The 72,089-nt window shown below is 40.9% G+C and overlaps 1 protein-coding gene across 2 annotated transcripts; it reads left to right on the top strand.

Annotated features, from left to right (window-relative positions):
- Window positions 1-8,421: 8,421 nt before the first annotated feature.
- Window positions 8,422-51,382, top strand: si (sucrase-isomaltase). Of its 2 annotated transcripts, none has more exons than XM_028961543.1 (48): window positions 8,422-8,494; window positions 9,939-10,062; window positions 10,845-10,927; window positions 11,024-11,144; window positions 11,929-12,038; window positions 12,119-12,270; window positions 14,153-14,324; window positions 14,953-15,052; window positions 15,439-15,551; window positions 15,798-15,923; window positions 16,676-16,807; window positions 16,942-17,058; window positions 17,976-18,089; window positions 18,196-18,280; window positions 18,374-18,491; window positions 19,169-19,340; window positions 20,275-20,391; window positions 21,256-21,410; window positions 21,513-21,597; window positions 23,609-23,665; window positions 25,928-26,052; window positions 26,408-26,496; window positions 27,058-27,107; window positions 27,333-27,500; window positions 28,626-28,775; window positions 28,884-29,090; window positions 29,294-29,445; window positions 29,853-30,021; window positions 31,129-31,225; window positions 32,311-32,423; window positions 32,713-32,838; window positions 33,296-33,424; window positions 33,657-33,773; window positions 33,856-33,918; window positions 34,407-34,523; window positions 35,047-35,137; window positions 35,446-35,584; window positions 36,575-36,708; window positions 37,217-37,251; window positions 37,513-37,629; window positions 46,403-46,551; window positions 48,401-48,485; window positions 48,628-48,684; window positions 48,800-48,924; window positions 49,070-49,158; window positions 49,569-49,618; window positions 49,906-50,076; window positions 51,126-51,382. In XM_028961543.1, exons 2-48 carry the CDS (start codon window positions 9,939-9,941, stop codon window positions 51,204-51,206), a joined length of 5,448 nt encoding a protein of 1,815 aa, XP_028817376.1. In that variant the 5' UTR covers window positions 8,422-8,494; the 3' UTR covers window positions 51,207-51,382. The 2 variants fall into 2 exon arrangements, with proteins under 2 accessions (XP_028817376.1, XP_028817377.1); XM_028961544.1 differs by having other exon boundaries at window positions 21,262-21,410.
- The last annotated feature ends 20,707 nt before the right edge of the window (window positions 51,383-72,089 follow it).

The following is a 72,089-nucleotide window of genomic DNA, read 5'->3' on the forward strand; positions in this document are numbered from 1 at the left end:
TTGCCGTGAACCTTTGAAAGATACAGTTGAATGATAAAGGTTTGGGCGCATGGATGTTGCTTATGTTTGCTGAAGAAAGGGAGAGGCCTTCAACCCTAGGAGCACAGTTCCCACAGTTAAACGTGGTGGGAGAATCATGCAGCCTCAGACACAGCGGTGTATGACATGAAACAAGACAATAACCCAAAGCATGGAAATTAGTCCAACAGTTCCTGAAACCAAGATCCTGGAGTGGTCCGCACAGAGACCAGATCTCAATCCTATTCAGAATCTGTGGTGGGTACTCAAAAGTTTCTATGCTGGCATTTCCATGCTCAGAAACCATGCAATTTGGAGCAGCTATAACAATTTGCAATGGAAGAATGGTCCAACTATGCCAACTTAGTAGGAACTACACTAAAAGATTGGTGTCAGACAAATGGCCAGGGGGCTAATTATTTTGGATGTCTCGTTTCTATCGGTAAAATATCCTAATTAAACTTAGTGACATCGTAATTTATAGAGCGTTTGTTTCCAAAATGACAAACACTTGTTGTCTAATTTCATAATGGGGGCTAATAATAATTTGGCCTCAGCTGTATTAAAATGGTTCTGGCGGTGAGTGTTGACTTTCTCTCGGTCTCCGTTGCGGTACCACAACCACGCATGCAGACCGCAGAAGGCAGGACTTCACCGGCCAGTTCACGTGCATGACAGAGGTCGGGCGGCATGGGCAGCGTGTCAGGCATCAGACGACAGCTGGAGAAGGACCAGAAAGCAAAATGATAGTTGACAACAACACATTAGTTCATTTTGATCGTCTTTAATCCAGTTTCAAAGAGGTTTGTGTGTGTGTGTGTGTGTGTGTGTGTGTGTGTGTGTGTGTGCGCGTATGGGTACCGGTGAACACAATCAAGGAATAACAAATGTGTGACATGACTGAAGGGATGTTTAGAGGGGGTGGAGCAGAAGCGGGTGAGGGCCTGCTTTTTGTAACGAAACAACAGATAAGTAGCAATGGACGTCGCGCTCTGTCTTGCTTTTCCTCGCTCCCTCATTCCATGTAATACTTTATTGGCGGCTGCACATGAAAGTATCTGTATCAAGATACGGATACTTTACAGTACAGAAACTGTATTAAGGTACAGATACCTACCAAGTGTTTCTTTTTTGTATCGTTTATTTATGTAAATCATAAATACCAATTCTAAAACTGTGCCCTTACTATTAATACATAACAGACTACTAATAATGATAATACCATTTAACAAAAATAATCCTATTTGGTAATAATTGCAAATACAAGAAGTATATAACAAGTAGAATGGTCAAACTAAAAAAAAAATTGTCCTGCTAACAACTTAAGAATAAAACAAGTAACCATGATGACAGGAGCTGTTGAACACATGCACAGCTCTAGATCTCATTAGCACAATGGTAGCTTTTACTGCATTCTCTCTCTCTCTCTCTCTCTCTCCCTCTCTTTGATGCCTTCAGGCAGCCCACTGGCTGGGAGTGAGAGCTGTTGCAGTGGAGGAGCAGCACTCCCTCTAATTGATATAGACCTCAGCACTGTCTGACCCGGCAAAGAGTGCTGAAGAGGCACAGCTTTATTTATGGCTTTTCTGTCTTTTCTGTCTTCCTGCCAAAGTGTGTGTGTGTGTGTGTCTGACAGATTTGATAGAGGGCCGTAGCACTGAGTTGACAACGATGAAAAAGAAGAACTTTGGAACAGAATTGGATCTCCATTAGATTTAATGCAATAAAGCTGAGTTGACACTAGGCTTTATTTTTGATGTCTCGGTTGAAATTTCTTTTTCAGTTGCAGTGTCATGTGATTGTGTGGATTGCGTTGTTGGTTGCTGATTGATTGATACTTATTTCATTCATTGTTATTGAATGTCTGGCTCTCACTGTTCAAATAAACTTACTTTTGAAACCACTGATCATTATTTTGTTAGTGGACAAACTTAAAAAATCAGCAAGGGGTCAAATACTTAATTCCCCCACTGTGTGTGTTCTCATACCTTTATTTTAACCAGTTAAACCAATTATGTCAAAATTAAAGCAATATCAGTTTAAATTCAATTCAATTGAATCAAATAGTATATTGAACTAAAGATAATTGAATGACGGTTTGAAAAGCATTGCAAGTCTATCTGGCCCCATGACTTACAGCAGTCTCTCTTCAGACACCTCCCTCCCTGACACCCCCCCCCCCCCCCCCCCCCCCCCCCCCCCCCCCCCCCCCCCCCCCCCATGCTCAATGGCAGCAGATTACATTACACTCTCTGCTCCTGAGCTCTCCTCTACGCTGTTCTCTGTAGGACTCTGGTGTCAGGTGACACATTTGCACTGTACTCAGAAGGTCACTGGGACGTCAGCGGTTGACCCCGAACATTAACGGGACGCTGTAACCTCACACTGTCTTTTAATTAACACCTCGCAAGACCAGTCTCTTCATGCAGAGGCTGATGATTTATTACAGTTCACTACTGCAGGGCCAACATGAGGGCACAGTGGAGGCTGGGCACAGACAAGGATGCTTCAAAGAGGGATGGAAAAAAGCAAAAAAAAAAAAACATTAATGCGTGTCCATACAAAGAAAATTAGTTTTTAACAATTTCTGGGCTCAGATTAACATACTTGTCCTGTTGTGCTTGAAAAGTCTTCACTTTCACTTTTGATGTATTATTTTTTTTCATATTCACATTATAAAAATGTTCAATATGTATTCATAACTTCTCTGAGCATCTCTCTAGTATGCTCTAAACTAAGAATTATTTCAAAAACCTGTAAAAAATAAATAGTTTATTTTAAATAGTTTACAAAATAAAAAAAACAAAATAAAAATCTTCAGTCAAATATAATTGGCCTCAAATGTATTCTGCAACAGGACAACGACCCCAAACAGCCAATGTCATTAAGAACTATCTTCATCGTTGAAATAAAAAAAAGGAGTCTTGGAAGTATAACATTTCTTTAAAAATATATATATATACAAATGCAATACAGCTACTGTGATATAGTAAAAATGATATGTTTAAATATGTTTACTTCTATCTTCTGTCAAAGTAGGATAAAAAGGGAATGTTGGAATATGTAATCTGAACAAGTTGATGGCACTGCCATCTGGTTGTTGGTTTCTTGCATATTTTAACACTGCATAACAATAACAAAAAAAAAGCTGAAAATTGGATGAAATCACAACACAGAGTCATTACACTGGAAAGTGACTCGGTCTTTTCCTGTCATGATCCTCTTTGACACCTTTTACTTTTACATCTTGCACAAAATATTTTCCAAAATGATATAAAATGGCAGATTTTGTAAAATGGCAGAACTTTCCTTCATTCTTTTCCTCATGCGGTTTTCCTAAAAGAACAAGAACAAGACTGCAATGGAACAAGACAGAGTTTTGACTAGTTAAAAATCAGTATACTTCTATTCATCTGTGTGACAGTACAAGTCCCCAGTCTTACCATAGACAGCACAGGTCAAAAGTTTGGACACACCTTCTCATTCAATGTGTTTTCTTTATTTTTCATGACTTTACTTTACTTTACTTTACTTTACTTTACTTTACTTTGCAGACGCTTTTATCCAAAGCGACTTACAAGAGGAAGACACCAACAATTCTCGTTCGGTTTATATAGATTTTGAGTTACAAAACTAAGAGCCCTGATCAGGCCTAACTTGTTAGAAAAAGAACATGCTCAGAAATTGTTAAGTGCTAGACGAAGAAATGTATTTATTTATTATTTTTTATTTTGTGCAGTGTGTGTGCATGTGCGTGTGTAAGTGTTAGATTTGTCTGAAATACTTTTTGAATAAGTGGGTTTTCAACTGCTTCTTAAAGGTGGTATTAGTCTCGGCTAGTCGAATGGAGCAGGACAAGTTGTTCCACCAGCCAGGGACGACAAAGGAGAATAGAGTTGATTGGAATCGGAGTCCCCGTGAAGAGGGAATTTTCAGTCTCATTTTATTTGCAGATCTGAGAGGGTGTGCAGGAGTGTAGCTGGCTAGTAGTGTAGGGGGTGGGCTAACAGGATGTGGACTTTGTTTAGCCATTGCTTCCTAATTTTGAAGCTCTCTGATTGGCTGTATCCCATGGAAAACAGAGGTCAAAGGCTACTAGAAGTCCAGTATGAATGGCAAATGCTATAAATTGTTTGTCTTGAAGCCCCTATTTTTGGGTGTGGTGAGGTTAAAATTTGGGTTACAGTGTGAAGGTTTGAGCTTGTTGTATGATATTTGGGTTTTGTACTGTTTACATGACCATTTACATTGGTAGATTCTCACTGAAGGCATCAAAACTACGAATGAACACATGTGGAGTTATGTACTTAATAAAAAGTGGAGACCTGACCTCCACAGTCACCGGACCTGAACCCAGTTGAGATGGTTTGGGGTGAGCTGGACCACAGAGTGAAGGCAAAGGGGCCAACAAGTGCTAAACACCTCTGGGAACTCCTTGAAGACTGTTGGAAAACCATTTCAGGTGACGACCTCTTGAAGCTCATCGAGAGAATGCCAAGAGTGTACAAAGCAGTAATCAGAGCAAAGGGTGGATATTTTGAAGAAACTAGAAAATAAAACATGTTTTCAGTTATTTCACCTTTTTTTGTTAAGTACATAACTCCACATGTGTTCATTCATAGTTTTGATGCCCTCAGGATGAATCTACCAATGTCACGAAAATAAAGAAAACACATTGAATGAGAAGTTGTGTCCAAACTTTTGGCCTGTACTGTAATCCTGATCAAATGATGTTGCTTTGAGGAATCACTTTTTATGTCTAATTATAAAGGTCTGATTTGAAAAAAAAATGTGTCTGTGTGTTTTTTTTTTCAGCACAGTGTACCTTTTCGTCTCAAGGTCAGTTCTTGAGACTAATGCCCTCAAGTCCCACTGTTATTCACATTGTCGCAATGACAGCATATGGGCGTCCTTATTAAACCAACAAGCATGCCAAACATCCAGCCATCTGCTGATAGGCTGCATCTTTTCCATCTATAAGGAGGAGGAGGAAGAGTAAAAAAAAATCAGCAATACACTGCTTACTGAAATGTGTTCCAAAACTTTTGTGGTGTCTGAGAAAAGTACGTATAAGGCATCATCAGGAAAGAGGTGTATATACCAGTTTCTGAGCTTGTGTTTGTGGTCTGTGCATGTGTGGAGGTTTGTGTGTTTGTTGGGTGGGGGAGTTAGTGTAGGATAATTAGCTGTCAAAGGACATTACGGCCTTCATCTGTGCTTTATAAGAACCTGTGAGGGTTTCCTTCTGGCACTAGGCTATACCCTGATTTCACCAAAAAAAACTAAAGAAAAACTGAGAGTTTCATGCTCAGTATGGCAATTATCATAGAATAGTGTTACAGATATTTATGCTAAAACTCAAGTGATATCATGCAATTAAAATGTTTGGCAATTTAGATTTCCTTTCTGAAAAATGGCAGAGACAAATAAAATAATAAGATTTTTGGAAGCTCCTCACATCCCGGTTTACCATCAGTAATACCTCTGTGGGCAAGTTTTTGTTTCGACACATATCAGTGCTGATGGTGAATCCACGTGTCTCCACTGCCTTTCTCCATCGCCACCACTTAAAAGATTTATTTCCTTGATTACAGATCAGTTACTTTCTCACAGGTGAAAAAAAAGCTGCAATAAGTAAAAAATTGTTTTATGGCTAAGTTGCATTATTTTTCCACATTTTTAGGACTGTCACTATGGATCGTGCAGGAGGAGCCAGAGGACAAACAGATGGCAGGAAATGACAGGAAACAAGAAATTATCTTTAAAATGCCAGATGAATGCGCTTCTTCCTGATTCGCTTTGTTAATTCATTTAAATACATCTCTCATTAAACCACATTTTAAAAAGAATTAATTTATTTATGAATTTATTCATGTATTTGAAATAAGCACATTTTTAAAAAAGAAAAGTGTAGCCTGTGGCTCCTCTAAAACCACGCCCCCCGCAGTACAATTTCAATTTCAAGCTCTAGGTTCTTGGTTCCGCCCCTATCTCTCCCCCTCTCCTCTTCTTCAGATTTTGACCTTCTTGACTGTTTAGCCATCTGACCAACGGCACCGGGAATGGAAATACAGCAATAGAGACGCTAGCTGTGACTTTGTCTGCTCTTGGAGCAATTAGATACCCAACCATAGATAACCATAACTGACTAAAGATTACTCAAGTTTTTTGGGCCAAGGACATTGAGACCTTCATAATGAGCAACAGTGAATTATATTTGGCTTGTGAATGGCAGCAATTTCTTATTCAGTTATCCAGTACTGGTGAATATCCCAACAGTCGATTTTTTTTCCCCAAATTGGAGACACTGGAAAAAAGGAAAATGAATCGGGTACAAATGATATCAAAGTTGTTGACGCTCATAAGGTCAGGAGTCACCAATGAGTCTTCTGTCCCTGATTGGATGTCACCATTACAGTGCACCTTCACCCACAGCCCGCTCAGCAAAAAGCCTTTATCTTCAGCTAATAAATTAATAAAAAAGCAAACATGCCACGCTATAGTTAAAATTTGTGGCCACTGAGCAGTTAATTATTAGACTTTAATATCCTCTTGATGAGGCAAACTTTCTGGTTTTAGATTGATTAGCAACTGATGTTCAGATTAATGTTTGTTACCATACTGTAGAGCAAATACCAAAGAGCTACACATGATTGGGGTTGGTGTGCAAATGTTCACAAAATGGGTTGTGGTGCTTGACACCTTACAAGGGTTTTCACTCAATTTGAACATGCTTGATTGTCCCTTCCCTCGGACGATCCATTTGCACCTTTCTCTGACCTCTGTGCCTGACCTTGTTGACCACACGTTGACAGATTGACTTTTCTTCCAATATCTAACCCAGAAAAGCTATAATTGTGCCTCTCTCATCTGCCCTTGTTGTAATTGGGACCTAAATTTCCTTTTTTTTTATGTGTTGAACCACATAAGCTGAAACCTTTAAAGCATCACAGAGCATCCATTCTCATTACAGCATTGTTTCGTACTTTTAATGCTCCTTGAAATCATTTTCAGCCCCAGGGCAGCCTCGCTTCGAGCTTCTGCACACTTGCACGCAGCATTCCAGGGCCTGGAACTGGCATAACAATTCTTTAAAATCATTCTGCACCATTCGGACTGCAATCAGCAGTTTCCTTCTCTGCCTCTGTCATGTTGCCAGTTTGGTTATATGGTGCTTGATGGCCATAGTGAACCAATTCATGATAAAACCAAACACATGCAGATATCAGATAAGCCCTTATTTTGCAACACTCATTGAGTTACTGCCCTCTTCTTTGTTCTGTCCCCACATTTTACCTGGTGTGGTGTTACATATTGCCCTGTTACAAAATCAATAGGCCATTAAGTATAAAATACAATATCCAGCCATAGTATAACTATAGGCTGTAAGATGTACAAATTTGTGTACCTCTTGATGTTGACAATACAAATACGGCTGACAGTACAAATACAGCACAGAAAAGAAAAGAATTATTACGTGGTCTGCTGCCTGTCGACAGTGATTTTTCAGCATAAATCATTTTAGATCCTGTTTCAAATAATGAAGCTTCAGATTTCACTTAAATAAATAAATAAACAAACAAACAAACAAACAAATAAATAAATATTGGGGCAGTGGTGGCCTAGCATTTAAAAAAGCTGCCCCATAATCAGAAGGTTACCGGTTCGAATCCCGATCCTCCAAGGTGCCACTGGGCAAAGCACCGTCCTGACACACTGCTGCCCGGGCACCTGTCATGGCTGCCCACTGCTCACTAAGGGTGATGGTTAAAAGCAGAGGACACATTTTTACTGTGTGCACCGTATGCTGCGCAGCATGGTTTTACAATGACAATCACTTCACTTTCACTTTTTCAGTTTTTTTTTTATAGATATTCTTTTTTTAAAGAGGCTATTTACAAAGAAAACATATTTGAGATTTTTCATTTTTTATAAGCTACATTATTCAGTTTAGCCTTGCTTTACACCATTGGCGTTATCATAATCAAAGTCATGAGATGGTCAGTAGAATGAATAAATAAAAAGCAGCCAACAAGTGTTCAACACAGTAACACTATCAGGAGTGCTGGAAAACCACCTCCATTTTCTAAATTTATGTAGTTGAAACAAGCCAAGAGTTTGAAATGCTGTCGTCACAGCAAAACTTTAAAGAGCCTTAAATAATAAATTAAGAATGGTGAGAATTGAGATCAAACCACTTTTAGTAAAGCTATTAGCGCTAAACTCCTTACGGACCAGTCTCTCTCTTTCTCTGTAGCACAGTCACACACACACACACAAACATTAACTTAACAGGTGAGTAGAGTATCACTGGAACATGCTTACGCAAGATCATTTCCTGTCGTAACATCCCCCCCTCCCTTTCCCCGCCACACAAAATGACTTCTCCAGTTTTCCCCACAGCACAAGGATTAGGGCTGGGTCCCTGGGACCAGGGATTCACAGGCGCCCTTTGATTAACACCCTCACTCTAAAGGTAAGAAAAGTGCAACTCCTCATATGCTGGTATTTATCATGGTGACACAGGCGACAATTTCACAAAGGAAGAACAGAATGAATTGAATAAACAAGATGCTACATGTCTTTGAGCAAATGATATCCAGAATAGCCAAGTCAAATGCAAATCATGCATATGCAAATGATTATATACTGCAAGCAGGAATTCATATTTGCAAGTAAAAAAAAGATAAAAATGCAGCATTATTATGATTGCATATAAAACAGAATGGAATGTGAGAAAGAAATAATTACTAAAGGCAGTTGCTAAGGCAGGTGACGTTTGGATCTTTTTAGTGTGCGGAGTATTGAGCATTTATCATTGAGGTAGTGACATGCTTCTCCATTCATTGCCACTGTCTTAATAACATGTGTGCTATTGTTGTGAGAACCGATATCTCACAATTTCAAGTGCGACTTCATAAAATCTTGTTTGACCAGAGGCAGAAAGCTAGTCACGTGGATAGGAAATAACAATAAAGTCACAGGTCCAGCTTCCATGGACTCAGCGACTGGCTAACGTGGCTTTAATAACACTCCATCTAAAAGTGGAATATATATATATATATATTTTTTTTTACAATGGTCAGAGAAGATGGGTTGAGGCTCTGAATATGCAGATATTTAAATATTTTTCTGTGGTGTGAGTATGTGATGCAGATATGATACTTAAAAAATAAAGGGAACAAAATGGTGTCATAAAACCTCAATTGTTGAATACTAACAGCATTCACAGAGATGAAGAAAGTGGCCATTATGCAATTGTGTGTGCTTTTTTTTTATCAATATATTGCCCAGTCCTTCTACCATGATTCTTTTTTATGTCTTTAACAGAGCTATAGATCATAGAAAATTGATAAGACGAACAGAAGCATAAGCATACTTTCTAGGAGATGAAATAACATGTTTCAATTTTATCTCTAGCACCAATCAGTGGTCTGTTTCATGCCTCTGCGCTTTTCTAATAATGAGCAGAACTTCCAGCAACTGAAGCAGTCAGGTCATCACATAATCACAGTTCAGTCTCTTCATGATTGACCTGTGGGGCTTTTTTAGTCTTTACATGTTATTTAGAGGAGTCTCTAGTAAGCCCTTCAGTGAAGTGTAGCTTTTATCAATGGCTTTTCTTACTTAATATCTGTGTCTTTAAGGATGTGAAGACATAAATCAAGACTGTATTCAGCCATCAAGAAGAGATTTTTGACATATTACCTGTTCATCATAATTATTATTGTTATTATAAATAGTATTAATAGTAGTTGTTATTTTCTCAGTGGTAGTATAAGTAGTAGTAAAAATATTTGTATTAATACTATTAAGCGTAAGGTAAATGGAGCAGTGATTGCATAACTTTCTGAAACTAATTTTAATACATTTGGGCCATTACTCTGCCTCCAAGTCAATGAAAATGTCTCTGTGCGTAGATGGGGAAGAGGAAGTTCTCAGGGTTGGAGGTAACTCTCATTGTCCTCTTCCTGCTGATGTCTGTGGTTGCCCTGGCACTTATTGTTGTCCTGGCAACAGGAGAGCCTGCTGTAGTAAAAGACGGTGAGTAGATTTTTCACATGCATTTCAAAACCTCTTGGGAAAACACATTCACACACACAAACACACAATAATCAGCTCCACAGCCCATATATCCTATGGACTCCCCACAACTGACTGGAATAATAAATGTCCTTCTTTGGCCCTTCATAAAACAAGGGAACAGTACCCTTTTCTCCAAAAGTTTCTACAGAAAGTTCCACTGACGTCCTCAGTCTCCCTGGTCCACCAGCCCACAGGGGAATCCTATAATCCAGCAGGGCTGTTTGCTCTGACCAAATGTCCTGCACAGAGCTGCAGCCTGAGCCCTGAAGGAGGAGGACAAAGTGGAGTCACAGACAGGGAGACGGCCACCAGAGGACAGGGAGAAGGGCAGACATGTTCGGGAAGTGAGGACGGGATGAAAATAGGGTCTGGGAGAGAGAGAGAGAGAGAGAGAGAGAGAGAGAGAGAGAGAGAGAGAGAGAGAGAGAAATAAAGTGATCCATTGTGCAGGAGTACAGCATGAGTAGCTGTTCCACTGTGGCTATTCAGGGGTCAGTGAGCTGGGGAAGCCTGGAGATAGTTGGGTCAGGGACAATGACAAGGGGTACAGGGAGCTGTCGAGGGGAGGGACAGTTGATGTCCAGTGACAGAAGGGAAGATGTGTATATTTTGACAGCTGTTCTTTTCCATCATTATTTCTCACTTTGATTTGTGTTATTATTAAATGTATATTGGTGATGTTTTAATGATCTGTTTTTCATTGAAGAAAAGGGGAAAAGAACTTTGTGGTATTTTTACAGAGGACGTTGTCGTTACCCCCCAGTGTAAGAACCTGGAACTGGGTGAGAGAGTAGACTGTTATCCAGACTCCGGTGCTTCGGAGGTAAGAATCATCAACCTCTGAAATCAGCAGGAATGTGGACAGTATATACATCTGAAATGTAGGAGATCCCATCATGCTTTGCTCTCTCCCCCATAGAGAAAATGCCTAGAGCGTGGCTGCTGCTGGGTGCCTGTTGATGAAACCAGCGTGCCCTGGTGCTTCTTCTCTGAGAATCACGGCTATGATGTGATAGAGGAAAACAAGCCAAGCAGCACAAGTAAGGGCCTGTCAGTCAACTCCAGTCCTGAGTTGTTTACTCCTGCTTTTGGAAGATGAGATGAGTGCTGAGTTTCTTCCTGCCTGGGACAGGCTCCAGCACCAAGCGTATAGTAAATACAAGCAGACCGTTCTTTTTAATTAATGCTTAATATGTGACAAGAGTATAACTGGATATTCTAAATTTGAAGGCACAAGGCATACTTTATAAAGAAGAATTTTATAAGTAATGGTGCAAGGCATAATAATTCCTAAAGCTTTCAGGTTGTTAAACCAATTCCTATTGATTATACATTTTTTGTCATTTCATAACGACATTATTTGGAATTTCATATTATATACAATATATAATAATATAATATATATTATATATACACACACACACACACACACACACACAGTGCTTTGAATATACCCAATTTTGCATGATATTTGTGACACAACAGCCCCTTTCCCCATATTAGGAAACATGTTGTAACACCTGAACATCACTGCTCTAAAGGGACAAAGCATAAACAATTTAGGGTGGGGCATTTCATAATGAGGTTGCATCTTCAGTAAAATGACTGAATCATGTTTTCTCCATTTTGAGGACACCTATTTAGGTCACCTTGCATCATTTTTTTTCCTCCATGGGAAGGCCAGTCAGTATGCAGTCTAGATGACACATTAGGACATATCTTTTGCAGTGATAGCCAATAGATGCGGCCTTGTTTATGATGTGTCTGTAATGATAGTGCTGTGAAGATAAAAGCACATTGTGTGATTTTTATTTTTGTCTACAGAATTGGAGGCAGTTCTGAAGAGAAAGCCTTCACCCTCACTCTTTGGTAATGACATAGTGGACCTCTCCTTTACTGCTGAGATGCAGACAGAGACACGTTTGCGGTTCAAGGTAGACTCAAAACATACAAAACACCCCTGATCTTGTCATGAGAAAAACAAAGATCTGATCTATTCTTTTTGTCTTTTTAGATCACAGACCTAAAAAATTCCCGGTTTGAGGTGCCCCACAAATATGTAAGCCCTCCAGCGAGCCCACCAACAGGGTCACTGCAGTATGACCTTGTCCTTCAGAGGAACCCATTTGGCATCAGAGTACACCGCGTATCATCTGGAAAAGTCTTGTGAGTCTTCCTCACATCACCGTCCATGAGCTACTTCCTCAGCTGACAAGTTCATGGAGAAATGTGACATCTGTGCCCCAGATTTTTCTTCCTTGTTGTACATTAGAATTGACACTGTTTTTCCCTCAAAGTTGTTCCTTCATTTGGTGTTTTAGTGACAGTAGTGGAGTTCTGTTCATAGAGACCTGAGGGTCGAACCATTTTACCGAAGGTCATAACACACGACCACAGCAAATTTGTTTTCATCCTCAATCATGGTCCTGTGGGGAAGGGGATGCCAGTCCCATCAGCATATGAAGGCTATAGAACCCTAGAGCACCGAGTTGGCCCTCCACGCCAGGGATTTTTAAAAAAATACTTTGCAGTGGAAAAAAAAAATCTTGGCAGTGGAATGTCATAGCGGTAGTGTGTGCATTATACGTGTACAGCAGAATAAAAAAAGGCATATTCACATCACACTACGCAACACACAACAAATATTTCAACATCTACATGGTATTTTCTTTTTCGTTGAAAAAGTTACATGTTATTTTTGCATTTGAACCGATGCAATTATCACTGCATCCCACTCATCCATTGGATGCAATCCAGAACTGGGCTTCACACGTTGCTTGTGATTTTTTTCTTGTAATTAGTCACCCCCTATGTACCCGTTCACAGCAATTCTAACAACTCAGCTGGAAGTGAGCGACATCCAACCAGACAGGCTCCTTACTCTAATTACAACACCTATCTAACTTTTCCATTCTCAGACAAGCGTGCCGAGGGCTTGCTCTCGTGCACATCGAATTTTAGGCCTCAGCGCTCGTCATGACTGAACAACAATCAACACGGCAGCTATCTGACACAGTGTCATATTACACTTGAGCCTCCAGGGTGTCGTAATGTTTTCCTAGTACCAATCTCATCGTTAAGCTTTTTTTTCCCCCTCAAGAGCGCCTGGGTTTGTTTGGTGTCAGTCGGTAGTGAATAGAGGGACAATATAATTACAGCGATGCCATTCAATCAGTATTCGGCCTGTCCAAGTGCCGCGGCACAAGTCAATTACTTCTCAAATGAGCGCCTTAATTAAAATCCTTGTCATGGAACGCACACGTAATGGCCCACTCGTTTGTCTCTTTTTTTACACTTTGAAATATGTCAGGACGTGGATTTTGTTCTCTCTCCAGTGCTTCATGGAGCAGTTAAAGCACTTGCACTGGTTAAAGTTCACTCACTATCACAGCAGGCTGAAAGCCATCCGTCAATGTCTGGGAGAGATCTTGCTTAACTTGGTTAATGACCAGATTAATGACACTCAATGTCTAAATCTTGTACTATTGCTATGAACCTTTTTTTTTTATGACGATTGATTGCATGCCATAAAATGTATAACCTTAATTTTGACCAGAATGGCTACAATAAAAAAGCTTCGATAATAGCTTTTACAGAATACCTCTATTCCTCGATGTAGCAAACTTTAAAAACGATTCGAGATTCACGGTTTAATCGTGATAAAGTATATAAAAAAATGAAAAAAACACATCATTATGACCACTGAAGCCATTTATTATAGCTGGGTAGAGGTACGGTGGAAGAATATGTATAATTCTTCAATTAAAAATGCTTAATGCCAGGCTTGTGAAACTTTACTGATATGTCTTGTTGGACTTTTTAATTTTATTTATCGTTTGCACAGTGAGTACTTTTTTGCCTTTACTTGATGGATTTTCATCAGTAGGAGTTAATATAGGATTGGTGCATGGGATAAATCTTGTCTGTCATTTTGGCATTCCATATTGCTCACTAAAAAAATAAAATGCTATGCTTTTAAATGAAATCTCTAAAAAAATGTTTATATTTTTCCTCCCCTCTCCACTCTCTTCACTATGCATGGGTGCAGGTTTGATACAACCATGGCACCGCTGGTTTTTGCCGATCAGTACCTGCAGATCTCTGCAAAGCTTCCATCGAGCAACATCTACGGGCTGGGAGAACACGTGCACCAGCGTTTCCGTCACGACACAAACTGGAGGACCTGGCCTATATTCACCAGGGATTCTTTTCCTAATGGAGTGAGTGGGAACAGACTGAATTCTCACACAGTCACTCACGCACTCATCCGCTCACTCACGTATTTGTATTAAAAAAATTCTGTTGTTTGAATTATTTAGATGCAAATAAACATTCATGTAACCAACGTATGATAAAAAACATTGACCATGTTCTTGTAGTAGAATATGTTCTCAGGGAAATTTATTTAAACCCACACAATATAATATATCCGGACATACTTTGGGTCATTTCTATCCAGTGCTAATTATGACATTATTTTCTAATATCACATTCACTAGTTTTCAATTAATTTTAACTTGGATAGTATGAAAGTTTGGCTCACCGTGGTACTTAGATGGTGGTTTGGTGATTGTGCTTGTTTTGAGGAAATTTTTTAAACAATACCGCTCAAGACAAAGGGCTGGATGGGTAGTTAACTCCTCCACTCAACCATACAGCTGATTAGCAAGCTGGCCCTTGAATTTATTCTTTCTGCACAAGACATATTTGATGTGACAATGCATTATTTTTGTTTGTTCTGCTATCAAAAGAAAAGAACATATGTTCAGTATGGAGGACGGTGACTCTAGTAGCCATTTGGGCCTGTGGTCCTTACCCCATCGTTCTCTCCCTGCCCATCTACTTCAGGGAACCCACAACCTCTATGGCCACTTTCCATACTTCACCTGCCTGGAAGACGAGAGTGGAAAGTCCTTTGGTGTCTTCCTGATGAACAGCAATGCAATGGGTAAGTGCTTGTGCCCCTAATTACCTCACGTCATGTTCCCCATCAGACAGCTCTGCTGCCGAGGCGATAATAAAAACCCCGTTTGCCCACTGATAGTGGCCGCTGACCTGATATCGACCCCCTGCGTGGCCCAGTCACACGCGTGGCTGATTATTCTTGACAAATGTTGCGCTTGCTCTAAACGAGTGATGACATTTAAGTGGTGGTGCGCTTCTGAGCTTGGTCTTTTACCAGCATGCTCACTGCCAATGGGGGGAATGGGAATATTTCTTGGGGGATGGGATGAGGCGTAATACCCTTTGATGTGGTTGAATGTGGTGTTCACGTAAAACGGTGTAAACAGGGTGAGGGGAATTCACTGCGGCTGTTAAACTGTTTATCCCCAGAGGTGACCATCCAGCCAGCTCCTGCAGTCACCTTCCGAACCATTGGTGGTGTTCTGGACTTCTACATCCTGCTTGGAGATACGCCGGAGGCCGTTGTCCAAGAGTTCACAGAGGTTTGATGAGTGCAAAAAAAGGGCCCTCACTGAAAAAGCTTAATTTATACCACAGGGCTTCAGTATATTTTGTGTTTGATACAATGAGCTGCTATGCAATAATTCCAGCATATACATTGGACCAGTGAAAATGAAATATTTAAATACTTAGCATAAAGAATTCCAAGTCAATAGGTGAAACAGAGCATTGAAGCAGCAACAAAGCAGCACCCAAATCTCGCTGACATCTGGCATGTGTTTCTCCAGCTGGTTGGCAGACCAGTTATTCCACCCTACTGGTCTCTGGGATTCCAGCTCTCCCGCTGGGACTATGGGAGCCTAGACGAGGTGAAGAGGACAGTGGAGAGGAATCGCAACATCGACTTGCCCTATGTATGTTCTCCAAAAAAGCCCCATAAGGCCTTTTTTTTGACATAGCGTGAAACTCATTTACACTGTAAGCTAAAAACATTTTAAGAATTCCAGTGTTCACCTTTGAGGGCGTCTCTGAATACAGGATGTCCTTTCAGGGCATGGAGCATAAGAAACTGTGGAATTTCTCTGATCAACCAAACAAATCAATAAAGCCATTGTAATCAAACTAGACCAACAGGGTTCACAGAGAGCATCTAGGTTTGCACTTACTGGAAGTTCATGTTAATTATCAGTAGATATTGATTGGCCACAGTTTCTCTGTTTTGATATATGAGCAAGAAAATAAGACAGAGTATGCATTTTTTCTGCAGCATGATATACATTTTTGCCTTACGTTGCACTAAGAGCGAGCTTATGTTCCTAAGAAACCGCCGGATGCACTTAATTTTGTTCAGAACAAAGGAGACAGGCATTAGCACACTCCGCTAAATATGTCTCCCACTGATTAGCATTAGCAAGTAACTGGCAAGAGCACATCACCATCTGGCTAATGTGTTCTGGAGAGCTGCTGCCAGCAAATAAAAGCACAGATCTAAAACAGAATGTACTAAGATCCTGTAAGTCTTTGAAAAAAAGAAAAAAATTATAAAATTTGGCTGTCACATCAGTAGCACTCGCATCAAGGTTAAGGCCTTCACCAGATGCTCAGAGGTTTACGTTGGAGCTGATATGTTAAAGTAAAGTGGCTCTTCGTCATCTTTTTTTTTTAGGATATCCAGTACACCGACATTGACTACATGGAGGAGAAAAAGGACTTCACCTATGACGCCGCCAATTTCACGGATCTACCCCAGTTTGCTGAGTACATGCATGCACATGGACAGAAGTACATTCTGATACTTGTGAGTCTTTGGAAACATTTGTTCCATGGCAGAAGATCAGCCGATTCAAAACGTTTTTCAAATGTTGACCAGTTTGAGCATGAATCCGTGCAACAGTATGATAACTGAGAGCTGCACTTGCGTTTTGGCTTTAGGACCCTGCCATTTCCACCAAACCCAGGCTGAATGGCCCGTACCTTTCTTATGAAAGAGGCACTCAGACAAAATCCTGGGTCACTGAGTCAGATGGAGAAACTCCTCTTGTTGGCGAGGTAAATATGGGTGCACTTTGTGTTTTAGAATCTTCTTTATTTTGCTAGGTAAGTTCTAGGCAGCGATAAGCCTGGTTCAGCATGAGTGTGCAGTTCAGTATCACTGTTCTGTTCTGTGGTCTTGAACTTATCAATTGCCCACGCCATGTCATAAAAAAAAACATATGGTTACAGCCTTTATGAGTGGACTTGGACCAGAGTAAATGGGACTTTTATTGATTTATTGTAGGCAAGCAAGCTGATTGATTTCACATTAGCAGTGAAATCTCATAATAGATGATTTTAATCCCTGCAACAATATACTGATACCGTACACGATTTAAAACAGTTAGGTTTAGTTGAACTAAATTTTTCATAAACACATGAATGTTTTAGGGTGAATGAGCTTGACATTTGTGATGCCTGAAATCCATGATGTCTAGTGCCAATAAAATTATGAATGCATGGGGTAGCCAGGTGCTGCCAGTTACATACACGCAAGGGTTCTAATCACCCCCGACTGGTTCTTGTTTAGCATGGGGGATAATAAACCTTTATATGTTTTTTTTTTTATCCCTCGTCCTGCATTGTTATGCACGTTTCTGTCGGCCATCGCGCCGCTTTTGTGTCATTTATTAAAACCCAAGTTTTCATTTCAAGCGTTTGCGCCTCTCCCTTCTCTTCCTGACATGGCATGACACCAGCTAACGTTCCTTTTGCATTATCTGAATATCTCATGAATAATTTCTTCATTTACATTTTAATTTTGAGCAAGTGATTAAACGATTAAACGACTCATATTCAGTGGCCTACAGCCTACCTACCCATTTAACAGGGCAACCTAGTATATAACCATAAGTACCAAAGAGGAAGCAGTGGAGTCCTTTTTTATATTGCAATGTAGTGTTCATAAAATTCATTGTGTCTTCCCTTTCCAGGTTTGGCCTGGTGAGACTGTGTTTCCCGACTACACAAACCCATCCTGCGTTCAGTGGTGGATTAACGAGATCGAGGTCTTCCACCAAGAAGTGAACCATGATGCCATTTGGATTGTAAGCTACAAAAACTCACTTAGAGCTCAATCCTATACTGCTGCTCCTCTACTCAGGAATGGACATTTATGGACAAAATAACTCTTGATTGCCTCTTGACTACCAGGACATGAATGAAGTGTCCAGCTTCATAAAAGGATCAAGCAAAGGATGTGCCGCCAACAACCTAAATTACCCACCTTTCACTCCAAGTAAGCCCAACATGTCACAGCACATTACAGTACAGTTCTTTACACCTTAAAACTGTAACTCGATTTTTTCTCCAATGCCCTTCATGTTGCCAGACATCTTGGACAGGCAGATGTACAGTAAGACACTGTGTATGGATGCCAAGCAAACCTGGGGAAACCATTATGATGTCCACAGTCTCTACGGCTACTCCATGACCCTGGCAACAGAAGAGTATGTGAGCCAAAACTGCAACACACTGATGCAATAACTTTTCCCAGATAGCAAACTGGATTCCGATAAATGGGTCCATGCCGGCACCGAATTGTACAGTAGAATTGGTCCAGAATGGAAAATGAGATCTGGGCTGGATCCAATATGCATCTGTACATGAATCAACTCATGACAGATGAAGATTTAATTTTGGATCCGGGATGCACATTCAGTCTGCTACCTGTCTTGAAAAAAACACACAGCAGAAGCAAAAAAAAAAAAGGATGTTATTAGCTTTGTAGAATTAAAAAAAAAAATCATTATAAAAATTATAATGAGAAAAACACTTTTATTTAACATTTGGTAATACAGTCTTTCTGTTGTTATTATTTCAAATTCTATTGTTTTCCATTACATTATAATCATGGTTATTACGCGAAAAAAAATGTATCCAAAGAGCTTAATCTGCAATTATTCTTGTTTCATTATATTATGTTTTTTTTGCATTTCTACACAGCGCTTTTGCAGTAGCGGTGACTGATTGCTCGTGACATGGAGACTAATTCAGTGCTCATTTTGTGTTGCAGCAGGAAGCTTGTTTTACTCATTTTGTAATTTCTCCTTCATCAATCACATTTTACCCTATTCCCTTCCCTCACAATCTGTTTTGTTTTTTTCCCCTCTCTCTTCCTCTGAAGGGCAGTAAGAAAAGTGTTTGGCGCCAACCGCTCCTTAATCCTCACTCGCTCCTCGTTCCCTGGAGTTGGCAAGTTCTCAGGCCACTGGCTTGGAGACAACGCTGCCACCTGGAATGACATGCGCTGGGCAATTCCGGGAATGCTGGAGTTCAACCTGTTTGGCATCCCTTATGTAAGTTTCCGCTGCTGAAAATTAACTAGGCTTAGTTATTTCTTTCATTTAAAAACGAGTGATCTACACTGTGCACACTGTGAGTTCTGTGGAGTGCCTGCCCAGTAGCCTCTGTTTTTCTGGGCCAGTCGCTAATACTCCCACCGCTGGGTGAAAGGGAATTTGGATCGATTGCTTGCCATTGACCTGGCTGTTAAGTGCCTCACTTTAAACAAAAAAGTATGCTAACAAACTGCTCCTCCAGGGACGCCAATTGACTGTGTCAGCATCTGTAATACCCCGTCTACAGCCCTGAAGTGATAACACAGGGGACGGACCAGAAACAGCAATCAAAAATATTCATAAATATATCTACTATATCAAACCAATGGACTGTCCACCCTTCCATTTTCTAAAAACCTGTCCAATGTTAAATAAGTAATTCACCAAATGGATTAATTGAGTTGAACTAACCGCTACAGTCAAGCATTACTCCTATTATTATAGAGTCTTATATTACAATTCTTCGAAAACTTGCTTAAAAAATGCCCAGTGGTGGCCTAGCGGTTAAGTAAGCGACCCCGTAATCAGAAGGTTGCCGGTTCGAATCCCGATCCGCCAAGGTGCCACTGAGGTGGCACAGAGCAAAGCACCGTCCCCACACACTGCTCCCCGGGCGCCTGTCATGGCTGCCCACTGCTCACTCAGGGTGATGGGTTAAATGCAGATGATAAATTTCACTGTGTGCACCATGTGCTGTGCTGCTGTGTATCATGTGACAATCACTTCACTTTACTTAAAATGTGTGGCTGTTGAACATGGCAAGAGCAACCTCTTAACCCAGATTGTTCAACTAATTGAATAACACTACACTAGAATATTTGGACTGTGGAAAAGACATTTCTTTCCACTTTCTGCCTATCAGACGCAAGCTTATTTTTGTGCTTTTGGACAGATCGGGGCAGACATCTGTGGCTTTTTTGATGACACAACGGAAGAACTGTGCAGGAGATGGATGCAGGTTGGCGCATTTTACCCGTTCAGCCGAAATCATAACGCCCAGGGATACATGGTGAGCTCCACTCTCAAATGTTATTCTTCAATGATTTATCTCCTGCCATTACTGATGCATTAGTGAGTGGTGCTAATCAGCCGACCTCAATATGCTTTCCCAGCACAGAGACAGGAAATGATGATGAATAGTAAATGATATTCTTGGCTAAATTAGACAAATAAGACTTGACCTTTACTTGGTTTGCAGTAATAACACCCCTGTGTAACACATAATCACCCAGCAGGAAGATCAATGCCCCTTTAGAGATAGAGCTTATAAAGATCTTAATTTTATACGGGAAATTATTTAATTTTGTAAAATATTTTTGGGAACATTTGATCATTTTTTTTGCATTCGTTTAGGTGCATTTTGTCATTCTGGCTTATTTGATTTCCATTTGTTCCCCAAATAAGTCTACATGTAGCACATTGCAAAACTAAGTAATATTGGATGGGATAAATTACATCATTACAAGATAAAAAAAATTACAGTGTACACAAATTATTTCAGGTGCCTAGGTGGTACTGATGCAATGATACAAGCATCTAAAGATGTTAACAAGCCAACCTTTTTATCTGAAATCTCATTAAATTCAAGCTAATGTCACTCCTAGGCCAGATATTGACCCGGAGGTAAACAAAATGCCACAAAATGGTTCTGTTCTGAGGCACTCTGACATAGATTATTGGAAAAGGTGGAGACAGAGACATGTGGTGGCATCAAATGAGTAGGAAGACACGGAACAGATGGTACATGGTGATCAATAAGTGCCTGTAAACAGACTTCATGGCAGGTGATTTATGAAGCACACGGTTTTCCATACTTTCCTGCCATACTCTTTTGACAGCGTTCAATGTCTTCAACTCGCATCTGTTTCTGTAGCCACAGGACCCAGCCTACTTTGGCGCCGACTCTGTCTTGGTGAGGAGCTCAAAGCACTACCTGAACATTCGCTACACTCTGCTGCCCTACCTCTACACACTCTTCTACAAAGCCCACGCCCATGGCGACACGGTTGTGCGGCCCGTGATGCACGAGTAAGTGACTCGCCGCACTCAGAATCAGTCAGGAATGTGTTGGCTTGCGACCTCAGTGATGTACGATGCTTAATCACGTCTGTCCCGTTTCCCATCGCCTAGATTCTATTCTGATCCAAACACCTGGGATGTGGATCGCCAGTTCCTCTGGGGCCCGTACCTCCTCATCACCCCCGTGCTGGACCCTGTGAGTGCAGCAAAACATTAACGCGCGCGTTAACAAGTTCCCACCGTCCTCCTTACATCAGCACCGTCTCCTGTGACAAAAACAAACAAAGGATTCAGACCACGTGTCGCGCAGATAACCTGCCAGCCAATCAGCTTGTTGCGAACAATCTTCTCTTTCCTGTGGGTCTGCGGTGACCTCCGCTGGGATGAGCAAGTTACAGGGATTTATTTTTTTTTTCTCTTCCTTTCTTTTCTCCCTGCCTCCCTGCTTTCTTCCCTCTTTAATGAGAGCGCCGACCTCATTATGAAGAAATTAAAATTGAAGCTAGATTGCGGTCATGTTAAAGTGGGTGATTAATTGCCAATTTAGCAATGCCCCTCGCATGTTACGGAGAGCAAAAAAAAGAAAAGAAAAGAAAGTTGAAATAGATCAAACAGATTTAAACTGCCGCTCCCTACTCATTCGGCGTCCTGCTCTGGAAAGTTCCACACGTCTGCAATGGGGGCGCGACATTGTAAGAAAACATGTTTAACCATTCTCCTTCAGTGGAGCGGTGACACGCATCTCGCCTCCAATCTTCTAATTGTTTAACGCTGACACTTATTCACATCGGCTTCTTTGTAGTCGCCGAATCTGAAAACCAAATATGTCGAAAGAGAGGTCTGTTTTAAAAAAAAAAGCTTTTAATGCCTTCCAGCTGCTAGTTTCCACACTTCTGAGCTTGCCGTCCAGACCTTGATGTGTTCTGTATGGATCCCGACAAGGGAAATATCCTCTGTCCTCCTCTAACTCCTTCTCTCCCCATCTTCTTCCCCTTCATCTTGCCTTCTTTTGTTTTTAACATTTTTTTTTTTCCGCTTTTGGAACCCTTTAGCTCATCAGCAGGCTCTTAATTACGCTGCCATGCAGGCCCCGGGAGAGCATCAAAGCCAGCGAAAGCCCTGCTGTCAGGGTGGACGGATCAGGCTCTCCCTCCGTCTCCCTGTACTCCTCTCTTTATCTCTCTGACTCTGTCTTCTGTGTCTGTCATCTCTGCCACTCTGCTACAGTCTCATTAAATGATCAAGGGACTACCTCCGCTTCAGTCACCCAGCAGCAGGTCACATCATAGCCTGAGGCTCGCCACGCCTCAGGATCGCAAAGGCTCAGAACGTTCCGGCAGGAAGCACCAAGTCCGTAAATGTGTTGCAGTGAAGCGAGGGAGAAAAGCGTGGCACATGTTGGTATTATGAGTGTTCCTGCCTTTTCCTTAAAAGCCTGGTGCAGATTTGTTGTTCCACTTGCTTCTATTAGCCCAATACCTAAAAAAACAAAACAAAAAAAAAAGAAAGAATTGAGCAGTTATATTTTCTCAATAAAAGAGAAAATCCATGAAGTCACTTAGTGCGTTCTGAGTGTTTGTTTTTTTAATGTGTTCCTCAAGATTACAATAATTACAACAGAATTTAGAAACATGTCTGTGGTGTATGTCAGAGATTACACTATTCTTTATGATGGCCAGATATACTCACCCCTCACACATGTAACTACATAGTGTATTATTCATATGCACACACATCTGCCACACAAACACACACACATGCATGCAACATGTCCACACATGCAAATGCGCATTGACGTGTGCATGCCTGCATGTGTACACACATTCAATTGCACACAGACACATGCATCACACACATGTGCACATGTGCACATGTACACACACACACACACGTGACAAACATTGAGAAAAAAGCTAAAAAAAAAATAAAAAAAAATGAGAAAGATAGCCAGAGTGGGCTCATGTTAGGAGGGCACTACATCCGACTCCCCCTCCCCCCTTCTCCTCATCTATTTCCCCCTCACTGTCTGATCCCCTCTTCTCTGTTTTAATGAGTGGCGCTGGAACCTCAAAGGTCACTGCCTGATTATTGATTATTACAGTCTGGTGATTGCTGAAAGATAAAAATATCATCATATGCTGTTTTTTTATAGCCTTGTCCCAGTTGGCTGGCACAGCACTGATCCGTGTTTGGCTTTTTTTGTCCAGGGTGCCGTCCAAGTGAAGGCCTACGTGCCGGACGCGGTGTGGTACAACTACGAGACGGTAAATCCACCCTCTCATCCGTGGCTGCTCTTTAGTCAACTCCAGGGCTCATTTAGGTTATTCATGCTGATACGGCCTGTATGACTGCATGCCTTTTGATTAATAATGCATTAGAATGATTTAGACACTAGAGGAAAAAAAAAAAACATCATTCCGCCATTGGATGGGATTGAGTGCCGCTTGATTTACTGCAGAAAATGTGCACTGGTATGGAATGCTTACAGTAACAACGAGCTTAGTGGGAATTTAAAATGAGGATCATTGGTGTGAAGCTAATTTAGCATTCAGCAGGATATGAAAAGCTGTTTCAGATGTCTCCAAGTGTGTAAAGTGACAAAAATTACACTGGCAAGCGTCTTTATATAACTTTTCCATAAATTGCAGGGCAGATTTTAAAATGTCTGTCTGACTGGACTAAGCTTGTAACACCTGCAAAATTGCAAAAAACAATAATGCAGCTACTGAAAGTTCAACATGAACACAACTGTTAACGAAAAGACTCAGACCACTGATATAAAAAAAGAGAGAGACAGAAATACACGTAAGACTGTTTCATTTGCACTCATCTTGATAAGTAGTATAACTGTCACGGTTCAGGACCTGGGGCGGAAGTGCGGCAGCGTGGGAGGACTTTAACTTGCACTAGCGCTACAGGTCGCGGGGAATCGGTCAATCGGAAGTGGTTGGTACCAGAATAACATGGGCTTTCAGAGGCTGGGGCATGAGGGTCATCAAGGGGTTGTGATGTCATCGGGGTCAGACAAGAACAGACAAGGGTGGTCCAGAAGAGTAATCCAAAATCAGGCAGTCTGGCTTGGTCAGAACAAAGAACGAATTACAGAAAAAGTGAAACAAGTTCAACGAATGGGTTTGCCACATCCATTGGGCCCTTTCCTCTTCCTCTACTGGGTTGGGGAATCCTCGGGTGGTCTCCTGGGGGCTTGGTGGAGTGCAGGTGGCCGTGACAATAACGGTAGGATGCTCTTTACCTTTCATTAGGTAAACTTGGCAGGATGGTGTGAGAGGAAACTTTTCGCACTCTGATGCAAACTCCTACTTAAAGCTGACAGAAGAGCGCATGTGACATGTGAGGGCTGTTTCTGTAAGGGTGGTCATCACTGTCGCCTTTGTTGCTTTCGATGCGCATCGACTGCCATTGCGTGGGTTGGGGGGAAGTAGCCTTGAGGGTAACACACTCGCCTATGAACCAGAGGACCCAGGTTCAAATCCCACTTACTACCATCATGTCCCTGAGCAAGACAATTAACCCTAAGTGTCTCCAGGGGGGACTGTCCCTGTAACTACTGATTGTAAGTCGCTCTGGATAAGGGCGTCTGATAGATGCTGTAAATGTTTCCGTTTCTGCCCTGGTCTTTTGTTGGGTTGCTGCTGAATACCACGCCCCGCAAGGATGTTTAAGTTAAGAGGGCATTAGCATGAGCGTTGGACTCTTGGCTGACTTCGTAGACACTTTGGTCCCCCTTAATGCAAGTGAGGTTCTATAGATGTGATATCTGATAAGATGTGTCAACTCTCCCATGGCCTTTGTGCACTGATGTGTGTCTGGCTGAGTGTGTGTGAGATTTCCACAGCCTGTCAATTAAGGCCCAGAAAGTATCCCTGTGAAGAGAGCCGTCTGTGTTTATCGGCTAGCTAGACAATAAGCAGCTGATAAGATCTGAAATTGCTCATGGACGACTCAGTGACTCCGAGCTCCCTTTTAACCTCTGAATTGACTCAAACAGACAAAGTGAGTGAAAATCATGAGTGACTGAGGAGGGGGGGAAGAAGGAAGTCAGTACGAAAGACAGTGAAACAAACACATTATTTAGACAGTTTTCTTACGTTGGGTTGTGAGCTTGTTGCTAGCATATTTTGCTAAGGGATAATACTTGTTTTGTCAGTAGAGTTTTCCAGGTTCTGATATTTGGTGTAATAATTTACAACATTTATCAGAGGCCCTTATCCAGAGCAACTTACAATCAGTAGTTACAGGGACAGTCCCCCCCTGGAGCAAGTGTCTTGCTCAGGGACACAATGGTAGTAAGTGGGGTTTGAACCTGGATGTTCTGGTTCACAGGCGAGTGTCTTAGGGCTACTACCACCCTAATCTTTTTAATTTATAGCAAAACAGAATTATAAAAAGTATTTTAAAACTATGCATGGTAACTAAGTAGGGACTGGATGATAAAGAAAACAGATACTTTTTTTGTCCCCAGGATGTGTCTCACATGCTTCCTTTTCCTCTTCCCTTTCAAACAGGAAGAGAAAGTCACTGCGAGAAAGCAGTTTGTTGATATGAACCTGCCAGAGGATAAGCTTGGTTTACACATCAGAGGTGGAGCTGTTCTCCCAACTCAGAGGCCTAATGTCACCACAACCTACAGGTAAACCAGCCCTTTCCATCGCACAACACACACAGGCCTGGGTGTATCAGAAATGGGATCGAATGGTGCACTTGTGAAATGGTCCACAATCACTCCATAAAAAAAGGCATCAGTCATATCTAAATGTCAATATGAATAACTCAAAAAGAGACACAGATTCACTCGCATATTGTGCCAAACATATTTCAAATTTACCCTGAAATGCTGTTATGGCGAAACAGTTCTAACACTAAGAAAAAAAAAAAAAAAAAACTTCAAAGCGTCTCTTTTCCCTTCAATGTAACCCATATTTTGTTCAGGCAGAAAGTGTGATGAAAGGATGTGAGAGTGTTTTCGTGTGTATGTGTTCCCTCAGTCGTCGCTCTCCCATGGGCCTGATCATCGCACTGGATGACAACAACAGTGCGTCGGGCGAGTTATTCTGGGACGATGGAGATTCTCGAGGTATTTCACTGTTTAACATTAATTACAAAGTCTCTTTAAACTTCAGCGCTTGCTTTTGTGTGGATGCACGAGCGACTGAGAGATTGAGCGAGTGAACTAGTGGCCATGATCTCGGTCATGATCAGTAAGTGTTGCCTTCAGAATGGAAATAGGGTCCTTCCCTTAGTCCCGCACCATTCTCTTTAATCTGTTGATATTCTTACATCCAACCATTCCACAGAAGCAGAAATTCAAGTAGAAATACACATGTCTGGTACAAGCAACATTTTAAGGATGAATTTTCGTTACATTTCCCTTCTCTCTGTAATTTATAAATTATTTTGCTTTGTACACTGTGTAGTGAAGCATTAAATTCGCTATATTTTGCATTTCAGAATGTGTGTCTATAAAAGCAGGATTTGTGCACACGTACATCCTGTTGATGTATGTTATAATTACGCTATATAGCAATGCTAATAAATATCCATTTGCTAAGAGAAAAAAGATCTTTTTGTAAAGGCTTTTTGTAATCAGATGGTTCTCTCTCATTCTCTTTGTGTTTTCCAATTTTCCTTCTTCTAGACACCGTGTCCTCTGGTGCCCACATTCATTACCAGTTCACAGTGATTAATGTACGTATGTCCGCTGCCATTTTGATTAATATTTTAGGCTCCAGCACTCATTTATCTATGATGTGCATGGGATGAACACTTGGCTCTTTGACACTGTGCAGTTTCTTAGAATTCATAGGCCACAGATGTTTGATATTTCGTTTCAAAGCAGGCCTTGTGTTGTCACTAAAAACCTGTCATGGCACCCGTAGCATTTTAAAACATGGCTGTCTCTTTCGTCACCAGGGCACACTGACCATGCAGGTTTTGACAAATGGCTACACAGACCCGAATAACATTGAGTTTGAGGACATCACCATCCTTGGAGTAACCAAACGACCCAATGAAGTAACGGTGACACACAACTCCATAACAACGCCTGCGGCTGATTTTCAGTATGATGAGGGGAAAATGGTAAATGTCTTCATACATACAATTAACAGTGGGCTACAAAAAAAGTCATGGGGAGGTCCTCAAGTATGATCTGGTACAGAGATCGATGTGTCATTATTGATATATTCCTGTTTAGGACAGAAGTTCTATGCAGTGTTTATTCCTATTATTTTTTTTTTGTAGCGTTTGTAACGTTTGTCTCCTTGCAGTTTCATTAAAATGCATCATTCAGTTATTACAAAACATGGCATAAAGACAAAATATTTAAAAAGAGGGATTTAAAAAAATTGCTCCACATAATTTGCCTTCATCACATTAAATGGAATTTAGCAAGGGACCTAACTGGACAATTTACAACTGGATAATAATGGGTAATTCAACTTTTTCCCCAATTATAATTACAAGAAGTATTTTACTTGTTTTTTGATCATAGACCAATAATAGTGTCAGATTCACATGCCCAGTGTTAGATTCATGCATGTGTTGGAGTTCTTCACATGACATGAGAATAACAATAGACTGCCACAGCCAAGTAATATTTGTGTCAATCACTACATGGATAGGCGCCTCCTTTTAATTTTACGTGGATGAGCCCCCATTTCCTTATCCCTGCCCCGATTATTGTCATTTTATAGCCAACATTGTTCCATTGGTAAAATGAGCGTGAAATATATGCTTTTATCCGTGTTGTACATCAAATATGACTTTTACATTAAGCTGTGCCCTTGCTGTCACGTCATAAAAACAATACCACAAAGCAGTCAATGACTAAATGCCCTTGGCTCAGTACAGCTACAGAACAGCAGCAACCAAGAGCTCAACAAATGAATGGGCCTGTTTTTTTTTTGGTTTTTTTTAGGCCTGTGGTAAAAACACACAAACACATACATACACTGAAGCACAGACGAGGGCTATCCCTCCGTGTTTGCTGGTCAGGACAGGCTATCTTTCCCTTCAATGCGTATGATGGACTGTTTGTGTCAGCTGCCTCGCGGCTCTCAAGGTCTCTGTAGGATGATGGTTGCGCTGAGCCACCCACATCACATTAGTGCCCCCCCACCTCCCCCCTGAGAATTTATGGAAATAAAAAATCTGTGAGGAACGTGGGTGTCCATTTCTCTCTATATAATATATCTGTATGGCAAGGTGCTTCGAATCACTGGCCTGGCACTGGCGCTGGGTCAGAGTTACACGGTGAAGTGGGACAGCGTGAACCCGGAGTTCGAGCGCTTTGACTGCTACCCTGGAGAGAGCAGTGATGAGACAAAGTGTCTTAGCAGGGGCTGTATCTGGCAGGTGAGTGTTTCTATGAGCATGTGTGTCCTCCACATCTTCTCAGTTGACCAAAGTAGTCATTATTTTATGTTCATGGACCAATTATGTTCTCCTTGTTCCTGTCTCAAGCCATCTACCATACCCTCCGTTCCCTGGTGCTTCTTCCCTGAAGACTACGGCTACACTGTTGTCACCAATGGCACGGAAAACTCAACTCAATGGACTTTTGACATACAGCGCAACAACGTGTACCAAAGAATGTGGGAGGAGTCACCCAACATTGATAAGCTCCGTGTGTCCATCACATATCTTTCTGGGCATGCACTGAGGTTTAAGGTAGGATGTCCAAAGTGCAACGGCTAATTACTTTCAGTAACAATGAACGCAGCCAGGCATTGATTTTGACATTTGACTTGACAGTAATTCTTGAAAATCATCTGGCCATGCCGTTTCCGGTTCACAGCTAACACACGGCTGCATGTGACATGAGTCACCGCTAGAAATTTCACTGAAACTGATGTCTCTGCCCTTTTACCAAGATCTATGACCCAGCTAACAAGCGCTACGAGGTCCCAGTGCCTCTCAATCTCCCTTCACCAGAGACGGATGAGGCAAAAAGGCTGTATGAGGTGCGGGTCAACCAGCAGCCCTTCGGAATCAGGGTGGTGAGGAAGAGCACAGGAACTGTCATGTAAGCGTGCAAGAGCGTACAAGAACACATGCGTTCAGAAATGGTTCACCCGCCATCATCACTTGGAAAACGTACTACCAGAGGATATTTCGAGTAAAAGTTTGAGAAAGGAAGTTTCTGAAAAGCTGGTTCTTTTTAATCTTGGACAACAGATTGATATCAATTTTGAGGCACTAAGATGCACTACCTTTGATGTGATCAAACGTGGTGGTTATTACCACGCTTGCAATGAAAAAGCTCAAAGGAGTGCCCTGCTTTTGAGGGAAGTAATTTTGCCCAGATCCAGGTAGATGACTTTTTAATTCCCGTTGGAGCAGGACAATGGTAGAAGTTTACAAGGTCACCGCCCTGCTGACAGAAGCCTGTTCAATCTTACGTTTACTTCTCACAATTAATCTCTTTCAAAGATGGGACTCGGCAGTGCCAGGGTTCACCTTCTCAGACCTCTTCATTCAGATCTCCACTCGTCTGCCATCCCAAAACATTTATGGCTTCGGAGAGACAGAGCACACCTCCTTCAAACATGACATGAACTGGCACACGTGGGGCATGTTTACCAAAGATCAGCCTCCTGGTGTAAGTTTTTTTTTTTTTAATAACCTGAAACAGATCACCAGATACCTATTTAATCCCTGATTCATTCAGTGCGTCTTTTACAGCATTGCTTCCAGGTTATCTTAGTTAACGGTTGCTTTGGCCAGTGTCCATTTTAACACTGGCCAAAGCAGTGTTCACTGATGTCTCTAGCAAGGAATAAAGACAGTTCTGATCATTTAAGTTCAAACGTGTTCATGTGTAATTGATCTGATTAGATCTGACTTGACTTGCCTAAATCTTGATGAAAAGCATGACAATGTGGATCTGTCTCTGTTCTACATTCCATGCTTCCCTTATCAGTAAAGTTACCTTACACTATGTAAAATTTTAACATTTACTTCACTCCAGTTATAATCCAAGCCTTGTCACTGCTGCCTAAGTACGGCAGACATGTTTTCTGCTTCAGTTAATTGGCTTTTACTTTTCCATTAGGGGTTAGTTGAGGTAGTCGGTTTTAATATTCAACCATTTCTATGTCTGCCTTTATTAAGTGCTAAGGAGGCGGAGGTGGTTTTAGATGCATACTTAATGTTTTATTGTTTTATTTTTGTTTGATGAGGTAATTATGCTAAAAATCCACCATAAATATTACAATGACCATGTGCAGAGAGTTGTTTTTTAATGAATTTCCGGCTGAACTGTGATGCCTAGCTGGTGCAGGGGCGACTCTGTCATTAGCTGTCAGTCCTTGTTAGGGGACCTTTCTCCTGTGACTCGGCACCATCTCGTCACGCTACAGCAGGGCCAAAAGGACAGAGAAGGGAGGAGCGGGAGAGCACAGGGAAAGGGTGAATTGGTATGGTGCCTCAGAGCCAAATTTTCACGCTTTAACACTGTGCTCTCTGAGTGGTTAGGAGACTTGATGTTACTCTAGCAGGCACTTTACACTCTTAACAGTCAGCAATGGTGCATGAAGATGACTGTAGTTGACTGTAATTCCACTATGGTTCAGTTTCACCTCGGAAGAATGAGAAGAACTTAGCTAGTGTTGAAATAAATGAATTTTGGAACTTGATGGTTAATAGCTGCAGCCTATTTGCAGCTGCTTCTTCTCATCCCTCCTCTCTTTCGTCCTTTCTCTGTCAGTATAAATTGAATTGCTATGGAGTCCACCCTTTCTACATGGGCCTGGAAGAGACTGCTGATGCCCATGGGGTTCTACTACTGAACAGTAATGCCATGGGTGAGCATCTATCTGTCTCTCCCCAAACCTCTTCACATATTCAGAATTGCCATGTCCCCATGTAGGACTGATCAGTGTTGCATGAACTAGTACGGTGGTATAATTACCGATTCATGGAAATGCAAACCAACAAGGAGCAAAAAGTACCAAATAACCCAACAGTTACCAATAGAGCATAAATTCAATTGGAAGGACACCGATAAAATTTATCGTGTTTGCATTAAGCTTCAAATTGCAAAAATTGAAATATAAAATATTCCTAAAGCTTTAAATGTCAATTTAGAAGAAACGTTTACACTTACCTGATGTGGTCTTTCCTGCAAATCTTACAAGACAATGTAATTACATTTTTCATATTTACAGGTCACATGATGTACATTTTAAAATACAAGTTGTTCAATGTCACCCCTGGATGTCCCTAATATGTGGCCACTCCCATTTAAGAGGCATGCCTGTGTCATGTTCTATTAGAAATAATGCTGCCTAGTGCAGACGCTGCAATAAAAATAAGCCAGAAATCTAGAGGGTTATGACAATCCATCACCACGATTCTTGGAATTGCTTATTAAGAGAGACAAAAAAAGTACAGAAAATATGTACACTTGCATGCATGCATTGCAGAAAACAAAAAAGAAAAGTCTTTGAAACATTGCCCTAAAAAAAAATAACATTGTGTGCTCCCATGCTGTCCTTGTCATCTCTCTCCCTCTCTCTGCCATGTGTGGTCATAAGTCCTTTTTCACAGTAGATGTTATGTAAGACACACTGTCAAAACAGATGGATGCTGTCCCTCTCTCCAGTGCAAAGCTCAAGGTCTCAAGTGATAAATGATGTTGAGATGTTATTTATCTACACTAAATTATGTTTGGCTCTCCGGACATAAAACAGCACCGTACGAAGGACAGTCTGAAGAATGTTACCTATGTGTTCTCCCCACTTCTTTCAGTCTACCATTCATGCACACACACATAGCTCCAACTATCCAAAACCTGAAAGACACAGAAAACAAGTAAGACATGGCAGTCTTATACAGAAGTCTTATCGCACATAAAAACCAAAATGCAGGGTTAACTTTCTCCTTCCAGATGTGACCTTACAGCCCACACCTGCCCTGACCTACCGCACTCTGGGCGGAATACTGGACTTCTACATGGTGCTGGGACCCACACCAGAGTTGGTGGTGCAAGAGTACACTGAGGTAAGCAGCCTTCTGTTCAGGTTGGAGGGAGTGTGTGTGTGTCTGTGTGTATGTATGAGTCAGAGAGAAAGAAAATGTGTGTGTTTGGCGCGGGGAAATGTGGCATCTGGTAAGTATCTGCTCCATTGCTTGCAATGTATTCCATTTAAGCACAGATAAAATTACGCACAAGAATTTAGCATGCACTGAAAATGATATGAGACAGAAACATTTGTGTGTGCATTCAGCTGTGTGTGTGTGTGTGTGTGTGTGTGTCGATTTATTTATTTATTTATTTATTATTCAATAGTTGATTGGCCGTCCTGTACTCCCAGCCTACTGGTCACTTGGATTCCAGCTGTGTCGCTACGGATATGCCAATGACACAGAAATAGCAGACCTCTACAGGGACATGAAAGCTGCACAAATCCCCTATGTGAGTCTCCTAACATAACCTTTTTGAAAACCTTTTCAAACCTCTGCTCAAAGCCTCGTGGAGTCATTTCAAATGCTCAGAAAAGGACCCAGGTCGCAGTATCCATTTGGACCAGCACGGTTTCCAAAAGAGAAGATTTGCAAACTGAAAGGCTGAGCTGCAGCCGTAGCCGTGAGAAAAGGATGGCTCATATGTGGGCGAGAACTGATTCACCCTATTCAACTCGCCACGTTGTAATTAGCCGGCTGGAGCCGCAGTGAAGTAACACACGCCCCTCCACTTTGACTGCGAAAAACAGCAATCCCATACAGGCAGGTTAGCGGAGTCTGCCATGCAGACGATGTGAGGTAACGTCGGTCAAATTAACCAAAATTACCCCCAGTTAAGTACAGCTGCACTTCTCCTGTTGTTACTTCATGTGCTCAATTCCGACCTTTAACCTTCAAAACCTGTACAGGACGTCCAGTATGGAGATATTGACTACATGGAGAGACAGCTGGATTTTGTCCTGGACCATAACTTCTTGGGCCTGCCGGCTCTGGTGGATAGCATGAGAAATGAAGGGATGCGATTCATCTTCATTCTAGTATGCGTGACTTCTAAAAATATTTATAATCAAAATGTATTTTTTTTTATTGTCACAAAACTAAGTCTTGATAAAAGATTAATATAAAAAATACCTTACTGATATCATCATGTACTAAATAACGAGGTTTAAACAATGGCTCGAAATTATGTATTCAGTATATTATTAAATTCAGTACATATTACATATTGTCTGCTGAAAAATGTCTCAGATTTCCTTTCATGTTTTCTAGGACCCAGCCATCTCTGGCAATGAGACGGAACCGTACCCAGCGTTCATCCGAGGTGTTGAGGACGATGTGTTCATCAGATGGCCTGCAAGCATCAGCAGTGAAATTGTCTGGGGAAAAGTAAGTAGAAGTAAGAAGGCCGTCAACTTTATGTCAGCTAACCGTAAATAGCCCGGCTTCTGGATCTTGCTTTCTGCTTCAGGTGTGGCCTGACCGCCCCAATGTCACAGTCGACGACAGCTTGGACTGGGATACTCAAGTTGAGGTGCGTCACATATCCGTTCACCTTCCCACTGTCAAGCTGCAGAATCAGCTCTGCAGACCAGTCAACATGATACAAAGGCGCTAGGCAGTGGTGGCCTTAAGGTTAAGGAAGCGGCCCCGTAATCAGAAGGTTGCCGGTTCGAATCCCGATCCGCCAAGGTGCCGCTGAGCAAAGCACCGTCCCCACACACTGCTCCCCGGGCACCTGTCATGGCTGCCCACTGTTCACTCAGGGTCAGGACAAATTTCACTAGGTGCACCGTGTGCTGTGCTGCTGTTTATCACATGTGACAATCACTTCACTTCGATTCTTTTTTACCAGTTCACAGAAATGGTTGTAACCGCACAGCTGCTTTATATCTCGACTCTCTGTCAATTGTCTGGGGAACAATACCACGTTCTGGGTCCATTTTAGAATTCAGCCACGGTCATTGCAATCAGCCGAAATGCTCGAGGTTGATGTTCCTCCTGTGTGTGATTTTGTTGTAGCTGTACAGGGCCTACGCCGCCTTCCCCGACTTCTTCCGCAACCAGACCGCTGTTTGGTGGCAGAGGGAGATTTCGGACTTCTACCACAAAACAATGAAGTTTGACGGCTTGTGGATTGTGAGTCTGTACATCTACTTTAAAAAATAATATATTTGAGTATGTATCCAGTTATTTATTGGTTTGGTTTTTGGGTATCCAGTTATTGATTGGTTTTTGGGTTCCTAGTTTTCCTTACATTGCCTATATCCATGCACACTGAGTTTATTGGCGACTTTAAATTTGGCATATGTGTTTTTGAATGGGATTAGCTGATGCGCCAACCTGGGTGTGTCCCGGAATGTGCTCAGGCACCTGCAGCAATAAGATGGCCAAACATGTTTGGGAAGTGAGATAGAATGAGTGGTAATCTTTGTTTTCACATATCAGACCCAAGGCCAAAGCAGATATCTCACAGCTTTAACATGGCCTGGAGTATTTTATTAGGTTTACAATATGGTTTGCCTGTTGAAGGTAAAGGTGCCATAGAATGGAAATCTGGCTTTTCCTTGGAAAGCTTCAGTACATTAGTACTACAGTGGGTTAGTACTAATTTGTGAATGTCAACCTCGTTCTAATCTTTCACTGTCTCTGGCTTTTGAAGGACATGAATGAGCCAGCAAGCTTTGTCCATGGAACAGTGGGAAATAAGTGTCTTGGGCCACTTATCTATGACAACCCACCCTACATGCCACGTAAGGACTGAATATGGATCATACATGGAAATTATATTCAGGTCACCACACAATAAAAAATTACAATTTATTATATGTTCAAACAATAAGCCTCTTTGGACATACTTTATTCAATTGCATTCAATTTATTCATCTTATTTCCAATCTTAGTCTTAGTCATTTTTTCATCACTTTTATGTTCAGCGTTTTAAGACAAACACTTATTTGCGCAATAAACGCCATCAAACACTGTATATTGAGGAAGGGTTCTGGTTATATGTACAGTGATAGTACCTCTGCCCGTTTTAAATGTCTTTTATGTATTTCAGCTCTTGAGTCAAAGGAAAGAGGTCTGGCCCATAAAACTCTGTGCATGAACAGTGAACAGTTCTTGAGTGACGGCACACCTGTTAAACACTACGACGTCCACAATATCTACGGCTGGTCTCACACCAAACCATCATACGAGTGAGTTCCACATTTACTTCCGAAATACAGTCTTTGTCAACATATCAGCACGAGGGAATGACATATGTTAACGCCCTATGTGGCCTTCATCACACATCATGCGCTCAACATACAAACATACAAGGCAAATGGCATGTTATTACTTAAACATATGGCGTCAGACCAGCGCACAATATAGTGACAGATGTTTGCACACCATGAGGTCAGCTGGGGTGAGATGACTTGATGTACTCACCATGCAGTCTTTATAATTACATACACCCTCGACTGGGAATGTGAACTGAGCTTATACTCAAATGCTCCTTCGCGTGGCATCATTGCAATTTTTTTCGTTTCATAACAAACGGTTGCACAGGAACAAACAAGGGAAAAATTCCACCAATGAAGACAATGAAGAGAATTGCGTTGACTTTCTTAATCTGACTCCACCAATTATAAACTATGCATTTAACTAGTCTGATTTTACCTGGACATACAGAGGCATGGTACAAAAGAAGTTACAAGAATGAACAGTTTCTAATTTATTAACACTGGTAGATAACTATTGCAATCTATGTTAATATTGTATGTAAAAATGGTACCAATGTCACAGAAAACAAATTAAAAGAAATAGAGCTTTGCCTGGAGAAACTGGTGGGATAGAGAAAGGTCCAGAAGCTGGGGGGGGTGAGCCCCAGATGGAGGAGGAAAGAAGCAACAGTAGCCTTCAAGACAACCTCTTTTATACTCATCATTTGACTCCTAAGAAGGTTGCCACAGATCAATCAGATTTTCTGCCTTGTCCTAGCAGAATATCTAGTTGTCATCCACCCCATCAAAACTTTCCCATCATGGCACCTGAGGCAATTTGCTGGCCTTTTGGCACCCAGGGAACCCTTGGGGGAGGCTGCCTCTTGATAAAGATACAAGTGGGGGTCTTCATTAAAGATAAAGCACCTGGAATTTCCCATCTTACTGTTTCTTTTGATCTTTGTGGTGGCGGTACTGCAGTGCACTACTGAATGTTACTGGAAAGAGAGGGGTGCTAGTGACCCGCTCCACATACCCTACTAGCGGACAGTGGGCAGGCCATTGGCTGGGAGACAACAATGCCTCTTGGGATCAACTCTACAAATCAATCATAGGTACAATTTTGAGTATTATTTTTGCACTGCTTACACTACTTTAACTATGCAATTGGAGAATCATAGTCTCTATCATGTGAAGTTTTTATGCTATTCATTAAAATGAAAATAAATCGGTGTTCTCCATGAGGGGAAAAGGTTATCTTACTCTAAGATAATGGTTAAAATTAACAGCAAATTGACAGGCTAATCACTAAATCGCTAAATCACTAAACCATCTGCTAAAGTCTGTCGCCCTGTAAGCAAAGAAAATCTGAGATTTTAGATATCCAGTGTAATTGCAACAGTCAAAGATGACGTGTATTGATAGCGCATATTAGTTGTGCAGGTGTGTAGCTGGCACGTGAGTAGGTCCTGTTCTTTCCTGTTATTCTGTATGGCTGTGGCCTTGGGTGTGGGAGTTATGGATGATGGGGATGTGTGGGAGAGCCAGCTACATTTTGTCTGATTGTCTTTTTCTAAACCGCCCCCCACCATGCTTCTCTTAATTCTTTCTTCTCTTCTACAGGAATGATGGAGTTCAGCCTCTTCGGCATCTCTTACGTAAGGGTTCAGCTCCTCTCCCTCCAAGCTAAATGGATATTGATATTGATTTTCAGGCCTTTGTTTATTTCCTTTCAAAGCTGTGTTTTCATGGAACTCCACTATGTCTATTATAGGTCTCAGAAGCCACAATGGTGTTCTTTTTCATGAACAACAAATTTAATAGAGGTTAACTTGTAAATGTAACTCAAGCCAGAAATCAGTTGATTTGGTCAATATCAGCGGTTTGAGCTGAAAATATTTTTTTTATTTTTATTTCAGACCGGAGCAGATATCTGTGGATTCTTTAATAAAGCAGAATATGAAATGTGCCTTCGCTGGATGCAACTGGGCGCATTCTACCCATACTCCAGAAACCATAACGGAAAAGGGAATGAGGTAAGATATTTATTTTTAGATTCACAGGTGCCGAAAATAGTAGTAGTGTCAACTGAGTCCCCCTTCTTTACCAACTGTGTCTTACAACCCATGGTGGCAATCGGAACCAAGTAACTACATCCAACTGCCACTGCAAGATATGCAAATTCTCCATTCATGGCCACACAACATGGTAGTCTCCTATGAAAATAACAATTAATTTGCAACCATTTTTATCTGAAAGTATAACTATCATATAATAAATATATAATTTAAGACATTTTTAATAATACTCCAGATTTGCTGTGCAAAATCAACAAAATGTGTACAAGAGGCACAACAGCAGAGCAAAGCACTGTCAGCAACCCCAGACCAAAGCAAACCTGATTTTGACTGCAGAAAGCAAGCAGAGAGAACATGCAGTCAGTCATATTTAAATGCATGTGAATCAGAATAGACTCTACAGCCTTTTTATAGTAGGATGTTAATCTTGCACCCTTAAATAGCCAAATAAATTTAGAACATGTGAGGTTTGATATATGGACACGTTGAATCAGATCACAGATCCATTCTTGTAATTTAAAATATAAAGTTTATGACAGGGATAATGTGAATGTGATCATGGTTCATCATGCCAAATTAAAGCCATTTCATGTCTAAGAATCTCAAAGATGGAAAATGGCAGTCTTTAAAATGATTTAAAATAATAATAAAATTTGCCACCTGTGTATGATCACAAGGTGCAAGGGAATGACAAGCCCCATTTCACTGCGGAGAACCTGTCATGGCCTGTCAATTGTCACCTATTCACTGTGGCACTTGCTTAAAACTGTGACCTTTGTGGAGTGCTCCAAAACATGGTGAGAGAAATCCAATAAGCTGAGACCAGAGGGGAGATCGATGCGGCATGGCTAAATTTCCTTGTTCGCCTAAGATACTGCCAGCATGCCAATGGGAGACACAACCGTAATTGAATTTTTCAAGGTGATCCAGACGCTCTCTCCCCTGGTTTTAATCATATAATAATGGCTTAGAAATGGGTGTTTACACAAGAAAAACATAAAAGGAAAATATGCAGAATATTAACACTCTTCTGTGGGGGTTTAGCGAATTACAGTTCATTACTGTCTCTCTTTTTTTTCAATGTTCTAAATAACTGTAACTACAGACAAACAGCTTCACTTATTAAATACAAGACACAATTTACACTGTATGAAGATTACAGGACTATGGACAAAGTCTCAAATGCTTATTGCATGTATTCATTTAGAATATTTTTTCATTATCTGTCAGGATACTTTATTCTGCAGACATTGTTTTAATATTATAAAATGCACAGGACATTCTACACAGCATTTTGTTGTTTACCTCTTATTAAGGCTTTGAAAATGACAAATCCAACATCTACTTGTGTATTCCTAATATAACTGCACTTAAAGGTCTGTAAATTCTGAAGAAATGGGAAAAATCTTGCAATAACCTCCTTACCACCCTACCCATCAGTTTCAACAACAGGTCAATGTAAATGTGAACACTAGATGCAAATTCTTGGCTATTCAAATCAAGTTGGTAGCAAGGTTACCAAGCAGCCCACCTACTTACTGTTTGATTCAATTTCATTGCAAGATTATTGGATAAATGAGGCTTAAGAGCTAATCAGAGTTAAACTGAGGAAAAAAAAGATTTACTCATATGGCCTTCACTCCTTTTCATCACGGCAAACGTTATTGCTTTTCTTAGCTCGTCGGCCTACACATCGCCAATAAACACAATAACATTGCTTCTCTTTTGACCAGCTCCCTGCAATTATCCTTGATAGCACAATTAGCACATATGTGGCTGTCACATGAAGCCATTTATAGAGAAGGAAAGGGTCATTTAGTGACAAACCCTAAGCAGACAGAAAAAAACCCCAAAATAAATTAATAAAATATTCACCAGACAAATAAGGTCATAAAAAAAGGAAAAGAGTCTGGAGGTAGGGGTGGTAAGAGTAGGACTAAAGGAGCAGAAGAGTTTAAATATATGTGTGTACTCTATGAATTGTGCTCAGCATCCTGCAATCCATATCTCTACTGGAGTATTGATATTTTTCACAATTTCTCTGCTTTGTGCCTCAAACATGGAGGCTTTATTCCATCTCATGAGACTTTAAGGCACATATTTCTACTTTAAATTGACTGAACAGGCAATACCTCCCCCAGTTAAGCAAAGTCACTCTCTTGATATGTGGTGGTGTGTAAAAAGAAATAAAAGATCACAGAATCCTTTAACACTTGGGTTTGGTGCAATGTTGCGATGGTGCTGCACCTAGGGTTGCAACAATTCGAAAATTTGATGGTATGATTATAGTCAGAGATTATAATCTAGTTTTTTTTATGTTAATTGATTTAACAACATATATAAATTAACATATATAAAAAACACACATTATATAAAGATTTTGATCTTCATAAGATATTTATTTCAGCTTTTTGAGTTAGTTAGGAAAATTAAAATGTGTAAATAAAATATAAGTTGTCTCTGTACACGTCTATAGGTAGCACAGCTCATTTGTTGTTGACAAAATCTTTACGGGAGTTACCACCTTTTTACCATTTTAGAACCTATGCAAAGACTATGTTTGAAATAATTTTTTATGAGACTGCCAGAGAAGTAAGCATTTTTAGACAAATGCTTTTTTAGAAAAATAGAAAGCAAAGTTTATTCAATAGCCTACAACACTACATGGCTAAATGATTTTGAAGTTCTCAGAGTTCTAGTGTTTTACCGTATTACGCCAGTGTTTGTCTTCCTGGCAGCTTAAACGACACCTTCTATGATGTTTTATTGTAGAAATATGTGTTTTGGAATGCTTATGTGGTGAATTGTGGCAGCTTTAGCACTCTATAAGAGACACCCCTTTTTCTGCCACAACAAATGGATGACCTGTATTCCTGGATTTCTCCTTTATCATCTTTTGGGGATCCAAAATAATTCACATGAGAGAATTCAAATGCTTCAACGGGAGAAGACCCGTTGTTGGTAATCTCTCATTGTCCTTCTGCCGAGATAGGTAGGGTGGTAGTAGCCTAATGGTTAACACAATCGCCTATGAACCAGAAGACCCAGGTTCAAATCCCACTTACTACCATTGTGTCCCTGAGCAAGACACTTAACCCCTTAGTTGCTCCAGGGAGACTGTCCCTGTAAATACTGATTGTAAGTCGCTCTGGATAAGGGCGTCTGATAAATGCCGTAAATGTAAAGATACATTTGGGGTGTTTTGTCCATGCAGGTCATCGTAAGACTGGGGTGATGTGGTCAAATTTCCTAGTTCTAGTTGGAACTCTGGCTGCAGTTTACTCATGCACCTACTAGAGCATCCAGACAGTACTGCGATGCAGTAATCTAACATTGATGTAATAAAGGCATGGACCAACTAGTCTGCATAATGCATTGAGAAGATGTTTCTTATTTTTGCAATATTTCTAAGGTGAAAGAATGCTATCCTAGTGGTATTATATACATGTTAGTCAGATGAGAGACCTGCATCAATGAGGACACCTAGATCCTTTGCTTCAGTACTTGGTGAGATAGAAAGGCTATCCAGGGTTATGATGTAGTCAGCCATCTTATGTCTGGCTGCTTGAGACCCAAGTATGAGAGCTTCTGTCTTATCAGGGTTTAACAGAAGAAAAGTTGGTAAGCATCCACTGTCTAATGTCCTTCAGACAATTCTCTATTCTGTTTAGCTGCTGCCTTTCATCTGGCATTGCTGATAGATACAACTGTGTGTTGTCAGCGTAGCAATGAAAGCTAATACCGAATAACGTCACCTAAAGGTAACATGTATAAGGAAAATAGTAATGGACCCAAGACAGAGCCTTGTGGAACACCAAACTCTACCTTACTATAAGAAGATGAATCACCATTGATGTACAAAAACTGATACCAATCGGTCAGATATGATCTGAACCATAAAAGGGCTGTTCCTTTAATTCCAACATTATCTAACCTGGCAAGAAAAATAGCGTGATCAATAGTGTCAAACTCAGATTAATATTGACAGAACTGTTTGTTGTGCTTTTTCTCATATCTCTATTCGTAACTATTTTAGAAATTCATAAAACCGTCGCTACTATGATGATATTGAGGGGTAGTATCCATTTCTGTCTTATTCCTGGTTATTTTGGCGATAGTGTTAAACAGGAATCTGGGATTATTTTTGTTTTTGTCTATTAACCAAGAGAGATACGTTGATCGAGCTACCTTAAGAGCCTTCCTATAATTAAGGAGGTTCTCCTTCCACGCTATTCGAAATATGTTCAATTTACTTTGACACCATTTACGTTCTAATTTCCGGGCGGTATTCTTGCGTGTGATAATTTTTATCTCTTACTATCTTCCTTTTGAGGGGAGCAACTTTATCTAACATACTACGCAGTGTTAATTCTACACATTTGGTCGCTTGGTCGAGTTCAGTGGGGTTTGTCGGTGAGTTGATCAGCATTAATAAATCTGGTAGTATACTAATAAACCCCAGCGCTGTACTTGATGTAATTGTCCGTTTGTCTCTATAACGAGGGGAGTTCAGTGTATTGTGTCTGAGACATATTTTTGAAGCAATAAGGAAATGATCTGAGATTATTTCAGATTGCGGAAAAATTACTATGTCTTCTATATTTAAACCGAAGGTCAGTACGAGATTGAGCGTGTTACCATCTTCATGAGTAGGTCCTGTTATATTTTGTTTAACTCCAGCTGAGCCTAGTATATATAGGATTGCTGTTCTTAGCGAGTCTTCCAATTTTTCACAGTGGCAACAATTAAGGCTTTATCCACAGATACAACCACGTTAAACAAAGTCTGTAAATCCACTTAGAAACTCTGAGTAAGGTCCAGGGGGTCTATAAATAATAATCATCTCGCCCAAAAAGACCAGGCTTCCCCTGGAATGTTGACCAGTTATTATTAAAGCCCACTTTATTTTTTGGACACCACTCCAACAACCAGCGATTTATGTCGAGGAACCTGCTACATGTCTCGTCACTACGCCGAAACTGCAGTAATGGGCCAGAGCAGATTACTTTTTCTGACATCGTTTTAGCCAACTCAAGCATCTCTATTAAATTATCTTTAGTTATTTCCAACTGGCTTAGCTGGACATCATTAGCGCCACCATGGATTGCTATACTAGAGGTTATTTATATCTACGGTTATTTTTTGCCAGCGTTTTTAAATTGCCGCGGATGTCGGGTGCTCTGACTCCAGGAAAACACAGGTGCCGCTATCCTCGCGTTTCGAACCGTTTCGAACTGAGTTACCACTGACTAGAGCCGGTGTTTTGTAGGACGGATGCCTCGCTGAGGGGGGAGAAGCGGTTTTGAATGTGAGTGGTGCCCAGGTGGTGATTTATGCCAAGCCGTCACTCAACTGCCCTGCTGTCCGGAGGGCGCTAATGGTACCAGTGCCGGGGTAGAGACACTCACCGGCTAACTGGGCTGGTGCGCGTCCGGGACTAGAAATGAATCTATATGAGACCCTAATTAAATATAAATTTCGTATGCGCTCTTCTTGCTCGACTATTTTATCCGTCATTTTGGCTAGTCTTCTACACTTACCGCAGGTAAAATCTTCACTACTGACGGTGTTCTACAAACTGTGCATTTCACACACTGCACAGGGGATTAGTGAGGGAGCCATAACTAACATAACATAATGTTTTTGTTGAATTTAGGTGATTATTAATTCAGAGGTAATTCAGGAAATCCTTCCAGAAAAAACAGCTCACGCCAAACACGCCAAACAGTGCAGCACCGGAAGCGGAAGAGCCTTAATTAACTGCGATGTTTCATCCCATGGTCAGTTGTCAAACCAGTTAATCCCTGCAATCCTAGCTGCACCCAGAGCCCTTGCTTGTGGAGCAATGGTCATTTACAACAACATTGTGGGAAGACCAGAGAATAAGGTGTCAACAAATGAGTGTCTGCTGGAGACAGGGCATCTCTTGTAGTGGCAGCTCATATCGATGGGCAAATTTGCGCTGGCAAATGACTCCAGTAGTCATAATAACCTCAGAAAACACTTTCCGCCCCCTCTTTCACATCTCAGTCCTCCCTTCTCTTGCTTTTAGGAATAAAATCATTGTTTATTGCCAGCCAGTCTGTGGACTGCATTGCCATGACCTTTATTGCCGGCTGTTTTATCTTCTTATGACTGAAGTTTGCTGCAGCATGGAGATAGAAGGCAGGATGAGAAGCAGAAAAACTCTCATAAGAATTTATTTTAATGTTATTTATGGTTTTTACGTTGCTCTCAACTGTCCAATGTTTATGTCTGGTCTGTTCACAGCATTTTATCCTGGTGAGGCCTGAAATATGCTCATTCATAGATCTTTAAATAGTTTTCATCAGACGACATAAAACAGAAGAATACTGCATAAGGAAGCAAATACGCATGCCAGTGCATGCTATAATGTTTTAAATTACTCCTAATCTGCATATAAATATTCTAAATGTACAGTATACAGTGAACCCCACTGAACTCGACCAAGCGACCAAATGTGTAGAATTAACACTGCGTAGTATGTTAGATAAAGTTGCTAAAAATCATTAGTGATTTAATCTTTGCTATGAAAATGTGATTTATAGGTGATCTGGATGTTGTTGTTGCTAAGCAACATCATTCACTCATCAGTCAAGTAGATTGATTGTTGAGGAAACAAGGTGTACAAGGCATAACGATATTGAAAGATGTGTAGTTGTAATGTCTTTCAGAGAATCAAACTGCAAAATATTAACTTATTTTGTTCTGGGGTCAGCATTATTGACTGTCAACATTGTTAGTAACCTTGACTTGACAAAAATGACAGCCCCGCTCCTAAACATGGACTACAATTTTTGTCATTCCATTAAATAAAGAAAGCTTGCAGCCTAGTAGATTTAAAAAAAAAAATTGATTAATTAAAATAAAAAATGTAATCAAGAGAGGCTAGAACTGTGCTGAATCATATCTTCTAAGGCAAATACAAAGAGAAGTTCCACAGTCCTTTGCAATTGATTTGATCCATGTAACTTTTCAGATTAGGCGTCATGTTATAAAGTGCTTCCTCGTCGATATTTGGTAGCTTTTTCCTGTTCTGTAGACTCACAGTGGGAATCCTCTTAGACCACTAAGAAATGGTCAAGTGATACCCTTCTCAGAAAATGGCATCTTTAGAAGATATTAAAGGTGAACAGAAGACAACCCTGAGACTCAGTTACTCCCCAGATACTGCAAATACAATTTAATAGAACAAAATCTGAATATCAACTCCAGTACAAGCTCTGCACATTCCTAGTGTTGATTATTGCTGGAAAATAGTGTGTGCTAAAAATGTGCCAGAGAGAGTTGTGATTCATTATTGCCACACATGCTTCACCTTTGCTCTTCTGTAAGAATGGTGTGCTTATAGACACTCTGCGCTTGATCCTGATGACCTGAACGGGTCGGCATAACAACCGAGCTTTTGTCAAGTACCATGCATGCATAAAAGGAAATGTGTCAGTAAGACACCATCAGTTGCTATGGATGGGTGGAAGATTCTGCTCCATCTGCCCTATTGTACCTGAGTTTCTGGAAATCAGTGAGTTTGGATCTAAGGTTATGAACAGCTACAGTACAAACAGAGAAGTTGGTCTGTCACTGCGATTTCTCACTACCTCAATTGCTTTATAACAACTTAGTCCTGTTACTCAGGGTTGTTGTTGCCAGAGCCTATCGTGAGACACTGGGGGCAGGGGACTAACCCAGGGCAAGGCACCAGCACACAGGAGACTCACACACTTACTCCTATGGACAATGCAGAGTCTGGGGCAGTGTTGCCAGAGCCTTAAAATATTGTACCAGAATCTAAAATTAGGCAATTTGCATTCTGATGTTGCTTGAAAATCGGCTTCAGTAACACACATCATCTATGGCCTAGGCCTATGTATAATGCAACTTTTACCTACAGAATGTTTGTAAAAACCACCTCTGGGCAGAACAGTGACTCCACCTGTGTGGAGTGCAGCATGAGTCCCTACAGTGAACAGCCCAGAATATCATTTGCACATTGCAACAGTGACAGAAAGTGCTGTTAGTGCTACAGGGTTTAACCACCCAGGAAAACCTCTGTCTTTCTCCCATTAATTTCTGTGAGTCTGATGTAACTGCAACTCTGCCGTGCAAATCTGCTCTTAAAACATTCATCATTGTCTACTTTGTGCATCACCACGTGTTACATTGTGTATTGATTGGCTGTAAAGGCAAGTGAGATGACTGTGCATAAACAAGTCAGGTATGTTAGCGCATCCAGATGAAACGCAGGCTCTGTATCTAATCATGCTAATGAAATTACAACAACATGAAGGGGTAAAATTATCGTACATATCGTTCAAAAAACTTAAAACATTACGTTTTTTGGAATTATTGATCATACATTGTACAGAGAGTAAAATTATGGTACAAATATGATAATTATCATACGTCTGCCAACACTGGTCAGGGGAAACTGGAAAACCAGGAAGAAACTTGCAATAACATGGAGAGATCATGTAAACTCCACACTCACAAGGTCCAAGACGGGATTCAAACTCACAAACCTGGAGGTGTGACACCATGTTGCTAACTGCCATGCCCCTGCGCGGTTAGCCTGCTTCTGGGTGCGACTTATTTTCTTGACCACAGGCAAGCGGAAATCAGACAAGACCAGATGTTAATATTTAAATGAGAAAAATGTTGAGTGTCACTTTATTTTATTGTGATGTTTTGTATGTATGTATGCTTTACACAGAGACAAGATCCCGTGGCCTTTGATGAAGCATTTGCCAGGGCATCACGTGACGTGCTAAACATCCGTTACACTCTGCTGCCCTACCTCTACACACTGATGTATCAGGCGCACGCACATGGCAGCACTGTGATCAGGCCCGTCCTGCACGAGTGAGTCCTGCACTAGTTTGCTTTCCAAACACACCACACAAAATGCTTGTTGGCTTGAGCAGTTAAATGTGATTTTTTTACGAAGAAGCAAGGGTTCAGTAGTTTACCCTTCCCTGCTCTAATGCAATTAATTTACCTCATTCATGGATAAAAAAATGAACTGAATAGAATATCAGAAGCCCAGGTGGAAAGACTCTTTAGCCAATCAGTTCCTAAATAAACGGATCCAAGATTTACTAAATGAACCCGCACTTGCTAACAGCCCTGCGGTGCAACAAGTAACTTGTGCTGTCACACTGCATACAGTACAGAAAGTCTAAAGCAGCTTAGCTACAACTGTCAGCACACAAAACAAGATGAATGGGAGAAACAATGCAAATTCTTTTTTGATGCATGCCGTTTCCTGACATCGTAGGGTTTTTTCTTTCGATACCATTGGGTAAACCCCACAGGCCGCAGAAATATTTTTTGACATGTTGTCTCTGAGCCTTTGCACAGGGCGTCAGTTTAAATGACTTCATTTCAGCAGCGCAAGCTCCCCCTCACTCTGAACGCTCAAGTCACATCTTCCCTCCCAAGAACCTTGTTGTTACCCCTTCAGGTTTTGTTCTCTGTCTGCTTTACTTATCATCACCTGCTCCTTGCACAGTCTTTCACTGATGTCTGCATGTTCTCTGGATACATTTTTGTGTGAATGCAGCTCAAGTTAATCACTTAGGACCTACATATAGTGGCCAATATACTGCCGCTATTGGTGCATGGTGCTATTTTTTTATATTGCTAACTTGCCTCCATTTCTGTATAGCACAGTCAGTGACAATGACTTCATAGACTTTTTTCTTCTTTATGACTCTCTTGATAGTGCCCCCAAATTTCATTTACATTTACATTTACATTCACATTTTTACATTTAAATTTTTACATTTAACAATTTCACAGTGATACTGCTCTATTCTTCCCACAACTTCAAGATGCTTAAAATGTGGAGGAAATGTATGCAATTCATATTTGTTTTTAACATTGAGCATAAATACCATTGGAACCACTGGACTGAAAGGTGAAGCAGTCATTCTGCTTATGTTTTAACTCTTCAGCATGTAAACATGCTACATGCACATTTTTATTCTCAGGTTGAATGAATCTCTAGATCCATATATCTTCACTTTAATGTTGCTCTCTGCATCAAAATACGTATTTTGACCAGTGGCATGTAAAAAAAAAACACCACACCATACATAACTATACATAAATATAAGAAAGCAAGAAGCACTGGCAGTTTAATTCCTCCTTGCCAAAACTACTAGTTAACAGCTAGTTATTTGGATTTGAAATCCACACCCATTCCATTAACATACACGTTTTGATACAATATTTGACATAGATATTTGACAACTTAATTTCTTATGTTGACCTCTATTATTTTCCTCTAGTGTTTTCTAATGAAGACTAATTATTATCAGACATCAGCATGCTGAAAACTCCATGTTTGCCTTACTGTAGACAGAAAGAAAGTTTTGATGAGGAAAAGAGAAAACTGACATGGAAATGTACATGCATGATCTTGTCCTGTGCTCTTCTCTTTTCCTTCATCTATTCATTTGGTATTTGTCTCACAACCAGCCGCATTGATCTGGTCATTACTGGTGATACCGTCGTCCTTTGCTGTCCAGCACCTATCCATTTTCTGCCCTCCTACATAATTGTCCTGTTACAGTCATTTCTGAGGCTCTTTTTATTTGACTCACTTTCTCTCTCCATCAATCCTGCAGTTGCTCTAGATGCTGTGATTTGTGGTGGGGGCGTCCTATTTTTCTGATGGATTTGTATGTTTTTTAATTGGTCCTGGCAGATTCGTGAGTGACAAAAAGACGTGGGATATCTACAAGCAGTTCCTCTGGGGACCAGCGCTGCTGATCACGCCTGCACTGGATCCAGTGAGAAAAACGCCCAGTCAATAACAAAACACACTGTTTCTCTCATGTCCCGACCCAACGAGGTCACCTATGCCAGATTTAGCTGGCACCCTTCGCTGTAAATTTAGTTCTGATGACACGTCTGTCCCGGATTTGTTCTCAGGGTGTCACCGAAGTCAGCGGTTACCTCCCAGATGCCAAGTGGTACGATTATCACACGGTGAGCCAGCAGCTTTCTCCACATAATGAGCTCTGGAGGTGCAGCCAGAGAAGAATTCTGTGATGTTGGTGCCTCTGCATCTGACTCACTGTTTTATTTCTGCTCTGTCTTCCAGGGAACGGCGGTGGGGAAACGGGAACAGACTGTGGTCATGCCCGCCCCTCTGAGCCACATCAATCTCCACGTGCGAGGCGGCCACATCCTTCCCTGGCAGAACCCGGCTCTCAACACAAAACTGAGGTGAGAAACAGCAGCCTGGGCTTGCGCTGTCACTAGACGCGGTGCCTTTCGCAGTTAGTTCCAGGATGAGATGAGAAAGTTTATTGTCCAAAGCGGCAGGACTTGTGTTACTGACTGTCTAGCCAATTTTTTGTCCTATGAATAGTCGTAAGAACCCCCTGGGACTCCTTGTTGCCCTGAGTGATGACGAATTTGCACACGGCTCCCTGTTTTGGGACGACGGTGAAAGCATTGGTGAGTCAGCCGTCAAACTTTCTCATTTGAATTAAGCAAAAAATTGCAAGACTGGAATGTCATCACTGACTAAGAGCATCTTTTTTTGTGTTATTTGTCCATATATTTTGTTTTATGAGGCAAGACTATTACAATAATCTTCTCTGATCTTCCAAAGGAAGAAAGAAATGAACCCTGACATTACTCATTGTCCTTCATCTATATATACACTCAGACAATCACTTCAATTCTATTTTTCTTTTTGTGAGAATCTCCCCAGAGATTGTGTAATCTGACAGGGATATCTGACAGCGTACCGTGACACAATCTGCACAATCTGTTCGCCAGGTTTCGCTACGAACAAATAACTTCCTCTTTCTCTCCCCGCTTCAATCACACTCCATTTCGCCTTGTCTTTTTTCCCCCCGCAGACACCTACGAAAATGGGATGTACCTCTTGACAACTTTCTCTGCCAATAAGGTATGCTGATCTATTGACAGCTCTGAGGCAGCAGGCTGGAAAGTGAACTAGAGATAAATTGTTTTTGCTGCAGCAGGGACTGCAGCTCAAGCACAGTATTTTGAGCAAAATATACTAATGCAAAATACAAATTTATACTGCCTAATAGTGCAATTAACACTTTAAATAATTTTTTAAGCATAATTAGTCCTTGATTATTAATCCTGCTCTCATTTACAAATGCTACATAATATTTAGGCAAGTATGGGAAATCGTAATGGTACCTGTTTACATTCTCCAATCCCCAGAACACCTTGTCCGGTTCGGTTGAGCACAACGGGTTGGATGCTGCCGAAGTACCGATGCTAGGTGAGGTGAAGGTGTGGGGGACAGGAACCGCACCCATCAAGGAGGTGTTATTCCAAGGCACCGGAGAAGGCTCTTCTTCGGTTATCTTCTCTCACGATCAAGTGACACAGGTACGTTGCAGACATTGTAACTTTGAAATTGTGTTTTTCCACACATGAAAATATGCTGGTGTTTTGGGGAGGATTCTGGTTTGCGATTTCTGGCTACATTTGTTGTCCTGACCTTGTTGTGACTTCCTGTTTTGAGTTGCTGCTTGTGTACCACCTTGTCTCTTGATTTCACCAGCCTCTTGCTTCCTCTGCTTTGCTTTCAAATATATTTTATGCCCTGAAATTCTCAAAAATGTTTTTTTTTTCTTTTTCTACGAATTTTAAATCTACAATCTAAATTTTAGATGTACAAGTTAAGCACCCTGGAAATTTGTGACAATCTAAGAGTCTCTAAAATATGTGTTCAAATTGGGATTTTACTACTCGATGCTTGTTTTACTGTGTGTGCAACCTTTTGAAGGCAACACAACCTTTCGCAATTTTGATGTTTTGTCAATACAGACTGAAATTACAACAGGATACTTAGACTCTAAGGGGTTGTTCTCTCCTAGTATTTTGTCTTATTTGCTAGTTCCACAATGGGAGCTTTCAATGAAAAATAAAGTCTGTGAGGGAAGTAAATGGAGATTAGGTGAAATACATTATATAAAGAGCTGGAGGATGTCCTGTCTTTTTATTATATATTTTAACCTTTGTTAAGGTTATATTTGTTAATAGTTTTTTAATCATTGACATATCATCTTTTATCATCATTATTTATTGGAAACTATCGTCAGTTTTTCATTTTTTGCTTGCTCTCTTTCTCTCTCCCGCTCTCTGGGGCTTTGCACACTTGAATAAAAGACTTTAAAGAAGACATATCCATTTGTCTCAGGGCATGTTTGGTCAAATACAGCCCCTGCTCGCGCATGGTGACATTTTCTATTGACCTAAAGTTACACAATTTCTCCTCTCCCTGCATAGCATGTGGAAACATGGTCCCACTATCGTACTGAATTATTTGTGTGAGCTTATTGTCCCAAGGTTTCAGGAAACAGGCTTCACATTATGTTTTAATACAATGTGTAGAAAAAAATCCCTTCCTCATTCCCCTGTTCTCTTCATTTCAGGTGCTGAAAATGGATCTGACTGGACTCTCACATTCTGTGAATAATTTTTTTACAATTACTTGGGTCATTGGCACCTCATAATTTATTTGGAATCAAAAATTTTGATTATCTTTCTGGGATTTTGTTGAGAGCATTGTTGTAGATGATGGTGGTTAAGTAACAGTAAATACATGAAAATCTCATTTTAATTTGTATGTTTCTTCTTGATACTGTTATGCCGAAATAAAAAGGAAAATGTATTAAAATTTTGTAATGTTGCTGGTATGAAGTACATTTTTTTCCAACATTAAATCTGGCTATCAACCAATATTGCCATTAGTATCAGGATATAATGCTGTAGTGATGCATTGTGTATTTATTGTATTGTGCAATTCATTGTTATTTGCACCTGTGTCCATGTGACTGTGCTTCATGACAGACACTAGTGCACATAACAATTAGCTCAGCACCATGACAGAACTTTTAATTGGCGGTAGCGCTGCTTAACGGTGACAACGTGCACAGGAGCATAATGACGAGACTTGATTATCAACAGTCTCAGGTTCTGGGGATGAGATCCCCTCCAGCCACCTGCCAGGAGAGACTCACGCACAATTACATGCAGATATAATGATACAATAATCAATTATGCATTCCACAGTAAACATAATGATATCAATTTAGCGATGGGGACTTGAAATTGATTTCTGCTCTAATTGGCAATCTGTGGGAGTGTGAGAGGAGGGGTGGGCATGGGGAGGTGGCGAAGACTGGCATATCTGGGTACTAATGACATGCTATGGTGGCAGAGCTGCTCTACAGTGTTCATTTTGCTGGAGACAGGGCGGAAAGGATCCTACTGAGAAGATAATTATTTGGTTTTTATGAGCCTTTTTGCTTGTTGGACAAAAAAAGTGCAAAAACAATTCATCAGTTTGACAACTATCTTTCTGAAGTCTTTTGGGCTTAGACAATTGAAGAATACAGACTTTAGATTGTTGGCCTCCATAGCTTGCTCTGAGAAGAGTATGAAATAATGAATGATGGGCCTTCCACGAACATGTTTGCAGCATTTTCTTCAACTCAAGATGTGATTTTTTTGGACAGCATTTCCCATGATGCTTAGCTAAACGGGTTGCTGACAGGTTTTAACTTCTTGCTCTGATGCATTCATTGTTGTTTGTTTTGTCTGCTGAAGCTTCATGATACTAAAGGTTGAGATGCAGGCACAGATGTGTTCTAGGTTTGTTTATTTCTAACCACAAGCAAACAAGAGGAGCCTGGACCTAGTAAGTTAAGTGATTGTCATAATGCAGCACAGCACACAGTGCACTCATCAAAAAGTGTCCTCTGTGTTTAACCATCACTCTTGGTGAGCAGTGGGCAGCAATGAAAGGTGCTCAGGGAGCAGTGTCTGGGGACGGTGACTTGCTCAGTGGCACCTTGGTGGTTCAAGATTCAAACCAGAAACCTTTCAGATTTTCCGATTTTCAACCTTTTGTTTCAATTCCTGCCAGGCGAACTCTGCCACCCGAGTGAAAACCAGGAACCCTAAATACTAGACATAAAAGCTAAAATAAGAAAGGAGGACGTCCACAGAGTTAACAAATACACAGGACTGGATACCGATAATGTTGATGGGAGAACAGCGACATGGAGAGACAACACAGAAAGGGTTAAACACAAACTGGCACAAGAAACACTGACATGGAGTAAAACACAGACTGGGACTAGAGTCACACCAACTCAGTCCTGGAACATTCGGCTTTGTGGATATTTGCCGGCAATATATATACACACAGTACAGGCCAAAAGTTTGAACACACCTTCTCATTCAATGTGTTTTCTTTATTTTCATGACCATTTACGTTGTTAGATTGACTTTTTGTTAAGTATATAATTCAGTTTTCAGTTATTTCACCTATTTTTGGTAAGTACATAACTCCGCATGTGTTCATTCATAGTTTTAATGCCTTCAGTGAGAATCTACCAACGTAAATGGTCATGAAAATGAAGAAAACATATTAAATGAGGTATGTCCTAACAACCACTAAGGCAAACAAAAGACAAGATGAACAAAGCAAGATGTTCTGAAAAAACACTGGTAGAAATGATCGCAGGGCTTCATGAATATGTGTGCTATAGGAATGAAACGTAAATATTGAAATACCACATATTCTGTATCTGTGCATGAACATTACACAGTAGACATATTTCCATTGAAAACAGTGGCAGTTTGTCTTTGTCTTCAATCTATGATAATTCCGTCTCTGCTTCTTTTTAAGGGGTCTCTGCTTTTCAAGCCCCTCTTAAGCGACAATCAATACTCAATGTTGAAAGACTCGATCAATCTGAAATTCAAAACTGACTGGCAACATCTCTTTGATTAACATGCCATGAAAACAAGGCGCCTTTGTTATTCTGGAGCGGCGTGAGACAAAGGTACTGCAGAAAAAGTCAAAAGACGACAGACATGAAAGCATAAAATCCACACTCAAGTGACTTCAAAGTTCTGACGTGAAACAGAGTGACTTTAACAACCCCATCCACATCAGGGGAAAAAAAAATGTCAAATTTTAAGTGCCCCCCCCATAATACATATTTGCATTTGTATCTGTGCAGGTGCAGCAAACAATACAGTTCCAGGCATGTAAATGTGTCTGGCAGTGAACACATTTCCATACCCGCAGATGTGTGAGAGCCTTTGGAGACACTGTAATTACTGTGAAAATGAAGCAGTCCAGGACAATGGCATTTTGCTTGTTGTTAATTGACAACTTGCAAAAGAAGAAAAGGCTGGAATTGTAGCATTGGTGGGATTAAATGTGAAAGGGGAATCACACACGCACCCTGAATGCGCACCCGGGGCCTTCTGGAGTCCCGAGGCTCGTATTGAGCTCGTATCTTGCTCTGATGATGTGCAGTAAAGGATGCTGTGCAGGATGCAACACATTTCATTAACAGGAAGTGAGCAAAAGCTCACTGAGCCTGATGACATCCACTGATTCATGTACTAGATTTGCCTAGTCCTGCCGTGAAAATGCTAAAATTGAACGAAAAAAAATCACTTTTCACTAGTTTTTCACTATTTTCATAATCATGCCATTATATAATTATTTGATTAGTAACATTTAACATATATTCTTAGTAGCAAATAAAATGCTACTACTGTACTGTACTGTACTACTCTCACTGTACAGTACTACTCCTGCATATAGTGAAAAGTGAAAGTGAAGTGATTGTCACATGTGATACACAGCAGCACAGCACACAGTGCACACAGTGAAATTTGTCCTCTGCATTTAACCCATCACCCTGAGTGAGCAGTGGGCAGCCATGACCAGCGCCCGGGGAGCAGTGTGTGGGGACGGTGCTTTGCTCAGTGGCACCTCAGTGGTACCTTGGCAGATCGGGATTCGAACAAGCAACCTTCTGATTAGGGAGCCGCTTCCTTAACCACTAGGCCACCCCTGCCCCTATCACTTTATGTATATATATATATATATAACTTATTTGAACTGTATCCTGCACTTGCTGCTTATTGCACTTCTGGTTAGACCTAAACTACATTTCATTGCCCTGTACTTGTACATGTGTAATGACAATAAAGTTGAATCTAATCTAATCTATGTCATACTGTATGATTTCCAAAATCCGAGAAGAGGATCAGCCTGCCATCACTTGTATAAACTTGTATAAGCATAAACAAATTATTGCTGCATGAGGGAATTCAACCTGTAGTCTCAATACAATAAGGCGCTCTCATATTGAAAGACAACCTGTTCCCGAGCTGCCATTATGACTATCTTGGACTATAGTTACTCTCAGGAGTCATCTAAGCTGATCAAAAGTATTTAAAAATGAAAAGAAGTGAAAACTTGTTTGACTGTGAAGCCGAACAAAATGGAAGGATGTATAGTCGACCAGCATGCTAATCTGCACATACATCCCACAGATATTTCTGTTGTGCTGTCAGCGATGGTACAGACAGCCTCAATAGCAGGTCATCCACCATTTGTTCTCACAAACCATTTCACCGTGTGACATTGCGTCCCAAAGCGCATCTCACCCAGGCAATTTTCCCCTTCACTCTAAAACCAGTTATGCCCCATACGTACATAACAGGGTGCATGTGGTTTTTCCAGCTGACCTGTCCTTCAGGAGGGGGTGTGATGGTCTTTTCTGATGGATGGTCCCATTACTGTCAGCCATAAATAAGCCTAGTCTGTTCGTACCAGCATTCTATCATTTTTTTAAAATCACACTGTGCCTGGTTACCGCTGTATGATTCCATGTAGGATATGTTACCAGTGGGACCAAGAGTAAAGAAGTTTTTTTTTTTTTTTCTAGTGATAAGAATTATACTGAGATACATAGGATCCAGAAAAAATATATAAAACGAAATAATAATAACATTAATATGTCATATACTTCAGGGGTTAATGCCATATGAAATTCTCAAGATATAGCAAGAGATGACGATGGTGGTAATAGCCGAGTGGGTAACACACTCGTCTATGAACCAGAAGACCCAGGTTCAAATCCCACTTACTATCATTGTGTCCCTGAGCAAGACACTTAACCCTGTAACTACTGATTGTAAGTTGCTCTGGAAAAGTGCGTCTGATAAATGCCATAAATGTAAATGTAAATGCAAGATATAAACATATGTAATTCAGCATTCAGTGTTGGTAGGTGGTAGTTTGTTTTAAATTGAACTGTACTTTGGAGCTTTGCACCAGAGTACAACCTCATTTTAAACAATGAAATTTCAATTGTATGAGACAGTTTTAATGCAGATTTGACCATCACTACTCCGAAGTGTAATGTAGTGGCCTCTGCATGCCATCTGCGTGATTTATGAACTTTACTGCCATCTATAGGATTGTAAGGTCAAAGGTGAAATGCTGCTTAGAAAATGAAACCAGATTTGTGGATCTGCATCATGACTTGACCTATACCTCATTGGTGTGCCATCTTAAACCAACCTTGATCTTATTTTACTGACCTGTATTGTGAATTCTGTAAGTTACCTGGGAATCAAAGGGCCCTTTATTTGATATTATCACCCATTTCAGTTCTCAGAACTCATTTTTCTTTTTTTTCTTTTTTTTTTTTTTTGGTTGCCTTGGGCAACAGAGATTAAAAAAAATATTTTGTCAGCAAGATTATGAAGTGCACTTTAATGTTGAGTGTGCTTATGCCCACTAACTGTTATTAGAGTAATCATTAAAATTAGCCTTTTTGGACCTTTGATATTTTTCTTGTATTAAAAACTAATTTGTATCTATTGTTACTGGGAAAGAGACATTGAGAATGAGAGCTGTAAGAATGATTTTTGTATTTATAAAAAAAACAATGATTACTGTTAAACAAATATTAGTACCATAAATATATTCTTTAATATGTTTATATTAAGACAGTTACAATGAGAAAAAATGTGTCCAATTAGTTTACATTAAAAAATGGACGGCAATTATCAAACAGTTGTCTGAGACATGAAATGCTGCGTCTATGTATTTTATTGTCCTAACAGATGTTCATACCAACAGGTTCAACCCTCAAGGGGAGCAGCTGGTCTGCAAAAAAAGACAATACCTATAAACATTAAACATGAAGTCTAATTAGACTCATGTTAAGAAACACAAAAATGACAGACTACAGCATAAAGACAACTAGGGTAGGTTTCTCCATCTTTCCACACAGGAATTAGATAATTGATTGTTAATAATAGTATTCTGTAAAGTGTTATGGCAGCTGGAACTCAGCTTTCAAACATAATACAATTTTTATGTCTCATTCTCATGACAAAAAGTCATAGAAGGCCCAATATTGTGAATGGGATATAGCCATAAGACACTCTCATGATGGGTCTCCCTTCCTAAAATATCAATTTTTCAAATATGATTCAGCATGGTCCTCCAGGCTAAATCAGGAAGGTTTAAGACTCCATTACCCAGAATGCATCATGTCCTCAACACTCACACACAGGCATAGGCAGGTGGACACAAATGGACTCCTCTTTTATGAGACAGCCTGAACGTCCCCGAGGTGGAGTGGATGTTCTGACTGGCAGTTAAATCAGAGACCGATGCCAGGAGGCTCATCTAATTGATGAAAGGCTGCCACTGTGGGTGTGTGTGTGTGTATGTGTGTGGGAGAGCACTCTGCCACACCTGATAATGGGGCCCGGGGCGTCCATTAAAAAGAGAAAGTGGCACATATTGCCTCGCCGTCTCTCCTGTGGTAACTTTTTGTCTGTGTTTTTATGGCTACGTGCGGGGGCAGAAGATGTTTTAATTACGCTCTTCTGGAGACATCTGCCACTACATGAGGCCATAGGGTCCCCTGCAGGTGACAGTTATCATGCCTGCCATGATCACAAAGTGACAAGAAGGGACTTAATCTTTAAACACACAAAAAATTATGTTTTATGATGTTGTAATTAGCACAGCACTGATGAAGCCCCAGTACACCAGTGATGTAGAAGAACAGGAAGATCAGGAAGATTATTGTATGGCTAATTTATGTTATAAAATTGCTATGCAAATTACTTTTTGTTGGACAACACCACAAAAAATTAACCAAGATCTACAGATGTAAATACCCCTTGTAAATATGCCTATTCACTGTAACTGGAGCCATGTCATCCGGTCTTTCTATATATTAGACTAAGATGACAATAAAGTTTACTTTGACTTTGACTACATTACTCCAGGTTCCTCTCATCACCCAGAAAAAATGATTCAATATAATTTTCCACATAGCATGACATTTCTGAAAAAAAAAAAAAAAAACTGGTTTTAGCAGAAGGGAGCAGATCAGATAAATAGAAACCAGGATCTGAATGGTGTTTCTGTAATAATTTTGCCTGTAGAGTTCCTGAAGGAGATGGTGGAACCACCAGAGAAACTATAGAGGGTTGATGCTCAGGGGCACAATGGTAAAAGACCCTGTTGGTCAGCTGGTAGATGAGGTCAGTGACCAGGGTGGACTGTGCATGTGGACATTCTAGAAAAGTCATTGGTGATAATAGTGATGTGCTGGTTGTGATTGTCAGGTCTCTGTGTCATGATTCCAATTTCGAAATGGAATTTAAAATATATTAGATTTAATAGATTTAGCTCTAGAATACCATATCTGATCGTATGCGATATTGTATAAATACAATGGATTTTTTGGAATATTTTGAAAATGATATTGAATCATTTTTTCTGGGTGATGAGAGGAACCTGGAGTAATGAAGTCAAAGTCGAAGTAAACTTTATTGTCATCTTGGCTATATACAGTCTAATATATAGAAAGACAGGATGACATGGCTCCAGTTACAGTGTGTAGGCATATTACATAGAGCAGGCATAGAGTATGTACATAGAGTAGGCATATATAAAGAAAAAAATATATATTTATTTTACTCACGAAGAGGGATGAATATATGTAAACCTTTAACTTTAACATGGACAGAATTGCTGAGAATGAGGTTGTCGATGTTCATCACAGAGACAGTGATGTGTAAAGTGCAGGGTGCAGTTCAGTCAGTCAGCAGACCGTGTTTGTGTGAGGAGGGGGTGTGGGGTGTGTGTGTGTTTGTGTGTGTGGGGGGGTGTTAGGGAGTGAGTTCAGCAGTCTGATGGCTTGTGGGAAAAAGCTATTTTGCAGTCTGGTGGATCGGGCTCTGGTGCTGTGATAGCATCTGACAGATGGGAGGAATGAGAAGAGTCCATGTGATGGGTGTGAAAGGTCAAGCACGATGCAGGAGACCCTCCTGGAGCAGCATTTGTGGAAGATAACCTGTAGCGGAGATGGACGTGATCTCAGCAGCTGCTTTAACAGTCCATTTTAGCTGGTTTAGATCAATGACTCGGCAGTTGCTAAACCATACTGAGATGCAGCTGGCCTGAACACTCAATGGTGTCTGTGTAAAACACAGTGAGGATGGACAGAGGAAGTATTGTCCACTCATTCATCAGTATAGTCATATACATAAATGACTCAGAGTAAAGTAAAAGTGAAGCGATTGTCAAACACAGCAGCACAGCACACGGTGCACTCAATGAAATGTGTCCTCTGCATTTAACCCATCACCCGTAGTGAGCAGTGGGCAGCCATAACAGTAGTTTGTTCAGTGGCACCTCAGTGGCACCTTGGTGGATCAGGATTCGAAACGGAAACCTTCTGATTATGGGGATGCTTCCTGAACCACTAGGCGACCTCTGCCCCACTGACTTGGTCGTAATGATAAGCATACCATAACAGAGCTGAGCTCTATTGTTCTGTGAGAAATTATGGGAGAAATGGCCACAAAGTCAGAGGTTTAAACCCCACTTAGTGCCATTGTGTACCTGAGCAGGACACTTAACCCTGAGTATCTCCAGGGGGACTGTCCCTGTAACTACTGACTGTAAGGCGCTCTGGATAAGGGCGTCTGATAAATGCTGTAAATGTTAATGTTAGTGACACTATGTTAGTGACACTTTACATGAAAATGTTTCTTTTTTTTTTGCTAGTAACATGTGCTCGTATTACTTGTGCCACAGTTGAAAGGCGATGTCTTTCCTTGGCAGTGATTCAATGTAAATAATGATTAGGAAGGAGAGGGCCTTTAATGAGTCATTGAAGTGAATGTCACACATGAGTCCTGGCAAATTAAATCAATGCAAACCAAATATATGTTTTTTAAAACAAAAATGCGAATTAGTTCAATATTAAGATGTGAATCCGGGGTGCCCAGACGGGTTGTTTCTGAGCAAGTCTTCATGAAAACTAGCACAAGGATTAACAACCATGTTAATTTGTCTCTGTCGCTGGGCCTCTGGGGCGCTGAGTGCGAACATTTCCTCTCATCTAAGCACAGTGGTGGCTCAATGGGCCAGAAACCCCAAATTCAGACTTCCACGTATGTTGGACTTTAGACAAAAGTAGTTTTTGTTGTTTTTATAATACAGAGGGCCTTTTTTGAAACAGTATAATACACTTAGCACTTGAGTCAGTGGTTGGTCTAGCATGTAAGAAAATGAACCCGTAATCCGAAGGTTGTCGGTTCAAATCCTAAACCGCCAAGGTGCTGTCATGGCTGCCCAGCGCTCATCAAGGGCGATGGGTTAAATAAGACATTTTGTTGTGTGCACCGTGTCCTGTGCTGCAGTGTTTCACGATGACAATCACCTCACTTTCTTTTTTTTCTCTTTCACTTGCTCCTGAATTTCATGTCAAGTGTATTTGAATGTCAAGAACTCTATTTACTCAGGAGTACATGTCAATATACTGAAATAAGCAGAAGCAGCTTTGCCAGGTAAGTGACTTTTTCAGCCTGCAATGGTCAAAAAATCTGATTGCAACAATTAATGCAATTAATTATTGCGTCAATAAAAATGTAATCAGTTTGACTGAACATGCAGATGTTTGCCACAAGAATGAGCTCATTTGCCCTCAATTTATGCCAAATTTATGCACAAAAGTGGGGATAAACTATTGTTGTGTGTCAATTTTCCTTATAAAGGCTGCTGCGGGTAGGACAATATTCAGTTGGCTTACCGGGCGGAGTTGGCTGTAAGTGCGTACTGTGTCGGCGTGGACAGGGACCACATGACAGGAATGCTGTTCAACTTAGCCTTTACTGGCAAATTGCGTGGTGCAGAACTCAGACGATCTAGCTCTAATATCTACATTTACATTTACAGCATTTATCAGACACCCTTATCTAGAGCAACTTACAATCAGAAGTTACAGGGACAGTCCCCCCCTTGGAGCAATTTACGGTTAAGTGTCTTGCTTAGGGAGTAAGTGGGGTTTGAACCTGGGTCTTCTGGTTCATAGGCGAGTGTTTTACCCACTAGGCTACTGCCACCCTCCCAAATATCTGAACTCAAGTTCAATGTCAGGGCCAGCGACTTCAGGCAAATTCAGGCATTTGGATCAAAACTAGAGGTGGGCATAGATTAATTTTCTTAATCTAGATTAATCTCACTGTAATCTTGGAATTAATCTAGATTAATCTAGAGTAAGAAAATTTTATTTAGATTAATCTAGATTCCAGATTAATCTACATTAATCTACATTAATCTAGATTAAAATGGCTCATTTGAATTCTGCCAAAGGCATTCAGAATATGTGTGCTACCCAAATAATGACTAAAAGTAAGTCTTTGAGAACGGGTTTCTCAAGCCAGGTGACACATAAAACCAGGGGCTCATCTCCTGTTTCCAAAATGCATCACAAACTGCTTGAGAAAGCTGTTCTACTATGATAATTGGTGATGAAAATAAATTATGTTCAATAAGATGTACTTGTGTTTACCAACTGTTTATTCAGTTAAATAGCTGCATCCATGTTACCACGTCACGTTTGATGTGGTAATTTCACAGTTCGAAGACTCGTTCTCGCCCCCTACAGTGCAATTCGGCTAGGTATACATCCTCGCTAAAATATCAAGGTGAAAGTCATCATAGTGTAGTGGTTCTTCTGTGTTGTGTAACTTTTTTATTTCGTTTCTTGAACCACAAATGATGAGATTTTCTGTGCAAAGTGTATTCTGTACAAAAAGCAAGGTCGCGTCAGAACATCGTGTCACACATCGCGTCTTTCTGCACCTCTCTCTACAATATACAGTATTAAAAGAACATATAAAAAATATTCACAAAATAACACACATTCAAAATATTCCTAATATGTACATAAATTAAAATGAAAGAAATAACTTTTTGCACACAAACCCCACGCACCTCTCACAGCTCCAAGAGACCTGAACCGGGTCTCAAAAACAAAATAAAAGTCTTAAGGAAATAAGAAACTAAAAGACACAAGAAAGAAGAAATATACTTATGAATCTAGTGTAACCATTTAACTCCGGCACAATAGCTTGCGTAGGTAGTATAGACCCAGCTCCCAACCCAACTTTGTGAATAGATTAACGGCGATCATTTTTTTATCGCCCGATAAGAGTCTCACATTAATGCAGCACGTTAACTAATCAAAACATTAACAAATTGATAACATCCGGTAACTGGTGAACATATAACATGTAAATGGAAGTGCACCCTCCTATATCAACACACTACTAGCCAGCTACACTCCTAAAAATTCCCTCTTCATGGGGTCTCCAATCCCAATAGACTCTGTTCTCTTTTGTTGTCCCTGGCTGGTGGAACAACTTGTCCTGCTCCATTCGACTAGCCGAGACTACCACCACCTTTAAGAAGCAGTTGAAAACCTACTTGTTTAAAAAGTATTTCAGATGAATCTAACACTTACACACGCACACACACACATACTCACAAATAAACAAACAAATAAATAAAAAAAAATACATTTTAAAATACATTTTCATCTAACACTATTCTATTCCTGACAAGTTAGGCCTTATCAGGGCTCTTAGTTTTGTAACTCAAAATCGACAGAAATCGAACGAGAATTGCTGATGTCTTCCTCTTGTAAGTCGCTTTGGATAAAAGCATCTGCTAAGTAAAGTAAAGTAAAGTAGAGTACAGTAAAGGTGAACACGATTAAGAAACATTACACAGGTCGCCCTTCCGGACCCTCCTAGGCACGACACCCGGTGCGCCCGGCAAAGCAGTTCACGAAGGAGGAAGTCCATACACTGAGTCTTTATGAACATGAGTGGAAGATGAGATGAGTCGAGATGAATGGAAAATGAATGAAGACTGGTCCGGTATTCTTGATGGATGAGCGGCAGTAGTCCTGCACAGACGGCTTCAGGCCAGTGTGGTACCGGCACCTCGTCCGCCGTCCGCAGGTTCGTCCGGCTCGCCCGGCTGAATGACTGCTTCTCACCTTTAACGCCACTAGACATGGGACTGTGAGGCAGGTATCCTCGACCGCCCGGAAAACCCATTGGGCACATCGGGCCCCTGCGGAAGATGAAGACAAATTGGGCCAGGGACAAGGGGGCTCGCGGCTCCTTCCGGACCGGATCATGACAGCAGCTTTAACATCTATTGTGAACAATCAAGCCCATTATGTCCGCTAATAGATTTTGCTTGAAAAGAAACAAAAACTCATCTTAGATTTAGTTCTGAGTCTGTATGAATGAGAGTCATCCGTTGGTGGGGTTTAGATTGACCTGACCTCTAGTCAGAATAGATGTCTGTTGTGCAATTGAAGTGTTTAACACGGAATGTTTAAATGGTTAGACGGGGAGAGAAAATGAGAGCTAATAGGCTTTTCATTCGGAAATCTTCACCTGGCTCATGATAGCCCGGCTCCTTGCAGCTTGGGGGCCATTTGCATTTGTTTAACTGCCATTTGGCCGTGACAGAGAGAGTACAAATGAGAGCCCTTTCATCAAATAATGCTCTCTTGTCTGCACCATGCCTCCCTGGGTCCTGACGTAGGTGTCATTAACTTGATCAGTGAGAGAGGCAAATGAGATCAGCATTCAGTCCGTATTGTTTATTTGAATATGTTCAGGTGCATGGGAAGATAATTACTTTCACCCTTCCAAATTACCTCGCAAGTCATTAAATGTATATTTAAATGCCAGCTATTTATTTATCTCTGGTGCTGTGATCATTAGCTTTAATTACAATGCTGTATGCTCATTTTATTGACTCTAGCATCATCTTGTCCATGTGTGAGGGTTGTAGTGATTGTGTGGCATGAGGTCATGAACCATATCGGTAACATTTTATTTGACCTGGCCCTCATAACGGTGCCGATACATGGCAAATACGTGTCATAAGGTGACAGTAAAAATGATTTAATCCCTGCATCTGGTGTGGAGGGTGTTGTGGAAGTCTGCAGTGAAACAATTCCAATCAGAAAACAATATGACCTTAATGTAAAGAATCTTACATGGCAGGTCAATCACTAATACATTTATCTTATGTTCAATGATGGGTTTTTGAACTGCCTAATGGTTAAAAATCTAATAAATCCGAAGGAAGCCCCTTTCAAAATGTACCATCACACATGCAGCAATGTCAAATTCACCAGGCAGTGTTCAATGGCATGGATTCCACATGGGATGCAATGAATAAATAAGTGAATAAAATAGTGGTGGGCCGTTATCGGCGTTAACGTGCTGCGTTAACGTGAGATTCTTATCGGGCAATTAAAACGTGCTGCGTTAACGTGAGACTCTTATAGGGCGATAAAAAAAATATCGCCGTTAATCTATTCACAAAGTTGGGTTGGGAGCTGGGTCTATACTACGCAAGCTATTGTGCTGGAGTTTAATAGTTACACTAGATTTATATTTCTTCTTTCTTGTGTCTTATTTTCTTATTTCCTAAAGACTTTTATTTTGTTTTTGAGACCTGGTTCAGGTCTCTTGGACACATGGCGTGAGTTTTGAGAGGTGCGTGGGGTTTGTGTGCAAAAAGTTATTTCTTTCATTTTATGTATGTACATATTAGGAATATTTTGCATGTGTGTTATTTTGTGAATTTTTTTTTGTATGTTCTTTTAATACTGTATATTGTAGAGAGAGGTGCAGAAAGACGCGATGTGTGACGCGATGTTCTGACGCGATGTTCTGATGCGATGTTCTAGCTTTTTGTACAGAATACACTTTGCACAGAAAGTCTCTTGGGTGTCGGCTCATCATTTGTGGTTCAAGAAACGAAATCAAAAAGTTACACAATGCAGAAGAAGAATCGCTACACTATGATGACTTTCACCTTGATATTTTAGCAAGGATGTATACCTAGCCGAATTGCACTGTAGGGGGCGAGAGCGAGTCTTCGAACTGTGAAATTACCACATCAAACGTGACGTGGAAACATGGATGCAGCTATTTAACTGAATAAACAGTTGGTAAACACAAGTACATCTTATTGAACATAATTTATTTTCATCACCAACTATCATAGTAGAACAGCTTTCTCAAGCAGTTTGTGATGCATTTTGGAAACAGGAGATGAGCCCCTGGTCTAATGCGCCACCTGGCTTGAGAAACCCGTTCTCAAAGACTTACTTTTAGTCAGTATTTGGGTAGCACACATATTCTGAATGCCTTCAGCAGAATTCAAATGAGCCATTTTAAGATTATGTATGTAGATCAATATAGATTATAATAATCTAATCTAGATTTTATAATCTAAAATCTAGATTAATTTAGATTACTCTTGATTAATCTAGATTAATTCCAGGATTACAGTGAGATTAATCTGGATTAAGAAAATGAATCTATGCCCACCTCTAGAATAAAACTAACCATGCAAATGTAAAAAAATAAATAAATTAGTCAATCCAAAGCTGCAAATCTCAATGATTTACATGAAATGAGCAGAAACATGATGTATGGGTTGGTATATGTATTGGTGATGTTTGTTTATATGCATAATAACCCAAAATAATTACCATGAGCTGTATTGTTAAACCTACTTCATATGTTTAAAAGGAAAAAAACAGTCGTTCTTTGCCCACCTACTAAAGTAAAGAACCCGTGGACAAGCAGATTCTCAGTGGCATCAGGTGACCTTGGAACCTGATTCAAAAACAACCATCGCTCGCTGAATCTGATGGCACAAAAGATACAAGCCTCAACTTGTCACCTGAATCCTTGACGGCGTTCACAACAAGGACACACGAGTCATCCGCACGCGGCTTCACTCTCTCATCTTCACACCCCGTGTGGGCCTCGCAGAATGGAATGATCGACAGAAAAAAAAATACACCTCGCTGACAATTAGCTCCCCAGAGGGAAGTGTGTATGTGTGAGAGAGATGATGAGCAGACCTGCCTCTCTCCTGATCGCAATCACAGGGAACGAAAAAAAAAGAAAAGAAAAGAAAGACTTCCTTGCGTTGTCTCACCTGAGGGGGCTTGAGCTGAAAATTACAGCTTGTATCACAACCTCAACATTCTCCCGTGGTCTCCATCACTCCCCTTCTCCTCCACTTTTCACACTCCGTCATTCTGGAAGTGCGAGGTGTGTGTATGTGTTTCAGATGTAGGAGTGGGTAATGAGTAGACATGAGGAAGGATGTCAGTTATTCGTAGGTCTGCTCTATTCATATCAGATAATGAAGAAGCGTGTGAACAGGTGTGTGATTGTTATCTTTTATTCAGGGATGTCCTAACTCATGTAATTCAATTTTCATTGCAATTTAATTGACAGTACTAGAGTAGTTAAACACAATATATATATATAAGACAAGGAAAATACTTTAGGACATGTCAAAACTGTCCCTACAACAAACTGACATTAGCATTCTCATCAATGTTTTATTGAGTCCCCAATGAGGAAACCAAGCTGGAATTCGAACTCACAACCTTGGAAATGTGAGGCCACGTTGTTAACCAGCATTCCACCGCACGTGCCCTTTATCCATATACATGACAAGATATAACTCCATTATTATGCATCATCTTATATTATACAGTCAACATAGTGAGTGTGCTATTGGATTTTTACTGTCCACTTCCTGCCGTGACAATGTAAATTTCCCACTTGTGGGACCAATACAGGATCATCTTATCTTATCTCTTATCTTATCTCCACTATCATGCGAGATTTTGTCTTAGACATCAAAACCCCAAGTAATAGAATGTGCTCTAGAATTTTGCGAAGGAGAGCAATGGTTATTGGTTATGTAGTGGATTGTGGTGACCAATTGTTTACCTTTTAGTTTGTTGTGCATTGCGGCCACATCCTATTCCCTTCATGAAAGGCCAAATGCGTCTCATGCACTGAGGTATGCAGTTGATCTTACCTTACTATTTCTGGCATGAAGCTCTTCATTCCCTTTGTAATAATTTATTTTGGTGCAATGTAGCCAAAGAATCCCCATGAGAGAAAAACAGCTCTTGCTACCTCTTTAAAGGTAAATCACAGCTGTTTCCTGGGTGGTAAGGTTAGCCAATTAGAAATAATTGCCAGAACACAAAATCCCACTTCTGCTCTCAGAGACATACAACAAAGGCCCCTGGAGCATGCTGCATTATTCAACATCAGCATTTTTGTCCCTTGACTTAGCACTTTGCCTTTTTAAGCAAATATGCATCAAAAAAATTAAACATCACAATTCTGTGGTTTCAAAGCAAATAAGAAATGGGGTGAGAAGGAGAGCAGTGTAGAGGGCTAAGTGCTGGTAGTAGCCTAGTGGATAACACACTTGCCTATGAACCAGAAGACCCAGGTTCAAATTCCACTTATTACCATTGTGTCCCTGAGCAAGACACTTACCCCTGAGTTGCTCCAGGGGGGACTGTCCCTGTAACCTCTGATTATAAGTCTCTCTGGATAAGACCATCTAATAAATGCTTTAAATGTAAATGTTCTTTATATGGCACCAAATACAATATGTCTGTACAATTGCATTTCTATCAAAAAAAAAAGTATATTGTCCATGTTTTAAATATGCCCAAACCAGGCCCATGCCTGCGCAGACCCTTCCCATGTACCTTGTCCCTGACATTTGACCCCAGCATCTGACATCTCCTAAGAAACAAACAGTTTGTTCTATGTGAGTCTATTCTCTTTACCACACACTGCTCAACAGACATAGATGAGAATCCAAGAGCCCATGAAAACCACACTGACTGCATGCCATAAATAATTGATTCAGAAACATATACATTTCTACATTATTAAATGAAACAGCTGTTCTAGTTAGAGACCTGAATTCGAAAAGAGTGAATCCCCCCTTACGTCTCATCTGCAATGCTGAGCCGACTTACCTTAAAGGAGCGGTGGGCACCCCTGCCTTGTTATGTGAAGGATGCAAGGTTCCAGAAATAGGAATGCGCAGGAGATTGCGGCCCATGGGATGGAGAGTGGCCCACTGAAAAGCTATTTCTGTGTCTCCTGTCTCTCAAAATAGAGAATGTGTGTGTGTGTGTGTGTGAGTGTGTGTATGTGATTCAGTTACTATATTTTCATATTTCAGTATGAACTAGATACTCTTGAAAATAAAGGAAAATGTTTCCATTGGAATGTGGAATTTGCTTTTGGGAAGGCCAGTTCTCAATAGTGTAAGATGGGACATTTAGGTCCATGGCACTTTGTGCTTGTAGCTTTTTCAATCTACGGCCTCCCCAAAACAAAAGACAGCAAATGGCTTGAGGTGTCATGACAAGAAAGTCTTGTGGGGGGCAGGATGACCACTGTCTTCCTTTATCGGGTTGGACAAGGCAGAGACATCTAAGGACATTCCTGATTGGTCTGTGGCAACTTATTTTGGGAGTTAAATACCAAGTATAAAAGAGTTTTCTCTTGTGGGCTGCTCTCTCTTCTCTTTCTTCCTCCATTGGGGCGCCTTCTGGGCCTTTCTCTCTACCCTTATTTCTCCAGGGCCAGGCTGCCTCTCTGAAGACTGGTTCCTGGCTTTTCTCTCTTTACCTCTATCCCTTTTTTTTCTGTAACATTGGTACCAATATTACATATAATATTCCCATGTAACTGTACAATAGTCCAGGTAATAGTAACCTACCTGTGTTAATCAATTACAAACTGTTAATTCTCATAACCCCTATTGTGCCACGCCTCTTTGTGTCCAGGTAACATCAGTTGACTTTTAAAACAGCACATGCTTTTTTACAATTGCAAAAAATCCTGCAGAAGTTGTGGAAGGTGTATTTTTCATGCAGCATAATCGTAAATACAAAAACAATGTCTTGTGAGTGTTTATTGTCGTATAAGGAAGCACCAGCTGGTAGGTTAAGAATTCACATAGTTGACAAAAAAGTTGATCCAGGTAACTAACAGTAGACCTCCACTTTGCCCTTATGTAAGTGTACCACATGCACTCAACAAAGTACGTAATTTTGTGATGTTTGCATGCCTCCAAACTCCGGTCAGCATGGAGACCCTGAAAGTGAGTGAAAGTGAAGTGATTGTCATTGCGAAACACAGCACATAGCACGGGGTACAACCGACATCCTGCTGATTACGGGTCCATTTCCTTACCCGCTAGGCCACCACTGCCCTCGACCTTTCTGCAACTGTGTATCCCCGTACACAACAAAGATACCCCAGATACCTTTCTATTGTGATCGGCATCTTCGATTGGATCAGAGAACATGGACCAGCCTTCACTGCCCTCAAATGTTTTAATCAAAGCATGTCTGATGTTCCTCTGACCAACTAATCATTCAGATGCTAATGAATGAACACAAAATGCTCACACAGAACAACGGACGGAGCAGAGTGACAGTCGCTAGAGTCAGTAATTAGAGGGGTGTTGTAAAGTAGATGAAAGGAGAGATAGAGAGATAGTTGTGTGAACGCAAGGAAAAGAGAGCACACGCTGACAGTTGCCAGGCAGGTTCTGGTTGCATCATTTCATGCATCAACTGCATTTAATCACTTGCCCTTTAATTATGCCTCTGCATTAAAGCAACATTTCAGGATTCATCTAGATCACTTTCATTAGCTACCCAAGCCCTCCCTCTCGCCTTCCTCCCTCACTTCTCCCCAGAAGCCCCTCTAGATAATTACTGAACATGAGGATTTGTCTCTTTGCAGTTCACTTTAATTAGCTTTTCCACTTTCCCTCTCCAAGCTTCCCTTTTCCACCCTCCCCTCCTTCTCATTGCTCTGCAGAAGGAGGCAGAATGTCCAAAAGGTCACCAATGAATCAGAGAGGTCCTGAAGCATGCCATTGTTTTTCCAGGCTTTGGGTAGGGCCATTTGTTACATCCTGCAATTTGCTCTACAACACATATGGCTGCGAAGTTAAAAGACAAATGCAGAATCTTCAGGTAATAATAATAATAAAAAAAAAACATCGAAACAGAAGCAGCTAGTAAAGCACAGTGAAAGATACAGGCGCAATCATTCATAGAGCACTTTTTTTTAACGGGCACTAAGTGTGGGCCTTGTTCACTAGTGCAAGGTTAAATAGGTCCTCAGGATTTACATAAATTAATAGATATAAATGAGTCCATGTGAGATGCGGGAATTCAGAAGCCCATCTTCTGTATGGCTTCAGGGTTTGAGCCCCTAGCCCATACAGTGCCCCCCTCTAGCTGAACCAGAGACACCCATTGGGCCAGTGGTCCAGACCTTCGGCTTGAGGAAGAGCTTGAACCAGGCACTGGAGAATCTGAGACCGACTGTCATTTAGGGAGACAATGTAGAGAAGGGGGACTAACTGGGTCACCGGCAGAGTCAGGTCCTCTCCCTCATCTGGTTCCTTTTCATCTTCGTCCTCTAGCTCCCGCATGTCTTCCCTTGGCTATGTACTTTTCTCTTCATCATCCCAATCAGGCCAGCTTGGGGAGGATAAAGGCATGGTGCCATGCCAACAGCATAAGAAATGATGCGCTTATTCCTAGCAAATTGGTCGACTCCATTTCTCTGCGAAGCCAGGCAAAATGAAAAACCATCCTGGACTAGAGCGGGCTCCTGGCTTCCCTGAGCGCTGGGAACTGGGTTGTGTTAGGAGCTCGGGCGATGGCTGCCGGAGGAGACGTGGGGTGGGGAGGTGATGCTCTGTTTACACGTTGGGTCTCCACTAGGGCTGCACACAGGAGAGACCAATCAGTCCTCATAAAGGTGTGGCGGGCAATGGCGATGGACCAGGGACAGGATGCAGGTGAGGACAGACAGGAAGTAGCATGTGAAGTGCTTTGTCTTGTTCAAGATCAGGACTACTGCTACTGCTAATATCTTTCCATGGACACAGGTGATCAATGTCGACAAACCCGGTGAGTTTAGGCTAAATAAATGCAGGTCACTGTCCAAGGACAAACTGCAGAGCTGAACAAGAAATGCCAAGTGCGAGTGACTGACTTTTATTGCAACCCCAGGAAGAACAGGTAAAACAAACTTGCTTTACCCAAGCTTGTTATCTGTCTGCCACCTTGCCAATTCCATGCTTTTTGGGCGGTTTGTTACTTTCCATCTCCGTTTTACCTGGCAGGGGGAAATCGGAAGCTTTCCTGTAAGTAGTGTTTGTCAGTGAATTTGTGTGATTTCTCCTTTTTTTTATACACCATTTTGCCAGAATTACGTTTCACCCCGCTCGTAGATGCTGGAAATGCAATACTGGGGACAGAGGTGCAATTAGTCTGTAATTCACAGCTCCCTCCCCTGCTCTTCATTACTGAAGAGGGCTGGCTATTTGCAAGCTCATCAGCGCTTGTCTTTTTGTGTCTAGCATCTGAAATTTGTCTTTAGACTGGGGGGGGGGGTTGCCTACTGGAGCCAACGCTGACTGCTGGCTGTCCAAAATAAAATAATGATTCACTTTAAGAACACCTACAACAGTGCTGAGTAATCTCCCTTAAAAGAGGGGCACATTCAAAATGCCTTTTAATGGAGCTGAACAACTTCTAACAGTAATGGACTTATTTCGATAATGAGGGTTAAGGGGAGGATGTGACTGGAGCTGAATTTACACAGAAAAAAATAATCAGGCTTTAATTTGACTCCTTTTCATTGCAGTTTCTTACAAAATGTACTCACTAGACATTGTCCTTTAAAAACGATGGTTACATAAAAATGATGGTATCCTTTCACCTAACTGCGACCTTACCTGACAGCCTCATACATGGAGCTGATATGGAAAATTGATAGACAGACCTGCTGATAATGGTGGAAAACAAGCTAGAACAACATGAACCTCCTTTCAAGGATCCAGAAGCATCAAGGTCTTATGACATCCATACCATACCCAGGGTCTGTGTGCACCTCAGCTTCTTCAAATGCTTGGAATCCCATGTCTGCTGATAGACTTCTTAACGTTTCATTGCAGCGCAGGGCTCCATTTGGCTCACAGAGGTAATGTTTCTCTCCATCTGGTCTTTTTGTGCAGCTCTGTGCTGATGTGAATTATAATTATTGTGTGCTAAGTGCAGATGGTGAGGGCGCTGGGGCTCTTTTGCAGTGTTGGGTTAGATGAATAAAAGTCAAATGTGAATTATATGTGTCAGAAGAGTAGAGTCTGAATGTGAGAAACGTCTAAGAATGCTCAAAAATTGAGCAGTTCAGTGACGACACAGCTGGACGCCCAGTAGTCTAGATTTAGTCAGAAAAACAAGCAGGCTTGGGCAAATGGACTAAATGTCCCCCAATACCCC

Source organism: Denticeps clupeoides, chromosome 19, assembly GCF_900700375.1.
Source record: "Denticeps clupeoides chromosome 19, fDenClu1.1, whole genome shotgun sequence".
NCBI lineage: Eukaryota > Metazoa > Chordata > Actinopteri > Clupeiformes > Denticipitidae > Denticeps > Denticeps clupeoides.

Excerpts from the sequence above, each read along its gene's own strand:
- si (XM_028961543.1), top strand. The coding sequence starts at position 9,939 with ATGGGGAAGAGGAAGTTCTCAGGGTTGGAGGTAACTCTCATTGTCCTC. Across the intron at positions 29,091-29,293 it reads GGCATGCACTGAGGTTTAAG|ATCTATGACCCAGCTAACAA; the intron begins GTAGGATGTCCA and ends CCTTTTACCAAG. Across the intron at positions 48,925-49,069 it reads GCTCTCAACACAAAACTGAG|TCGTAAGAACCCCCTGGGAC; the intron begins GTGAGAAACAGC and ends TCCTATGAATAG.